The 72,089-nt window shown below is 36.7% G+C and overlaps 1 protein-coding gene across 1 annotated transcript; it reads left to right on the top strand.

Moving 5' to 3' along the window:
• Window positions 1–27,349: 27,349 nt before the first annotated feature.
• Window positions 27,350–55,660, top strand: LOC149804566 (N-acetylated-alpha-linked acidic dipeptidase 2-like). The gene is made up of 17 exons (XM_089933108.1): window positions 27,350–27,600; window positions 28,551–28,839; window positions 29,683–29,808; window positions 31,030–31,213; window positions 33,961–34,063; window positions 34,819–34,902; window positions 36,730–36,815; window positions 46,358–46,477; window positions 46,825–46,910; window positions 48,013–48,076; window positions 49,971–50,136; window positions 50,331–50,421; window positions 51,830–51,919; window positions 53,228–53,393; window positions 53,502–53,583; window positions 54,206–54,298; window positions 55,031–55,660. Exons 1-17 carry the CDS (start codon window positions 27,350–27,352, stop codon window positions 55,236–55,238), a joined length of 2,289 nt encoding a protein of 762 aa, XP_089789234.1. The 3' UTR covers window positions 55,239–55,660.
• Window positions 55,661–72,089: the final 16,429 nt, after the last annotated feature.

Below are 72,089 nucleotides of genomic sequence, written 5' to 3'. Positions count from 1 at the left end.
CATATTAGAGCAAGGTATGACTTGTGTCAGATTTGTGCACCGTATTGATAGTGTAACATTGGAGAATTTTAATTATAGTGTCATTTCGAAGCAATGTCGTATTATAATAGCGTTCTTCTGGTGTTTCTGATCATTGTTAGTGTCAGATAGGTGCAATGCATTGCTAATGGTAGGTCTGAGCAGATCTTTGCTACAGCAAAATTTTTATAGATAAGAAATGACACCCATGTGCTAAAACTGAATTCGGTATCCCAAACTTGTGACACTTGAGTTCCAATGGACCTGACAAATGTCTTGATAAGTTTTTGAAACTGCAGAAGAAAAATAATAAAGCTAATAAATAGCACTGAGCAAGCAACTTTATAAAGCTAGGAGAGATTAGGCATAGACATACGGTCTTTACATATCGACCTATAACATTATTTTTCAGAGTACTCAGAGACAAACTGACACTATACTAGCTAGAGTACCGGACTCATTAGTTTCGAATGTTACGTTTTGCAAGATAGTAGGTTTGTTCGTAAAGCAGGACCCATATAGCATTTTCAGTAAAGACCTGGATAATTGCCATGACATGGCTGTTTTGCTCTGTTGTCTATTCTCATCAGTACATCTATAATGTTTTTAGAATGGCACATCCTGGTGTCGAGATTTCTTTCTTATTTTGTTGTCGTTCTCACGCTAATAGGAAACGAAACAGTACTTTTTCTAGTTTTTAGTTCAAGTTTTATATTTGCATATAATGTTTCACCTAAATTTCACTTGAAACTGATCGGGAACCGAATACAGTGGCTAGAATTTACCGATGTATCAAACATTTAGATCAGTATCACGTGACGTTTAAATCCAATGAAACTGGATGACACTCTGTCAGTTCATAATTATGGTAGTTATAATAAATTATAAATTAATGGATAACCTGTACAATACCTTTCCTGAAAAGATCTAAAAAATACCAAATAGTATCATTGTGACTAGTAATGATACGTTAAATAACGAAGAATTAGTATAGTCGACTTCCCCGTCATATATTGGGCTACCTTGTAATATAAGACTGTACTTGAATTTTGACACGTTTCTGAAAGTTATGCAAAGGTAGTAGTACAGAAGAGTAATTATTGATAACATTTGAATTAATAAAGTTACAAATGTTTTGAATCAATACATAAATTACATAACTAAAGAGAAATGAATAAATCACAGTTGCCTATTATATTGTCTTAGGCATGATCTCATTAATATGCATTTGCAATGTCCCATAGTAAGCATTTAGACCAAAACACGAGGCATCTTATTTTTAAAAAATACTAACGGACCTAATTACACGCTTTTGCTAAGCAAATGTTTCAGTCATTCAGTTTGAAACCCTGTAGTATTACATTGTGACCCCTCAGTGCTTAAGCTTCTATGTACAGTATAACAAACTTTAACGGAAATGCTATCTGTAGCAATCTCTAATGGAAATACTATGCACAGTGTAACAAACTCTAATGGAAATGCTATGTACAGTAACATACTCTAAAGGAAAAGCATTGTACAGTATGACAAACTCTAATGGAAATGCTATGTACAGTACAATAAACTCTAATGGAAATGCTATATAACGTATATTAATCTCTAATGAAAATGATATGTACACTATCACAGATTCTAATGGAAATGCTGATTCTGTCAAAAGCATTTTGTGTCTTCAACAGCGTTGGACAAAACCTGACCTGTGGCCTTTTAGTCTAGTTTCTTTAAGGACCTTTCGTGTATCGAGGAGAGATTACATCAACAGTTTAAATCCAATCAAATTGCAGGACATTCAATTAATTCATAATTATTAGAGTTAGAATAAATTAAAAATTAAGGCTTAACCTGCACAATACTTTTCATCAAAAGATCTAAAACTACAAATTTTTAACATTGTGACATATAGTAATCATATGTTAGATAATAACAAATGCATTGATGTGTGCATGAACCTGGCAATACAACGTGCTTGTTTCATGGGATGTGTGATTTTTGATATATACAATGCATGGATGTGTGAATAGACCTGGGCCACACAATATGCCTGTTTCACGGGATGTGTGATTTATGATGCATGTGATTTATATGTGAGTTATTTCTATTTATTTGTGGTTTATAATGTATACAACGCATGGTTGTATGCTTGGATCTAGGAAATAAAATTCGCAACGATCTTTACCTTTGTTTCCCTTATTTAGAGGTTCCTTTTTCAGGAATTGTGGACATTCGGTGTGTCTCCTGTCTTAGAGGTTCCTTTCTTAGGTATTGTAGACATTATGTGTGTCTCGTGTCTTAGAAGTTCATTTCTTAGATAGTGTGGACATTATGTGTGTCTCTTGTCTTAGAGGTTCTTTTCATAGGTATTATGGACATTCTAGAGACTTTTAGTTCCACTGATATAGTCACAAGTCCAATTACTATATATATCATTGACAAGAAGTGTGATATGTTCTGTGTCTTCCATCTTCAAAGGTTGTACTGACTGAATGCGTGCATTTTCCTAGGTAGAATGGTATCTTTACTTATAACGATACAGTTTGCACTCTAGTCAAGTTAAATATATAGGGCGAGTGTACCATAGTGAAATTAAATTGTGAATCATGATCGAAAGATAAACCTTTTCCGAAGAGAACTCAGAAGTAGCCATGAGATGACATTCGATGTCGACTAAAGTACTCAGAGAAGTATTATAACAAGTTCACTGGGAATATTTTGAAGAAGACGTAAGTGATCATAACCCAATATAATCTACCTCCACTACAAGACTGGGTTATTCATTGAACTGCAAAGTGCTCACTGGAGTAAAATATTTTTGGAGACTTTTGCGAACTCTTTAAAACCGAGAAGGACAAAACTAGCCCAAACCAAGAGTCTTTCAGTAGCCCTTGAAGATTATTTTTGCATTCGAGCTACCATAAAAGTGACTTCCAGAAAATTTAGAGTGACGGCTTACACTTACACAATCAGATTAAAGGAGTTCACGTCTCAGGTTCCAGCAGAGAAAAGAAATGTTCACAGTGATACAGGAATAGAAGCTACAACGCCAAGCTCTAGATCACTAGCGTCTGGGACTGTCCATAACTAACAACAGTTTGAAGTCATCTCCTACAGAATCAAATTCTTCCAAAATCTGAGAACCAGTTGAACACGTCAAAAATCCAATGACGAGATTGATATGGTCGAGCCTGTCACACGCTCACCAGCAAAGGTAACGGACGGCGCTATGTTTTGTCGGTGTAGCAACTTAGTAGTATCAAATTAACAACCATCAAAATAATGTGCATTTAGCCTGTGCTGTCGTAATGACTTGAACGTGGTCAGCGCAAAACGTTACTGTACAAGTGAAAAGGCTATGGGAGCAACTCAAAACAATAGAGAAAAGGAGCACTACTTTTTCAGGAAGCAGATATTTCCAACGAGTCGGTGTGTGGACCTCCTAATTGGCAAAATATTCAGTATTTGATGAAACCCTCGCTATACATGCTCCAGGCTTTGATGCATTCACAAGCCTCAAGGAGACGATATCCGGCATGGAAATTACATTCACGTTTATCACCATCAAAATAATTCTGACGTTATTACTAGTATCACAAGATTTCTAATTGTAATGGTTGCTTAACTTCCAGACCCTGCATTACAGAAGGAAATAATTAGTTCATTAATCCACTTCCACGCTAGCATGGTTCAGTCCAGCCTGCTATAAGTTACATCTCCTTTCCAGAAACAGAACAGTGATTGCTTATTATTGATAATGTTCATTACCGGTGGACATCTTGTTTCAAGAAATAACTAAAAGTCACACCTTTGTCCAGAAAATGTGTTTTTGTGTCCAAGGTGTCGACTTCAACCATCACATTCAAATACATGACAAGGAACACTAGAAGTATTAAAGGACGAGTAGAATAAGAATAAAATGAGAAAGAAGAAAGTGAATTTTTCTGTTTTTCTTTTACGCTGCGTATTCACAAAAGACTGGAATTCACACTCATACTGTATGTGTGGCTCATGACAATTCTGACAAGTGTATTCAAGAGTCTGTAGTGTGTCACTGACCAAGCTGTAGCTTGATTCCAGAATGACCAATACCGGTAAAAGGAATCATTCAGATGAGAACGACAAATGTATTGAGGTCTTTGAAAATAGTTTTGTATATGTGCTCTTGGTTGCATTAAACCCTTGTTTGTAATGATCCTCTAGCACACGTTCCTATGATAATATTCTTACTTAGAAGTAACCACAAAATCAATAAATTTTTATGAATAATTTTTTTATTAATTGGTCTATTAAGTTACATTATGATATTCTAGAGCCTTGGAACTGCTTGCTGATGGGTTATGCAATTGTAAGGCAAGAGAGACTATGCGTCTCAAAATAGGATCTCGTCGGTGTTTGGGTGTTGGTTGATTGGAGGAAATGCTTTTAAGAACCCTAATGCCGAGAACTATCGGTTTCTTTTTGCGTCCTTGAAAATAACAGAAACATTGACATCAAGCCAGACTCACAGACGTGTCATTTGATTCGCTCTTTAGTGAGACCTACTGCTTGTTATACAGATGTAGTGAGAGTATATACAACACTTGCGCATGCATTTAGAAAACCTCTGGTCTGTTAGCAGTTGCACTTTCATATCAGATTTCAAGACACTTCCAGATAAAATACGAAGCCTGGTATCTGACATACAAATTACCCTATTTGTGTGCATCAACTCTATTGTTAAATTAATTTCTTACTGAAATGGAAGCCAGAACAGTATTTCGAGCTATCCCTATCCGGCTCTAGCAACATTATGTTCAAATCTGACACCAACAATGCATTGCTCTAATGAGAACACTAGCAATATGATGTTCCAGTTTGACACCAACTATGCATTGCTCTAATGAGAACACTAGCAATATGATGTAACAATCTGACTAGCATTTCATTTCTGATCTAGAAACGCCTTGATGTCATGTGACACTAGCAAAAATCTGGTCAAACGTAACATTTTTAATGCATTGTGACACTATAAAATTATAAATAAATTGCTCTAATCAGAGACACCAGAAGAACGCTGTAATAATCTAATATTTATTCGATTCGAAACATGCAGGTAGACGAATAAAATGGACGACATATTTAACATTATACAAGCAGCAGTTTGATGCCAACGTTTTAACTCGGAATCAGAATCGGCTTGTTGAATTTGAAACATCCATCTATCAGAATCGGCCTGGTGAATTTGAAATATTTATGTACTAGAATCGACCTGGTGAATTTAAAACAGCCATCTATCAGAACTGGCCAGGTGATTTGACAAAAATACATCCATTAGAATCGGAATGGTGTATTTGAAACATGCATCTATCGGACACCGTCTGATGACTTCGAAAAATACATATATCACAATCGGCCAGGTGACTCAGAAAAATACATATATCACAATCGGCCAGGTGACTCAGAAAAATACATAGATCACAAAAGTCCTGGTGACGAAGATACATTACATTAGCAATATGATTTATTGACATGTAAATGTTTACACAATATACCAAGGGTGAATATTGATACACATTAGAACTACAGTTTTCAGTCAAAGGAGATACCTAATTCACATGCCAAGATTCTCCAGTATTTTCCACTCTGCAGTACAACTCACGTGGGTACAACGTTATCTATAACATAAGCGATTGTCTCCTGGAACAAAAACCTTTTTAGTCTCTCTCTTTACACATACACACACACACACATACATTCATATATATATATATATATATATATATATATATATATATATATATATATATATATATATATATATATACATGCATACCTATTTTACAGGATAATGCTTGAGAATACTAGGCAGGATTCATATTTAATACAAATAATACTATCATACAGGTTAGACAATTTTTGTCTCTAAAGAGGTTCGAACCAGGTTCGCTTGTAAACGGTACCAATCGCCTTGCCTACACGCACCAATCTATACACCATCACGACTAGGCACATCACAAAAAATAATTCTACTAAGTCAGTTGTACATGAACTACTGCGTAGGAGGCACATCCGCATGACTACCCACTAATTACTTTTCATCTATCTATAAAGTCAGTCCATATTCCTACTAAAGAAATCATGAAATCAAGGTGTATAGACTAACTGTAGAGAAAAACAAATATAAACTAAACAGAACGCAAAGTCCCATACCTGAATTCATCAGGAGAAGGTTTGAGTTCTTATTCATGTTTTTCAACGCATTCTATGACCGGCGTCTGTGATCCCTGTCGACATGACATCCTCCGATCACTGTCAATATGATGCGTAAAAAATATTTGAAATTATTGCTAAGATTTGTGCATGTTCGGTGTCTGAGATTACTACTAACACCGTACTTGAATGGCGTCTGAGATCAATGTCAACAAAGTGCATGATTGACATCTAAGATCAATGCCAACACTGTACACGATCGGCGTGTGAGATCACTGACATCATGGTAAAGGCTCAGAGTCAAAGATTACTGGCAATATGTTACACTGTCGGTAACATAGTATATGATCGCCGTCTGAGATTATTCTAGTGGAAATATATTGGGCTGAATATAATCCAGTTGTTTACATTGTCTTCTTCCATCCATCCCATGACTGGTCCTAGGAAGCAGAAAGCAGGCCAACATAAAACTATCCATGCAAAAAGAAATACAATTTCTGTCTTCATACATTTTGTTCCGTGGGTTGTGTATTTTGTAAGTACTTCCTTATAATACTTACTGTACATGGACATTGTGACTGAGTTAGGCTAATTGAGTCAGCCACCTCATTCCCCCCACCCTTTCGGTGAAACTAAACTATCGGGGACATCATAAACTGTCAAAAACACTAATCAGGTAATTATATAGATATAAGAAAAGAATATTACATATTAATGCAATTCAAGACGAATTGGAAACTGCATATTAAGCTACAAATATACAAATGTGTTTATTAGCACCCTGTGGGTACTAACAGCTGCCTCGCTGGGCGCTCAGCATTAAGAGGCTAGTGTTAGGACTGGTTGGCCAGGTGTCAGAATAATGTGACTGGGTGGGTCATCATGCGACCTATCTGTGGCATGAATCCCCAATGAGAGACATCAATATTAACTGCCACACCGCAGGCATCGTAGCGACAGGATTGAATTTTTTAAAGCTAAGTTAAAAATCCAAACCACACACACACACACACACATATTAGTACACTGCAGGATGGTGTATTGTTTTAGAAGGAGACTGGAGAAGATCATTCATGATACAAATGTTACAAACCAAACTCTCTCATTATTTCATCAAGAACATAAGACGTAGAGATGAGATTTTCTTGACACTATTGAAAAACTGTCATATTTGATGGAGTGCGTGAAAGTATTTGTTTTTTTCACCAACGAGATTATATATATATATATATATATATATATATATATATATATATATATATATATATATATATATATATATATATATATATATATATATATATATATACGATATTCACTTCTTAGAAGCAAATTGTCATTATATTTTATGCTCAGATGTATTGGACAGCAATATGTGTAGCAGGTTGATAGGAGATTTCGTACCATATCCCTGGCGTATCGTTTGTGTTCTGTTATATTTTGGGTATATTCGCACTGCAAATGTCAGCAGCAACATAAATCGCTTTCCTAACTCAAGGCCAAATAGCACTCTAAAAATTGGAAGCAAGAATGCACAATACTGGGCATAAATTGGTTCGTTTTCATGTGTTTGACTACTCTTACCATTGCACCATGCAAGCGGCTATAACTAGCTTAACTTTCTTGGTCATTATCTTATCGACGTTGTAGAGCAAATACTGATTCACTCCAGTCAATTATCTTACATATTTCATTCGAACATTCAGTAATTCACGGTCTACGGTAATTCAGAGCCTATGTTAATTAACGGCCTAAATTAAGGGCATTAGTTTACTACTAAAATTTGTTGGCACAATAAGAAGCTAACAGTTATTTCACTCTACCATTCTTTTATCATCCATTGCTCTATTAAACGTAAAGCTAGCATCATAAGACTCGAATAGTTATATCACTCTACCATTTCCCAATCACCCAGTACTTTATTAACATATAGCTGATATCAAAAAATTCTAATAGTTATTTAGCCCTAACATTCCCGACTCACCCTGTGCTTAAATAAACACAGCTGTCATCATAAGACGCTTATAGTTGTTTCACCATACCATTCCCCCTATCACCCCGCGCTCAATGGAACACACACTTGCATCACCATGCACTAACATTTATTTTACCGTACCATTCCCCAGTCAGACAGTGCTTTATCAAACAGACATTACACTAAGTTTTTTCGCCGTACCATTCCTCAATCACCCCTTGTTTTATTCAATATACAGTTGGCATCATAGCATGCTAATAGTTATTTCGCCCTACCTATTTCCACCTACTCAGTGCTCTATTAAAATTATTGCTGGTATCATAAGACGTTAATAGTTATTTCGTCCCACCATTCCCCAGTCACTCCTTGCAATATTATTCATGTAGCTGGCATCATAATACGTTAATATGTTCACTCCGCCAATCGATATTCATCCAGAGACTCGTGTTCTCATTACCCGTTTCATTAAATTATAAAATTATTAGTGACGTTTAATGCCAGTACGTTGGCGTCATAACTGAGCGGCATACGTTCCGGTTAGATTTACCTCCTCTGGAAATATACGTCTACCATCTGCAGAGTTATCCCCCTCTCTGTAGCAGTACTTTTGGCTAATTTCAATATATATTTACATAATGGAAGACCGAGTCATACAAAAAAGTATTTTGCATATTTATTTATTTTTTGACGACACGCTTAAAATCATTCTCACACTGGCTTCTTTGATTTAATAACATTTGAATGGAATTAATTGTTGACTTGACCCAAACGATACCAGACATTCAAGGGAGTTAGACTCAACTCTTGCATCATCTGAATTATATAGCCCTTTGTTAAGAAGAATGTGTTTGTTTTGTTGGTTGAAATGCACCTTTATCGGTAATAATAACAAGAAGATAAAAGTAGAGAACGAGGCTATTTGCTCAGAAATAAAACTCGCGATTAGTGGGTAGAATTGGCAGGTTTATATACATTTTAAGCCAACGAAGGAAAAACAAAATAAATAGGTTTGAACTTTATAAATCATTTTAGATCAGGAACACCTGCCTCATTATCATACCGTCTAGACAAGGTAAGACTGATCCACCGAATCGTACAATAAGGACGAAGCAGCAGTGTAAAGGTGCTCCCCTCACTTGCAAGGGGTGTGGGTTGACTGGCGGATTATACCTTCTTCCAAGGTGTCCGCTTTATTCGGTTCTCGTTATCTAGGAGATGATCGCCCTCGGTGTTATTGTCCGGATCGAGTAAACTTATAGGTGGAATAAATAGAGATCTGAGCAGATATATAGAACAGAATGACACAAGCCCCCGTACGAAAAGAATCAAAATTTAACCAATTACATAAACACTGGATATAATACAATACATTAGGAAGATACAATTCTTTGGAATAAATCTTTCACCAAATTTCAAAACACAAATATATTTATAAAAATAGGCGGTCTGTTTTACGGATAGAATTAGTCATCATACGATCGAGTGAACAATCGAAGTCGTTGCCTTGTACAATTGCTTAGCTCTGGTTCCCTCCGGTTTCACTGTAGCTGTTCTCCGTCCTTTCGCCCTTTCTTTCCGTCCTTTTTCTTTCTCCTCTTCAACCTTTCTACTGCTTCGCCTCCCTTCGGTCCTCTTTCTTTGTGTGGGTATGTGGTTATGTAAGCATGTAGATACACAGCTAATTGATTGCGTCAGTGAGTAGGTACATCTGATCATACGTGGGAAGAGCTATTTTCCCCTTTTAAAATAAACAAAAAGCGACCTAAATTTTAGTCGGCTATCCTACTGGGAATATATAATTCCCCCCCGCCACCCCTTCTCGTTATGATATCTTACTATCGGCATTCAAACAGATACCAAAGGCTAATTAGTCGGGCCAAGCATGGCAGACCAAAACAATCATAGTTTCATGAAATTAATGTACGTCCTAATAGCTATAGCGGTTCCACTCTCGTCTCAATTACACAATTGAATGAATGAAATTCATTACAGGTCGTAAGTACGCTATTTCAGCGAATACACACATTCAAGTCTCTATCATACGTGAAATCATTTAAGATCGTTGAATTCAAACGGATTCCCGTAACTCATATCAATAAAGGTTATACATAAATTATTAGAATACCCAATTCATATTCAAACAAGACGACAAATTCAAACAATTCGACAACGTATATAAAGGTTATACATAATTTTTTAGAATACCCAATTCCTATACAAACAAGACGACAAATTCGAACAATTCGACAATCTTATATAAAGAAGATTTGTGTATGAATTCATATATATATAAACTCAACACAGTTATACTCATATCAAGATAATTGATTTACGAATTTAAACAAACTAAATTCATGCACATATTGTCAAATAATTCAAGCAAACGAATAAACAAACATGACATTTTGACGCACATACCTGTTCTTTCAATGTTTTTCTCTACTTCTCCAAAAATCGTGACCGTTGAACTTTCCGACCTCTGGTCCCTTGGAAAAGTGTTTTACGAGAGAGAATATCTTTCAAATTCCTCTCGGAGTCCACGTACGTTTACTCTTGCAACAAAGCTTAGGCTAATTAGATGTTTTTTGATGTGGCGATACTGAAAACTAGGAAATTTAGTGTGGGAAACACGCCCCTTATTTAGCGTAACCAATCAAGATTAAATATATTTACCGCCTTTTATAACTAGGCGCCAAATCTGGGGTCAATTTGACATTCTACGTTGCGACTAACGGTTTATGGAAATTTTCAATTTTTGACATTTCCACTATGAAATCGAAGTTTAACCGTGTCCCTAATAGTCCGTCTGGTTGCTATATAAACAAAAGTGTAATTAGCCTCACTAACGTCCCCGACCAAGCATTTAGAAATTCTTGCAGTATAGCGATTTAACAAGCGCCCGTCTTCATAAATCTAATTAATCGTTCTCTGGTCTCAAACTAATGTGTTCTTCATAGCTCGACAGAAATTTGCAGTAAAGACAGAAAAGATTATACTGAACCTAATATTTAAAAATAAAAGGGTCGCCCGGACAAGCGTATTGTTCGAGAAATATGATGCAAGGTTAGCATTCTTCATATGACACTGTGGCACGGAGATTTCAAATTTTGCATTCCTGATATGACATTGTGACACGGAGGTTTCAAGTTTTAGCGAGTCATGGTGATACGCGAAAGATCCAATTAATTTTATAACGCCTGACCAGTATCATGCATTTTATGAGTAATGTAAAGTACAAAATGCTTTTGAGTTGAAACTTTAAGTGACCATCAGTTGAGTATGGCATTAGTGTTGTATATGCAGTTGATAAAGGAACTCACATTACAATTACTTTACATCCATGATTTCCTTGCAACTAAGGGACTAACAAATGATTTTCGGGTCGGTAGGTCTGAGATATTTTGAAAGGTTCCTACCCTGGATTTATCCTAGAAATATGAAAGTGGATAGTCGCACCAATATAAGGCTCTCACCAACAGACTTCTTGTAATGTCTTAGTCCTAAATTAAAATGGCGGAGATATAATGATTAGTATGGTTCTTAATAGAAAGTAATTTTGCCATCGGGTCTTCACGGAAAAACCTCTTGTGATGTCTAGTTTCTCGTTAACAAAAATGGTGCTGATCTGATGTCTAATATGGACACATCTGTGTTGCTTTGGTCCTATTAGTTTGAGGGAGGAGGAACCATTGATTTGATATGATATGTGATCTAATATTGTTGCAATGCAATATTTTATATGTAAACGATCGAATATTCATGATGACAGATGTTCAAAAAGTAGGAATAAAAAACAACTTTGAATCTGATTTTGTGCCCCCTCCCCCATCTTGTACAATTTTCATAGTTGTAAATCTCGTCACTAGTACAAGTCCTCAATTTAACGTAGAACAACGTGTCCTCATATTGTTGTTATTAGGGCTTTCATAATATACTTGCCTAATGCCAGGAAGAAGCTCATATTAGTCCCGGGCATCATCCAGCGGGCAAGTTGGAAAAAAAAAGAGATGTCGTATATAGTTTGTAATGCTGTATGTTCTGCAATGTTATACCTTAATGTATGATTACATATATCGCAATATATGACTGAAAAACAAAAAGACAAAAATCCAAAATCACACACACACACACACACACATATCGCAATATTCTTATGTATAATGGTCCACAGTTTCTATAATCAATCTATCCCTGCTAGAGTGAATAATTTTGATTTTGTAATCCGTGACATAACATTAATGTTTGAATGTTGTCTTAACAAACAGTTACTATATATTTATATTTTAAATTGTTGATCGCGGGCTTCAAGCCCTAACACAGCCATGACATTTGGCGAGTTGCATTATATGCCGTGCTTCCAGACTGAACAATCTGCTTCACAAAGATTATGTTAACGCATATTGCCTATTTGAAGGTAGTTATATAATACATGTATATGTTAATATTGATGTAATTCGTGTGAGATTTATTTTACACGTATGCTTACAAAACATTTATCCATAATGATTAGCCATTTCTATTTCTTTAAATGCCTAATCAATCAACCTAACATCTAGCACCCCATTCGGTGTGTATCATCTATTATCTGATTGTGTACATGAAAATTACATAAGGCAGATAACTATTTATGGGTTGGAAAATAAATAAACGAAAAAATAAGTGTTCCAAACTCCTTCTCAAAAGTCATTTCGTCAGAGACAGTTTTAATGCATGTCATTGATTTCAAGGTGACTGGTTGATTATTGTTAAGCAAATGGATAAGCAGTGCTCTCAGATCATTTAGTTTTAAGAAGAAGAAAAAATCATTGCCTAAAGTCTAGCTTTCATTATAAAGTTGTACATATTAATCTGGTAGCGTATCTAGGCGTAGAAAAGTGAATTTAACAACGTTTCCAAAAGTAAATAAAAAGAAACCTTTCAAAAAAATAATGTTTCAGGTCAATGTCTTTTACCTAAAATCCCCACTTCTCTCAATCTTCTCTCCCTCTCTGAATCTTTTATCTGTCCCAAACCACAATATATTTATCTATGTATATACACCTGCATATATCTTCAATCCAACTCTACCTTTTCTTCTTACGTCCATATTTATCTGTATTTACTCTTTTTGATAACTTTAATTATCAGCATATGCTTTTCAGGCATAAACAAAAATGAAAAACAAAGTAATTGTAAAATGAATATAACGCAATTTCTAAATTTCCGTATACAATTCTGCCTAATTTTTAAACTTTTGCTGTGATATATTGTTCTCAAATAATGGGTCAATCGCAGATCTCCCAAAGGCAAGTTCAGTCCAGTGAATTTGCCATGGGCAAACTGACTTATGAAAATTGTGTTGCTCTGGTGACTTCCTAATGTTTTAAAATCTCATTGTTTTATTTTAAATGATGAACTGACAATTTAGATAGGTTTGATATTTTTAAATTTTGATTGTACACAGTCTAGACTGGATGCACATTTTTTTATAATGGCATTTCCGACGTGGATGGTAATTTTCGATTGTGTCAGTAAAAGAGGTCACGAAGTTGTAAAATAGTACCTGAGGTGTTTTTTCGGCATAATAACTTAAACTTGTATTTTTATAAGATCTGAACATTCAAGCTGGTATATCTGTCTGTCTATAGTTTTAACTGAAGTTAAATAAGCTTCTAAGCATTTAAATAAGTATCTTCACATATTTTGCTGGACAGGCACAATAAGAGAGAAAAAATATTCAGGTTCTCAGGTTGATGGTAGTCTCTGATTGTGTGTAAATAGTCCACACAATGATGTCTTCACAATGATGGTAAAGTAAGAGTAGTCATCATAATGTTTAAACAAAATATACGGCAAAATGAAGTGATACAGATATGGCCTGGATTGCAGTTAAGCTTACTTTCAAATTTATAACGTATTCTTTCATTCCTTCTTAAGGTCCTCGAAATGTAGTCATATGTCAAGGTTCTCTCAAGTATATGAATACACGTGTGTGTGTGTGTGTGTGTGTGTGTGTGTGTGTGTGTGTGCTTACTGTCTCAACATCAACAGTTGCGATTTTTGACCTAATTTTCTGTTTAACTTGCTTTCTAATTCTGGAACTTCCTGATCTGTGTATATCGTCTTGTCTTCCAAAAACTATTTGGATTCTATTATTATCAATAAATTTTCATATCGATCTCTACACTCTGTGTTTAAGTATGTTTCAAATTGTTTTCCCCCAAAGATCCTACATTTTTTTACTCCTAAAACGTCTTTGCATAAACAGTCCAGTAGATACATAATTTAACCTTATCAGTTCTACTAATTTTTAATATGAATGTTGTGTGTATTTAGTTCAATTAACTTGTCATCTTTCTTTTAGTCTTCAGGTTAAATCACCAAGACATCTTAAATAAGTTTCTGTCATTAGTTATTTGAAACAATTAATGATGATACTGGGAAATTAATTGGCTTACCTTTTATGGTAGTAAATTTGAATTGTGTCGCCAATATTAAAATCTAACTATAGAGAACCCTGAGAAGATTTCACTCCTGCTACTCTAACAGAACAAAGCTAAACATTCTTTTAATCATTTTTCGATTGTTTTTCCATAGCATTTTATGTGTTGAAGTTGCATAAGATTTATTTGTATTCTTTACCATAAATGTAATTAAAAGATTTTAGTTATCCATACGTTTTATGTTTAAGTTTCTAAAAACGGAAAATAAACCCGACTGTTCCTTTTGTTTTAGCCAAAGTAGATGTTTGTGATTATCATTCCTGGGAAAAGAATCAAGGTTACTCAGCATGAAAGTACTCGATGGACGATGATAGAAATACAATTTGGAATATCTGTTGAGTAAAGCTTACATGTTGCTGCTCCTCTTATCACTATTACTACTACTACTATTACTACTATTTTGGATATTATTTTTAATAAACAAATAATTATACTGTTCAACTATCAAAAAAAAGAAAACAGTGTATTTGGCCCCCGCATCTCTGAAATCTTTATGTAAGCATTTTTATTCACATATCGTCTGATAGGTTAATGACAAAATGTAATGCAATTATATTGACATAATTGCGAGCAACAGAACAACGATAGGAAGTAAAATTTGTACAGTAGTTCCATGTTTTTGCTGCTACTGTTGTTATTCCTGCTACTCTACTACTGCTTATTTTAGTTCTAATATTTACAAGCATATTAATTTTCTTCAAGAACCATTGAAAAAAGATACGGAATTACCACTGTTTAGCAACAATGACACTCATAAGTTTAATGCCCAATGTTGTCATGTCTTGCCGATCTCAATGCACGATTCCATTACCTCAACTAACCCAACTCTTCGGAACACAAGGAAGTACTTTTTGATGGATAGAAATTGCACTTTATTTACATCTATCACTATCCGACTTTCACCTTCGTGTATATACCTTTCTACTTTTGTTTCCATGGGCGCAGTCATATTGGCATCACGTGACCGTCCGCCATTAAGTAATGATTCACCACTGTGGTATGCCTCAGAGACAATTATTTTCTACGTGTTGATTCTGAATACCGGTGATTATCTCAAGCAGTGATGTCAACAGAAAAGCTTATGTGTGTAGATAAGTGACATTCTATAGTAAAACGGATAAAAGTAATTACAAATTACAAATGATCAGAAAGTTAATAAAATATAATCCCTGGGCAATGCCGATTAAGTCTTTTTCCCAGTTATTCCCATTTCATTGGACCAGATCAAGTCTGGTCCTTAAATTTCAGAATTGAGCAATTGCTTTAAAAAAACGATCGAATCACTGAACGACCATAAGAGCTGCTTTTGGATATAAAAAATAAAACAGAGAGATGAAACAATATATCAGCGAATGCGAAATGCCGAATAGTTTTGACACGTTCCAGATATTACAAACATCAGTCAGTTATGGTCTTTCAGAAAAAGAGCACATAACATCTGAAAGCTGCGAATGACACAGCTATAGCTGACCTAACAAGAGAACAGTTTAAAATATTTTAAAATACCCCACCCACAACCCCACACCCTACCCACCCCACTGAATTACTGCCATATCACATCTTGGTGCAGTGAGTGGGAGAGAGGAGATATTGACTTAGATACCCTGTGTTAGGACTGAAGGTCACGTATATCCTGTAACCTTGTTTACTCTTTCATTAAAGAAACAAACTATGCCGCCAATTCTTATCTACATCAGCCCTTCCTGTAAAACACACCTTCTCTAAGAAGCAAACCAAAACTATCGGTTGCTAAATTATAGTCAAAACAACTGCATTATGTCATACTTGATTATTTAACTGTTATTTCAGTGTGTAATATTTACATCAATCAAAATATTGAGCGCGTATCAGTATGTCTGTGTAATTATGCTCAGCGAGGATAAAGTGAATGGAAGAAAGAATGAAGTAGATAAAACTAATTTTTATAGTGCATATAGTACATGTAGATAAATCCTGTAAACACAGGTAATAAAGCAAGTTATATGTTATTGATTTATCCATCACAGTTTATGTTATTTGTTTTGAGATATCTATTAACAGTATCACACCATAAATATTTGAATTAATTTATTAATTTTAGACGCACACATCAAAATGTGAAACTCTTTATGGCTCTAAGAATCTCCAGGCAGGTGGTCTCTCAATAGAGGACAAAGAGTAATACATAAAATTGATCAATTTGTGCATTACGAATCAGCTTTTAAATGACACTCAGATCGTATTCGTTGTGTTAGTAACATGAGATGAATTAAATAATTTGAAATAAGTATGTAAGGTTAACAGATCTGTTATCCATAACATAAACTGTGATGGATAAATCAATAAAATAAAACATTGCTTTATTACCTGTTATCATAACTAGTCAAAAGTGCAAAGTTTGCATGCTAGGTAACCATGCTTCGTCAGCATCTGAATGGCCGACGCTATTGCTGACATCTATAGGCTAGGAGGAGATAACTATGTAAGCACTATCTACAGGAAAGGTCTACAGAGAATAGATGCATATTAATTCGGCATTGAACTGGTATTATTATACTTACGTTACCTTATTATTTAAGCAAGATGAATTTCAGTTCGGCAAGATGTATTACATATAAACTGCAATATAAAAGCCTAGTTGATTTGTATGGCACATTTGTTTGTAATAAATTAAGACAATGGCAATACAAGCGTTTCATCAAGGCGATGGTGTGTATACAAAACGAACGGTTTTCAATTTGATTTCTCTCATATAATAATGTGGGTTTTAACGGATAAGGTCAATTTTCACTATTCAATATTGTGCGGAAGAGGTCACTATTCTAAAAGGGATTAATTACATACAAAAACCGCTAATCCGTGAGGTGTATTGTGTTGATCAAAGTAGCAGCAGATCATGTAATTTCTGTACAGTCTGACCAGTATGCGTCAGTACGAGGCAGGTTTTTACATATATTTATTTCTGAACAAATATGACAAATTAGAACCCTCAGATCGTAGATACACGTGGAGGGGGTCAAGCTGTCCCTTATCCAAAGCTACAGGTAATGGTTGTAAACAGCCCAGTTTTCACTTCAGTCGAATGAGACATTATATCAGAATACCCGGATGGATAAAAGTCAAACAGATTACTTTTTTATCTTTTCTGTTCAGGCCTCATCTCCGTTACATATTTTATTTCCATCAGTTTCTTTATAAACTTTTCATTGCGGGGTGAGGGTGGGTCATTTTTGTTGGTTTTAGTTGCGGTATTCCACAGGCGTTTATTAGTTTCTCCAAAGCCTAATTCGGGAACCAGACAAAAATGTGATATTTGCGAGATTGATCTTTACAGATCCAACTGTTACCATTAAAAACTATGCGAATTGACTGAGCAATCCATATGGCTAGCTTTTCGAGTGCAAATTCCAGAACCATTTGAAGGGTCACCTATTAGGGCAGAAACGGGTCCAGAAATATCGCATGGCATCGTTGAACAGTAGCGTAAACAAGTAGGCATGTGATCTGTGAGACGGAAGGGAACGAAACCCCGGGAAGCTTTTGCATTTTAGGTATCACCAGGCATAAGTGTAATCATCTAGCTGTAATGAAAACTTGCTTTAGCAAGCGTTCTGGTTTCTTGCATTCACTTGAAGAGGGTGATGAGCGCCGGCTTTGCAACCCTGCCCACACTCACCTATATCCGCCCCAGAAGGGCGTATCTTACAGGGATAAAAAAAAATCCCCCTAGAATATACATGCTGTCGCGGGAAATAGGTGCATGCAGATCTGACTTTGCGGAGGGGATTGGTTGTGAGTATTTCTTACAAGTCACACTATGTTGCTTGTTTGGATTGATAATCGAGCAGTTATGTTTTATTTCTTTCTCGTTATAGAGATATTTCTTCTTCTAATAATGGAGCATTGCAATACAATACAAAAATCTATACAGCTTTTATGAGAAGGTGGTCTTTATATGCATGTTGCATTATACATGAATACCACTGTGTGTGTGTGTGTGTGTGTGTGTGTGATATTTCATACTGGTACATATATGTACATGCTAAAGAAATATATGACACAAAGGGACGTACTTCCCAGGCTGGATTATATGATGCTTTTTAAGGATCTACTAAGAAACTGCAGTATTTTTCAAACTTATAAAATGTATTTAATGAATTAATCTTCCACCTACATGACATTACCTCCGAGGTAAACGAGTTCAGCGAAAGTACAAGTACGTGCGCAAGTGAGTTTTCCGGACGGTTTCGAAACCGACCGAGACGAAATATCACAAGTGCAAGACCAGCAACAATATTGTTATATATATATATATATATATATATATATATATATATATATATATATATATATATATATATCCTTTGGATACTGGTAATATTGTGACATACCGGGACCGAGTCCTTCACAACGTCATACGGAGATGGCTGCAGGGGGGATAATTGTGCGACCTGTGGTGGTTTTTCTTGCTGAATCGCATAAGTGGGTTCTATACCCATCGCATTTGCTGTTTCATTATTAAACCCTACCATGACCGTCTGAAGCCATATCGCCCTCTCGCATGATCAACCATGAATCGCTTCGCAATTCGAAGACCATGTCGGAAACGTGCAGCATCGACTGCGTCTACTTGTTCTTCTTCGGGTTTTGTGTGGTTATCATGTAATCATATATCATTCCCACAGTAATTATATCCTGGCATATTTGTTTCATTGGTATATTTACTCCAAGGTCATCTGTGGAGTTTCTTGGGCGCGGCAGTGATATCATAGCCAATTTTTCTTCTTTTTTGTTTGTTTTTTCCTGGAAGGTCCAAGACAAGATGAGTTCGCGTCCACCACAAGTGTAAATTACTTTGCACAGCACAGGATGCAAGTTTCAGCGCTTCTAGCTCTTATTACACGTCAGAACATGAGTTGGATTTGCAGTATGTAATTTTGTCCGGTATCGCACACAGCATGAACATACACTGACAAATACACAACTGTTAAAACTTAGTATGCTTTGTTCGTTAAAGTTTTCATTTTTTTACTTTTCTGCGTCATCGAAGCCCGACTACCCACAATCTCATATTTTTCCAAACTCAATTTTCGTGCTGATTGTTGATCCACATAGATCCGGGAAAACTCAGCTGTTGCTGAATCTGATCATCAGATGGTCAAAAAGCGGTCGGTTATACGTGATTACACAAACGGCGGAGGATGGTCGGCCGTGTAATGATGTACTTAGAGGGCTTCTGGACGCGCTTCAGTTATCAGAGATGTCTTCATAGGCATATATGACTTCGTCGTTGGCCGTCCAGTTCTTTTCCACCATCAACAAAACCACTACGAATGACGTTCTTGTCCCGGACACGAATAGTTTTGTCGTGTATGAGGTGATTCTTGACCGACAAGACAACCCAGCGATAATAAGTTCCCGGAACAAACACAAAAACGTAGACGTGATCTATGTGATACAGTGATGTTCGCCTCAAACATTCATTGGGTCTTGAGTGTCTTTGATTACTCGTGGCATAAGTTTATGAATATGTTCGCTTAGGGTACACTGGATCCGTGTAGTTTCCTCCGCATTGTCTTGACTTGAGAGAGGGTCTGGACGCGAACACATTTCAACAACCATGATAATATATGCAATAACAAAACCGTGAACAGCAGAGCTGCCAGCGATGTCATAGCCAAGGCTGCTGACTAACGCCGCAAAGTTGACAAGAATAAATAAGGCTTCTCCGCCATCAAGTAGCTCTTCGCGAACGCGTTAAAGATAGGCTTGTCTTGAAGCAATCTACACAAGGCGTGTGGTAGCATGATTACAGAAATTCAAAATTGACCGGAGGAAATGCCATGGGATGTCAGAGGATATTGTAATCATATTTTCCACATGAGCAACTACATGTGTACCAATGAAAGTTGTGAATACCACCTGAGACATTTAACGAACATCACGCACGTCAGATGTTTTGGACAATCCCACAGCTTTTGCCGCTAACATACCCACGTCCGAGAGCTTAAAGACTTTCTGTTCGAGCTTAAGTTACCCAGGGGAGCCCATCTGAGTTATCCCAAAGACGAATGGCACAGAGTGAATGGCGCATATGCCAGTAGAGTGATGGTTAGTTCCGTTACTCTTAAACTGTCATCACGATCCCTTTACATAAATTTTGCCTAACTTCGAAACAATCAAGTCGCATGTGCATATTATAATATATGGCTGCATTATATTGTTACTACTAAAAGAATATATTATTACATTATTTGCATTAAATGAACTGGTAGAAGCAGTCCTTGTTCAACTTGCACTTTCATGCACGTGATACTGCTGCCAAGCTGGCGGTTACAGATTCATTGATGAAATACATTCAGAAACGACTCTTTTCTTGTAGGGCGGGTGTGTCCTGATGAGGGTCATTGACGCATTAGTGTAAAACCCGTAGTTTCCTCAAACTTGTAATTGTTTTTCAAACACATAATTGAACATCCTAATTCAAAAACAAATGTCCTACCACGACGTTAAGGTTGGTTGTAGTGAAAACTAACATGCGAAAAACTGAAGAAAAAAAGAAATGAGTGAGGCGTCACATCACAATGTAACTTTCTCTTACAAAGTCACATGGAAATGTCCCCGTGCGGCTAACCGAAACAAAACTTATTCAGCTCAGAGCGACCAAACAACTCCGTAACATAAAAGTTGTCGATGCCAGGTATAACGCAAAGGTGGCGCTCGCCAGATAATATGTACTTTTGAGAGAGTGACGTATGTAAGGTGAAGTAATTCGCATTTAAAACATGCATAGTGGAGAGAATGTTCGCATACCTCTATGCTACATTAATGTAATGTGGATAATATTTCTTTTGGATATTGTACTTTTAGAAATTTTACATGATTTATGCACACTGCTAACTAAAATGACTGCTCCCTTGTGTTAAAAAATCAGTCTGAATTAGTCTAAAGTACACTATACATAGCAGCTATTAAAATAGGGAAAATGAATTTTGCCAGACTAGACAATACCAGCTTCTGAAAGTGAAATGAATGAATTACCAAATATATAAAATGTAAAAAAAGTTATCGGCTCTTTTTTTATACAATTTGCCTCTGAAGTTCAGGAAGTGAAAATGACCAAGTAGAGCTAGCACTTTTTTGAAAGGTGCACATTTGAAGTAAGGCCAAGCTGTATACTCTATAACCCATAGTACACCCATCAATCATGCACCAAAATAAAGGGAATTAAAGGTTCTTTGCATTATACCTAAGATATACAAGGTCTTTTTTAAATAGCCAGTATAACCAGTGAGGAAATCCGGGGACATTCTTTTTCTTTAAAATCCTAACCCTATGCAAAATGCGAAACTGTATAGCGCCACCAAAGAGCAAAGGACTATTTCCATTTCTTGCGCAATTCCATCGCTATTGCTGTCTGCAGTGCCCGCAGTTGCAAATGCTGTCGTATTAACACATTAACCCCTGGTAACGAGTTTAAGTTGCAAGAGGTAGTAGCCTGATGCCGAGCTCCGTAGTGCCAAGGTCATGTAGGATACCCTAAAGTGGGTAGTATTATAGAAAGGTAGACAGATGTAGCTCTACAAAGATACCAAATAATCTGGAATTTCTAGTTGAACTACAAAATACAGAGGGGAAAACCTCATTTTTGGACCCGATCTTTTTCTACACAAAATTCGCCCGTGGTCGGAATCCGATTTTGTGTCCGGACTTTAGACCTTTTGGTCTCAGATCTAAGGCAAACCGGTATGAACTGCAATAAGACTGATGAACCTTTGCAAAAAGTAGGATACGATGGGCATTTGCAATAAAGAGTGGTCTCGATACGAAAATAATGGGTCTGTTAAGCGAAAAACAAACAAAAACAAACGATGTTTCTAACACAACTAGGCAGTATGTTATTGGAAGATCACCTGGAAGTTTGTGTTTTTGGATGTATTCAGAAATAGCTTTCAAAATGTGTTTCGTACTCGAATTTCAGACTAAACCGACAAAAACATCCAGGGTTTAATGTGTTAAGGACCGTATGAACCGCGTCTGGGATGACTATGATAAAGGCATTTGAGGGATTCATAACTTCTCGCGGAACTTCTCGGTGATCTATAAAAAAGGAAAGGTCTTCGACTACTTAAGATAACTCTAAGCGAACGAGGTCTTTAGTTGTGGCATCACCATTGATTATTCCGGAAGCAAAGCTTCTCGTGCGACCAGTTTTACTTTACTTGAGATGACATTATCAGTCAAATACTTCTGACGGGTCTTCATGTGGGATGAACTTGCTTCGATGATTCTTCGCACGTGGTAAACCGGCATCGTCAACTTTTATTAAACAGAAGATGGAACTCACTGAGTTGCATACGCGGTGAGACCTCGACAAATTTTGTATTTTTGACTCGTACGGGCTTGCACCTCCACGTGGAATTCGTTGATTATTTACAAAAATGATGCCGTTGCATGTTCGAACAGACGACTTAACATATGGTCATCTCATCGTTGAAGCGCTGCGTACACTGGAACGCTAATTGATACCACAAGAGCTTGCCGACGAAGATTTGTCACTTAAAATGCTATGTTTAATTGTATACAAGGAGGTGAAAATCGAGTAACGCTCGAAGAGAAGAAGACCAGCAAAGTGGCATTGAGTGCGCACAAAGCGGTCTGGTTAATGAGGTTGGTATTGTATTGTAGCGATCGTGTCTCGAACTGGTTAATGAGGTTGGTGTTGTAGCTAAACGCGCTAACCCTTGCCGCTCCTGGTCACCCGTGTGCTTTCGAAACTGCGGCGTTAGAATTTTGGAAACCAACAAGCGCGCGTGTTTGCGTTGGGAATGCACACGAGCTGTACTCTCGTTAGCCGCAGGAGCAAACTCATGGAGTGTAATAATAATGGCCAAACCATATGAGCCCAATAATTACCTGCTTTCACAAAAGATTTAAAAGACAAATCCGTATAAATGATCCTCTTAAGCAGAGAGTTGGTAATACATCATTTAACTGGAACAGGTAGTTCGTATATCACTGACAGCCTATTATATATTCGTTTACATGGTTACCAGTTTGTAAATATTCACATTAAGTAGACTATACTAAGCTGATTCACGCGTGCAAACGTTGCAGCCCCAATGACGACAAAAACAATATGTCCACTCCTAGCTGAAGTTTTTAATACCTATTTACGTACTTTTCATCTTTCAGTGATTGTGTTATGGTAAAAACACGACTTGGGGAGGGTGGTAGACGAGGGTGTAGTAGGACAAAATACGAAATTTGTTTGTTGTTTTTGGTCTATATTTTACATATTCTCAATGTTTGTTAGGTTACACAAGTGGAACCTTGATAAAAGAAATAAAGGACCCGAAATATGAAAAATCTCAATAGAAGTAAATTATTGCATTTATATTCTTAAATAACTGACCTAATCAGGTTTTTAAATACCTTTTACACACATCTTACAGGAAAGTACAAAAAAAATTACAAGCGTCAGACACTACGGTAAATTCAAGACACTGTGCAACATAATTAACGGATAATAGGGGTCACACACTTTCTTGCGACTGTCATATGCTTTTAAACAACTTCAATCTGTTAAAGTAAAGCTATACTGGGTATCTATGCTAACAAAATATCTAACCTACAAACTTGGAATAAAATCCTCAAAGCAGCAGAGAGGGAGCAAAAATGAGGAACTGAATTCCCCAAATTGCCAGCCTGATCTCTGCCAACAATTGGAGGTGTATTGGCAGATCCCAGTTTTTGTCGCCACTTTGTTCTGACACAATGTCGTCTACTCTCAGTTCTCGAGAGAATGCATCTCTCAATACCGTTATGACCAGAACATTTCGTCAACACTTATTAACACTGACAGAAAACTATTGTGCTAATCCAATCATTATCAGCTGTTGGATTGAAACAAAGATAAATACCATGGAGAAAAATAATTCCATTTCATTAATACCATATTTTACAATCAGTAAGTCCTCGGACCCCGAGTGGCCGAGCGGTCTAAAGCGCTCTCCGTTACGTATCAGTGCCATCTCACCTCTGTCTGCGTGGGTTCCAGTCTCGGATTCAGCCAATGTGGGTATGTGAGAAAGCTTGCCAGAAGCCTCTCGTGGGTCGGTGGTTCTTTCCGGGATTTTCCCGGGTTCTTTCTCCACCATTAATACAGGCCGCCATGTATAGCCTATCGCGTGCTAAACAATGGCGTAAAACCCTACAACAACAACAATAACAACAGCAACAGTAAGTCCTCACAACAATACTCAATAACTACTCTTATGGGGCAAATCAGCTTCCCGACATAACAGTCATTCAGTCAGTTGGTGAACACGAGATCGCAATGTGACTCAACGTAGATAATTGCATTGGTAATGATGTTCCGAATGGTGGACTTAGTTATGTAGTTTCGTGTGGAGCAAACGTTTAGAGGTAGCTATACGTTATTATAATTTGTGCCTATTTACAAGAAAAAAACATACTTTCACCATATGTTTTATAGTTAAATGAGTATCGTTTACCATATATTTTGGATCAGTTGGCGATTTGGGGAATTCAGTTCCTCATTTTTGCTCCCTCTCAACCGCTTGGAGGATTTTATTCCAAGTTTATAGGTTAGATATATTGTTAGCATAGATACCCAGTATAGTTTTACTTTAATGTTCTTAGCATAGATACAAAATATGGATTTACGTTTATCTTGTGGCCAATTTCTTTTTGAAAATTTCCTGAAAACCTTTTGAAGGAGAGTGGACCTTTTATCATTTCTTTAAAAAAAATTATTATCGAAAAACTGAAAATATTTATAATTCAGCCTTTATTATTTATTACCTATAATGAATTCCAATGGAGACTCAACAGCAATCTCAAACATCTGGAGCATTCCGATGACTTAGAAACTATGTTGCTAAAAAGAATGTAATCACACACACACACACACAGACACACACACACACACACACACACACACACACACACAACAAGCTTTTATACAATTATTTATTTTCCTGAAAAAATTGTGTAACAATGAAAAAAATATGAACTTACGGTTTTATAGAATCAAATCCAGAAATGATCCAAAAATAATCCGAGATTAAAATTTTAGTAGTCCTAATAACAAAATGTTCTACTGATTTCACGTACGAATCTCACGAAGAATCTAAGATGGAAGACGATGACGTATGCTGCAATCTGTAGTGTTGAAGTCTACATTTCCTTGTAGAAATAAGAATTATCACTCCGGTTTCTGATAGCTAAATAATTTTTTATAAAAAACTTTTTTTGTTACACAATATTACATGAGCACACGTATTTTCCAGAAAAATAACAGAATTAATCCTTTTGAATCCAAGTAATTTGAAATAACTCCAAACCAAGTAATTTGAAATAACTCCAAACCAAGTAATTTGAAATAACTCCAAACAGAACAACATAGAACAGTTTAACAGTTCAATAGCCCAACTTCTGCTCAGATTAATTCTCCAAAATATGGGTTATATGGGCTTTCTAAAACTTAAACAAGGGTCGCGTTATCATTTTCTGGTAGTCTATAGAAACCAGTACTTGTTACAGATCACGTTTACCCAGTGTGACCATGACGAAAACCAATTATTTTTGTTCTAAGAAATAAAATAAAAAATTTGTTTATATCTTACAGACAAGGTCCCTTAATGACCTTGGGAACAACCAATCATTTTAAAATAAAGTAGAACTTGTTTACAAAGGCTTCTACAAATTCTGAAACATGGTCAGGATTTAGATCAACAACCTGGTGTTTATAAACTAACAGTCAAGGTCAAACTATTTTCTAAAACAAAGGTGTCATCTGGAGTGAATAAATTTACATTACAATATCATGTATTGAAAAATAATTTTTTAAAAAACTGACAAACAATTAAATTGCAATAAATATATATTTAATCAGATATAATTAAATCAAATATACATATTTATATATCTGTGTGTGCACGTGTTGTCATATATAGAGGTTAAAGTTTCATTGCTTCATTTCGTTTCTCAAGCTAGGTCAGGTATTAATTGCTAAGGATCACGATTCACTTGGACACTAAGCAAACGCTTATATCAAGTGTACAAAATTTCTGATTTACTTCAACATGTATGCGCCTAAGATCCTTTCCAAATGGAGACTCAACAGCAGGCTCTGAAATACGTGACAAACTAAAGATGTTGCAAAATAGGATGAAATCTAAGGACTATGTAGTGAATGTGACTTATGCCATCCTATTCTATATTTTCTCCAGACTAATATAACATAATGTTGACCTGTGAGTTCTCGGTGCACTTGTACTGAACACACTACTCACTATCATCTCCAATTATACGGCTGTGGGATTAATGTTCAATATGTATAGCATTTATACTAGTGGGCAAATGGTAATTAATATCTAGAAATGAGGTCTTTTACATGTTCGTGTTGAAGTAATTTATGCCGAATCATGTATGTTTTTGTAAGCTATCTGAGAGTGTCATCAACACTCAGTATCAAGAGAACTAATCTATATATCACATCTGCAGTGAGTTTTATCAATGATAAAGCTGTGTAACAATATGCGCATTAAAAATCAACAACATCTATCTGAAAAAATGGATCAGAGGCGGTTCCCTCCGAAAATTTTCAAGAGAAGCAAAAATTGTGGTCAAACATGCAAGAAAAGAAATTGTCCAAACAATGCAAGAATTTTCCTCGACCGAAAATATGCATAGCAAGAAGTCGACAGCCAACAGGATATGCATATTCGCTGTCTTCTTATTGACGGCTGTCATTGGTCTTGGAATCGGAATTGCAATGGGTCGTTTGGCGATGTGCCCGGATAGAAAAGAAGAGCCAAAACCAGATGGGATTTTCTTACCAGGTATTACAGAGGCCCTAATTAAGGACGGAGATCCCACCATTGGAGACGAGCTTATTCGTGAAATAAAGAGTGAGAATATTGAAAAGTATTTAAGGTAATTTGGATGAAATAAGATTTATTAATATAGCAATAAGATTTTGAAAATTGTACTAAAGCTTCGCAAAGATAAATCTATATTTTCAGCACTGAAACCATTTTAAATGATTCTAGTGTCCAAAATTATGGGTTAATCATTGTGTATTAAATGCTTTTTGCTATATATTGTGTTTCACTGTTAAATTTCAAATAAGGGATATTATAATCAATAAGATGTTTATGAAGCAATAAACCTTAAATATTTATCTCTAAATCCTAATTTTTCTATGCGGAGGGCTTTCCACCAATAGTGCATTTATTTAACTCATTGTACCTATTAGTTTTTTAAAATTCCGTTTTCTATTTTTATTTGTATTGCATATTTAATTTTCCTTCCTGTGCAATGAAAGAAGCAATGTAAGTAAGGGTTTATTTGAACATTATTTCGTTCAAGTTTTTCATCGTAACATGTTGTGATGCGAATGAACTTTTTAAAAAAAATATTAATATCCTTTCGGAGAAAGCAAAACTGCAACTGCATTTGTCCAAGACAAAATTCCCAACACGAACTATGTAGTGTATTTTGTTTAGTACATCGCGTTTGGATTTGTACAATTAATGACATACCACGACAAATCGTGTGCGTGAATATTAAATAAATTGTCTACGTGTATGTACATAGTCAGGTGTAGCTCACAATCTATATGCGCAAATTTGGTGCATTACTGTGCAGTTGACTTCTTAATCGGCAAAAAACGTAATGCCGTCCCTTCACATTGAAGCCACTGTAGATGTTGATTACTTAACCGTTTTGGACACAACTAAAATAGTCTGTTAGCACACTATCGGTACAATAGGACTTGACTGTTCTTCTTCGCTTGAGCAGATGCAAAATCTACATTCATTCTTAGTCGATTTATACCTGTTGCATTAGAAACGCGTTGTATTTCATCCCATATGTTTCCACAGAAAACTCACAGAAGAACCACATCTTGCTGGAACACCAGCGGATGGAAAGCAAGCTAAAGAATTGAGAGATTTCTGGCTAAACGTGTGTTTAGATCACGTAACAATAACCCCATACAGAGTTCTTTTTTCCTACCCAAAAGATGGAGATCCAAACTTTGTGGAGCTATTGACTACCAACGGGACAGTATTATACAAGTCACCATTAACTGAAAAAATTATCAATCCGGAAGAAAACAAACCTGGAATTGTCCCACCTTTCAATGCTTTCTCGGCACCTGGCGATGTAAAGGTACATATGTTTGTCCTCAATTTATGTCGAACACAATTTCAATAACTTTCTTATTACGTGACGCGATGTTATGTGAATTTGTGAGAGGGGTCTTTGAGATCTTGTATATATATATATATATATATATATATATATATATATATATATATATATATATATATATATATATATATGTTTGTGTGTATGTGCATGTGTGTGTGTGATCTCGTGTATATCCTGTCGGATATTGCTTTTTAAAGTGAAAAAGCATCTCACATTTATCAATCTTTTAGCGAAAACAAAATAGAAATTACTAATCGATCGAATCACGTTCTTAGATTTTGAAAGAGACATGCCCCTCACAATTTAAAAAATCAATCGATCGTGTGCATTATTGATGCCTTCTGTATATAATACGAAAGGTCTTTCCAGTGTTTTTATATGCATTACTGACTCTGAATGAGATTGGGATCCGTGACGCTAATGTCGTTTATCAAGCAGATTCTGAGAGAAACGTTTGGCTAAGAGATCGTCGAATTAATTTAGCTTTTGTTATCGGTTTCCTCTGAACATCACTACTCGCAAGATCAATAATCTGATAATTTCAGATGAGATAAATTGAAGTTTTCCGGGTCAGATAAATGACGCGACTTTTTAGAATGCGAGAGTCGATACTTGACATATGCATCGTAATCATCGACAGTAGTTTTATATAGGGATGAAGGGTATTTTTCTCCTACTTTTATAATTTTAACTTTATGCTAATGAAATATTATGTTTTATAGATATATAACTTTACGTGTTATTGTTTCATATCCTGCACTCATTGGAGCTACAATGTAATTGCCAATATTTTCTGTTCAGGGAGATCTCGTGTATGTCAACTACGGCCGAGTGGAAGACTATGATTATCTTCAGAAACACCTCTCTATCAATGTGTCAGGCAAAGTTGTCATTGCAAGGTACGGCAAGATTTTCCGAGGGGACAAGGTAAGCTCAGTGAATACCTTACTTTCACTATGATACTTGATTACATAGACTTAGAATTTAATTTTATAATTGGTTTGCAACTAAGACATACAAGTCTAATCAATAAGGGTAGAAGATAACGGGAAAATGGGGAAACTAGGACACCTAAAGAATATAAATATGCTTAATGGTTGTTTACGACCAACAGACCTATTTTAAGTACTTAATCTACTTCGTGTCTTTGTGGTGTAGACATTAAATTGGAATGCTTTGGTTACTCTCGAACTGAGATTAGATCACGTTTCAGTATCCAAGTAAAAACAGCAAGCGCTACTGAACGTCGAAACTGTATTCACTGTATGTCGATTGTATAACAGGCTCCAGTGTTGTACCAAAGGTTATCACATCCCATATTGGTACTCTAGGCAGCTACAAGGTTGTATAATAGGTTCTCGCAGTCGACATTGAATAACATAAATGACTCCAATATTATACACCAGGTTCTTACAGCTCACATTGATTACTCTTGGTGGCTATAATCATGGCCAACAGGTTCTCACTGTCAATATTGATTACTCGATAGGCTCCATTGTTGCACAAAAGGTTATCGCAACCCAAATGAAGTATTCTTGATGGCTCCTTTGTTGCACATTACGTACTTACAGCTCAAATTCAGTACTCTAGACGGTTCCACCGTCGGTACATTTTTAGGTAAAGAAAACTCGAGAACAGAAGGAAACCTCTTACCTTAGATGGGTGACCTCTTATCATTGTATGATCGTCACCATCATGTAATCCAGGAACCGTTCTTTGCTAAATGATGATCATGAAAATGCGTTTCTATGTTTTATTTATTAGCTTTGGTAATATGATGGAAAAAATACTGGACTCTTTAAGCGGAAAACCTTTTGAAGATTTTTGTGAATAACCCTTATTCCTACGCTAGTGTCGTTCTATAGAAAAGTGCTACATGTATTTACATTATAAAAAATCTGGATTGAAAGAGGTTGAGGCGTGTTTAAAATCATGAAGTCCACCAAGTATTGATAAGTAAAAATAAGTAAATACGTTTTAGTTCAGATGTTAAAAAGGTTCTTTCATTTCGCTGGCGGACAATTTGTATTTAACTGTATCTTAAACGAGTGTTGGATGTGTAGACGCTTCGAGAGTATATTAATGCGTCGTGTCTAAGGAAATAATTATATAAAATAAAACAAATCCAAAATTTTACAACTTTAAAAGGTTCACTTGGCCGAAAAACATGGTGCCAAGGGAATCATACTATTTTCGGACCCAGCGGACTACACGGACCATAACAATTCCAGAGTGTATGATGAAGACTGGTGGCTTCCAGGTTCAGGGGCACAAAGGGGTACCGTCTATATTGGTGACGGCGATCCTCTCACGCCAGACTACCCTGCTATTGGTAAAATTTATCTTTTCTGTTTACCTTCTAGAACAGCTTACAGCTAGTGTGTGCGGCCCTTGGTAATTTTTGAGACATTAAACTCATTTTTCGACTTAACCAAAAGAAAAAGCTTGATTTATATTATATGCTTTATATATGTTGGTCATTTTTAGAATCATTAAAAGTCAGTGGTTCAGAAGTATACAGGTATTCGGGTTTTTTCAGTAGGATTTTTGCGTGATTCGAAGATAGGTATAGCAATGGCGTTTTAAGAAAACTACCTACTTGGAAATATACAAAGCACAAACATTAAACTGGACGTGTTTCAAAATCATTAATGAACAATAATTGATTTAAAAAGGACTTTGTTTATACTTTTAAAATATTTCTTATATTTTTTCTACATTCAACCCCTTTGTGCAGGAAGGAAATGTCACGGAATGGTGTAAATGTTGTTAATTAAATACATGTACTCGGGTTTCGTTTCTTTTCTCTGTACAACGATACCCGAGGGTGATTATAATATGGTCTATGTATTTCGAAATCGTGAGTACTATTCGTCCTGTGCCACACGTGCAAGGTGCCTTCGATAAAGAATAACGAAAATTCTAAAGGTATAAATACATTACTACATGTAAAGGACCTTTACAATACTAATGGTTTTGTCAGCAAGCGGCCTGCTTAAAGGATTCGCACAACTCCAGCTGTAGGGGTAGGTAATTTTTGGGTTTTAAGTGATAACTAGTGTAGTACCATATTTACCTTTGCATGTTTGTTATAGTTCTCTTTACATACCATAATGCGTGCATTTTTTATTCTTGTTGCGACGTAGTGCAGGATTTGTATTGGTAATGTAAAGTTACATTTTTTTTTTAAAAAAAGTTGTTTACTATTGTCTTATCGAGCAGGGTTAGGTTTACTATTGAACCTCTGTTTTGTAATTGCCATAATAATATAATCTTTATAACTTACCATGTATAACGTCCTTACGTTTTGTCTGTATCAAGTTTAGTACACTGTATCGGGTATATTTTCAGCTGAGTTTCTGATGGTAGGAATATCCGGGGTGTCCGGTGTTGTCAGAGGGTAGAAACGTCCGTGTGTCCGGAGCGTTTAAGGTGCCGGAGCGTCTAATGTCTAGCGTCCGGAATGTCAAGAGTGACTAAGGTGACCCAGCTGTAGAGCCGTCAAAGGACCAGGGGGTCCGGAGGGTCTAATATTTCAAGTGTCCGGAGGGTCTAATGTTTCAAGTGATCATAGTATTCCGAGGGTCCGGAGTCTATATTGGTTGTGAAATTGATTCAGAGGAGCTGTGGAGCGGATATGGTGCACGGGTGACGGAGTGCATCTCCACACATGTATTTTTAGCTGTATGCTAATTTTTGGGTTAGTAAGACCCAGTGTATTATTCAGGACTGGAAGGATAGATTGTATATGCGTTCTTGTTTAGTGACATAATTTCGCTACCTGAGCGAATACATTTTTTACTATGTGTAAAGACTTACATTGTTTACTATCTGAGTGAACTATATTCATCTTTCCATTATTGAATCATCTGTGAAATCATTTATCCTGTATTTTAGGGTTACTGAACTAAATTTATTTGTATATTTTTTCCATCTTTGAAACAGTGCGTTTTTTATGTTAAATAGATCCAATATTTGGATTATAAATACGCACACATCTTCATAATCCACTACTCATATAAATCACCACATTAAACCATATATGTGTCGTCAAAACGTGTTCTGTTGTTAATCCGAAATATCCCACCCGGTTATCTTGTTACAGGAAAGCATTCAGCGCAAATATATAGTTAATGCCTTTTTCAATGTGCAGAGGTTTTTCGTATTATTCGAACCAATGAGCTGTTGTGTTACAATTTCGTACATTGACAGTTCTTCAATGACATCACTAAAGATAAAAGGCAAAGTTTGAGTTATGCCTTTTGTTTACTGAACCAGCATCATATCTCTAATGTTCTCCACAGTTACTAGTCTTTAAAAAAGATACAACATATGCATTTTCAAACGAATGAACGGTAAATATTTCAGGGAGAACTCTTTCTTTTGTATTTTCTTCGCTCGCGGCAAAACTTGGCAGCATATAAAATCTGTCATAAACTTCATTTCTTCCTTACAATGCAAAATAACCAGTGCGTACTTTAGCACAAGAAAGCATAGCGTTTAGAAACAATATGTTAATTTAAAAATACTATGGGCTATTTTGACTGCACCTATTATGTACACTTTGGGACTTTTTAATACTTTTATAAAGTACAAAGCATTTTGCGTCTTATGGAATATTTGTATGAAGAATAAGTTATCTTGCCCCTTTGTAATGCTTAAATAAAGTATATCTTTTTGCAACTTTGTAATACTTATTTAAGGTATTTTAGATACGGATTTCAGAGACGTGATCTGCGCGTTTTTGACTTGAATGAGCAGCTATGTTTGCAATGGTTTTCCCAGTTGTTACAAGAATTGTGTAAATGAAATTTCTCTGCCAAAAGGTCTCTTTCTTTTCTTTTTGTCATGATTATCAGAATTCAGAGAGGGAAAAAAGGCAATTTATGCCTATTGACAAATATTTCATGATTGTTAAATCCCTCAGATTATATTTTATCCTCTCTCTCTCTCTCTCTATGAGGCGATATTTTTCAGTATAACACCAAAGCACTTAATTTTACTGAAAAAATGCAAACATATTATAGTTCATACATCGTTATATTCTGGATATTTTTAATGAGACTCACTCTTTCTTAGAAACTGCATACAGATTTGCAGAGAATGCATCAAATCTAGAATTTTACCTACCCAAGATTCCGGCACATCCTATTGGCTACGACATTGCCAGACATATCATGGAGTAAGCATACAGAAAACAAAAGACATTTACTATTGTTAAAGTCATAAACTTGTTTAAGCAGTAAAAACATGCGACAGACATGATATCTATTTTTAGTCTGAACACAAAGCCTAGGTGTTCAAATTCTAACCTGAACTTTCTGGAAATTATGAAACTTTGGATGAATGCCTGCTTTTTAAGGTAATTATTCTTTTCATAATAATTAAAAAACGATTATCTTGAAAGAGAATTGTGCGAAAACTGGAGAATATTATATTTTATGTAAATCGATGATGAAAATTCCTTACAACTGCATTACGGTTCTACTAGTCAAGATTGTCTACCTCTTTCATTTAAAAAAAACAGTATAAAAGAGCTATATTCGCTTATTTATTTGTTTTCTTTATTATTATTAAGTACCCTGCACGCAATCTATTCTGATATTATTATTTATTTATTTATTTATTATTATTATTATTATTATTACTACTACTACTACAGAGCACTTGACGGCGAGGATTTTTTTGTTGTTGTTGTTGTTGTGGGGTTTAACGCCATTTTGCAGCACATGATAGGCTATACATGGCGGCCAGTATTAATGGTGGAGGAAGAACCAGAGAAAATCCCGGAAAGAACCACCGACCCACGAGAAGCTACTGGCAAGCTTTCTCACATACCCACATTGGCTGAATCTTAGACTCGAACCGCCGCAGACAGAGGTGAGATGGCAGTGATCCGTAACGAAGAGCGCTTTAGACCACTCGGCCACTCGGGGCCCCTGACGGCGAGGAAGTTCCAGATAACTGGAAAGGTGGACTTGAAGTAATATACAAATTTGGTGGATTTGGAGCGAGTAACAGGTAAGGTTTTTGCGCGTTTTAATGCTTTTGCTTATCATATCTCAAATGCGTATTTTTACAGTTTCTTTCTATCCGTTGCCTTTGTTAATTGGCATAACTTAGGAATATATTTTACGTAATGTATTTTATTAGATCAGAACGATGTGGCAGTGAGTTACTATATCTAAGTACTCAGCTCCTCGATTCAGACTGTGAAAATCGTCAAATCTAATTCGATATCGTTATATATTGAAGCTTACTCTCGCCTCCATGTTATGTGTGCAACAGAAACCGTCCTCAATCACTCGCCCGCGAGTTTTGTAATCATGGATTTAAAATTGGGTGTTTATTTTCAAATACATATATAATTCATCAGTGTAACAGGATTCCAAGAATTCATTCGAGTTAAATAGAAAACTTACCTTTGCGTCTGCCCCTGTTCTTATATTAATAACGGAATGTGTCGTAGATTCGAATATGTCGGTAAGTATCGGTAAGTTATAGGTGAGCGTAATGATGTCGGGGCAGGCAAAATTAGTGCAGTTATGATCTTTCTGTGCAGTCGCTTCAGTTTGGTGGAACGCAGAGACGATGATTATGGTTTGATGAATATAACAATATATCAGGAGTAACATGAGTTGTCAGTTTGGCTGGTAACTAGTTCCCCCTGTACTAGTTCGGCGCTAATATTTTCACGTATAAATATCATTTACCGCTTTACCGCTTAGCACTGTTAATTAAATGATGTAAGTCATGGAATGAATACGCATTAAGTGTAGAAAAATTATATCAGGATAAAATAATAATAATATTGTGTAATGATAAATAATTATATCAAGAGCCATTTCAAGAATAATGAAATTACATTGCAGTTTAATATGAAAAGTTATTGTTATGGGCGAAAACGGGCGGATCCAGAAATATCCTTAAGAATAGTTTAGTGAGAGTTGTTGTTGTTGTTGTAGGGCTTAACGCCATTTTTCAGCACAAGATAGGCTATACATGGCGGCCAGTATTAATGGTGGAGGAAGAACCCGGAAAACCCACGGAAAGAACCACCGACCCACGAGAAGCTACTGGCAAGCTTTCTCACATAACCACATTAGCCGAATCCGAGACTCGAACCTACGCAGACAGAGGTGAGATGGCAGTGATCCGTAACGGTGAGCGCTTTAGACCACTCGGCCACTCGGGGCCCCGTTTAGTGAGAGAGTAAACAAATAGGCAAGGAGTATGTGGGACTTAAACCCAGCTGGAGAACCAAAGGCGAATACATAAAAGTGATTCTGTGGTGCAAGCGTTTTCAGAGCACATTTTAAACATCTAACTGTAAAAGGAATACATATTACGCTCAGCGTTTGTGAGTGGGAGATTGAGGGGGAGGACGCTCCGCCTTTTCCCCAGCCCATCCCTGTATTCGCCTTAGAAAACGTCCAGAAACTAGCCAGAATCTGAAGGAAACGTACCAATAGTGCTTCCAGGAATGCAACACTGGCACTCATGCAGACCTAAACTTTGAGTTTCATTTATTTGTTCCGTAATTTGGAGGTTTTTGGTGAGTGGGACAGAGGGAATTTAGTTTCCAAACTTTTGCTATGGTTAGATTCAAAATTATGTAAAATTGACTTTGTAGTTATTCTCGTCGCACCAGAACACTGAATTACCATTCATTTTATTTCCAAAGCAGATATATTTAAAAGTAAATCAGTTTTACTATTTAGAATAGGTGGATTCCTGAAAGCTTTGTTTTTCACCACCACCCAAATCCCCAACCAACTGGTGTATATAATCAATTTATTTATGCCTCAACGTTCTAAAAAATATTTACTCTTTCATTCTTCTCTGCAGGACAATTCATATTAAAATATCCACGCGAAATAAAGAAGTTATGACATATAATACTATTGGCAATCTTCGTGGTCAAGTAGAGCCAGGTAGGTTACTGCACATCATCAGGTACAAATTATACCATACATGGGTATAGTTCCCACACATTTTATCTCTGCCATACATATTTTACATGTATGAGATCCACACACAGAAGTCTTGCAAACGTTTAGAAATGTTAAACATATGTTATTCTCATATATGCATTCCATATCCATATGCATAATATTAAACACATATGGGTCAGGTCACCCTTCGACAAATTTGCTACTTTTTCTCAGTATATGAATCAGGCAAAGATTTGATATCCGTAATGTTTAAAATGCGTTTGACAGCATATGTGCTTCAGAGGTGTTGTAGCTCTTATATGTAAAACATTCTGTGATATCTATTTCTATATTTCTTTTACATAGTCTTCCATGGCAAAAAGGTCCCTTTACCTGAAATTACAAGACTGTGTATAATATATATTTAATAATAATAAGTATGGTATATATAAAGCTAAAATTAGTTACCGTTCTGAAGAGAAATATGTTTTTGACTCCTAAGCTTTTGACGTTTTCACAAGATTTTCATCAGAGGAATAACGTTTGGACTAGAGTCGCATAATCACCTAAATGTTGATCACGTGACAAAACCCTTCCGTACAAAGGCGGAAGTTACAATTTGGAGTCACTGTTCAACACTGGCTCTGCCTCCATGATTTCAATAGCTTCCGTGTTTTCTTCTTAGGATAGTATTCTCTTTAAAGAGTATTCTGATGTTATCCCAAGAGCAAATATGCCCTGATTCTTTGCAATCTTCGCCAGCTTTTGTCACAGATTCTCCGTTGATGTATAAGTGTTCTTTAACTCTTGTTTCAAGGCTTCAAGCCGTCTCCCCAGTGTAGTAGTTACCACAATTATCACACTGGAGCTTATAGATAATTGAGTTTTTCTTATTCAAAGCAGTGTGCTCTTGGGATTTACCAAGACTGAGTGGTTGGTGTTATAAGGTTTGTTGATAACATTAGCCCCATGCTTTTGGAACATTTCCTTTCATACATTCTCTAACGTTTGTCAACAGAAGAGCGAAATACATTGTTCAGCAATGAGATTTGAGTAATCTAATTTTGATATTCAATGAACAATTCTTAAATTTACTTTGATACCTCCTCACTCATTAGATAAGTACAGTTGTACAACTATGTGTAGATCTTATTGTGTTTCCAATATGTCTTGATAATATCAATCTCAATTAACTGCTGGGATCTTTTTCTGACTTCACGTGACTTTTCGTCCATGAAAAGTGTCATGACAGTTGCCTTATCTTTATCCACATGGGAGTATCAGAACTGAATCACCTAATTTGAGGTTGACGAGTGTTTCTTCGAGTGCTTCCCTTTCTTGTTAGCCGATATTATGATGTCTTGCTTTCTCAGAAATCAGGACACCGAGATTCCGGATTGGAACTCCCCCCGTTTTAGAGGAGGATTTTGAAACGTGATCAACATTTATAATCAAGTGACTCCAGTCCAGACGTCATTCATCCGAAGAAAGACCTTGTGAAAAGGTCGAACGCTTCGGAGTCAAAAATTTATTTTGCTACCGAAATGTATCAATTTTTAGTTTCGTAACTGCATATGGCTGTAACAGGTAACGATATTATTTTTAGAAGCATGGTATATGTTATGTCTTTGTGAAAATGGGTCAGTGAAGTATCATAACTTTACACAGAAAATGCGATAGATAGATAGATAGATAGATAGGCATAAATTTAAAAGTGACATGCTAGATCTGTAATTAGTAATACAAAAAATGCATGCAGTTTATATTGTTGCTATCTTCGTTAACATCTCCTCCTTGGTTCTGTAAGATTTTATAGTTGAACTAGAATCGCCTCATTCCGTGCAGAAATCCCTAACCACAATTAAAAGCTCTTTACTTCTGGATCCTTTAATTTGTTAAAGTGCCACCGCCACCGGTAGTCAATTCAAAACGCGGTTTGATATATTGAGCGATTTAGTAACATCTCTTTGCAGGTTTAACTCTATTCCTTAAAATACAGTACAAGGGAGGGAGAAGAGCACTTTAATGAGGTACAATTTATGATACAATGCCTTAGAAACCATGATCATCATCATCAGTCTCTTATTCAGATTAACTGTTATCACTTTATTTCCTTATTCCTAGATTGTGAGTCAGAACGTCTGCACATATGAGCGCATCCAAGACCTTTTGCCAAACAGACATAATTTGGCAAATTTTAACTCCTGTGATAGTCACATGCAAATAGATCAAGCTCAGGCATGTGTTTGTTTAAGCAGTAACTGTGAGTGCAGTTAATGACTCACATTCTCAATCTCACGTATATTTTTTTCAGAATATGTGAAATCTCAAACCAATTGTTTGCACTGTAGTTGATTTTGCTACATTAATAAGGCATGTGAGCTCCTCTAGATTGTCCATCATTTTCTGAGAGACCCCATTCATCCCATAACTGTAAGAAAACCTGTAAGAAAACGTCATGAACTCTCGGTTGGCACTTAGGATTTTGAGAGCACTTGTCCATTTCTTAGCAAATGTACTGATTCTGAAGCATTCTGTTAACACATGCATGCTACGAGGATCAGACAAACATATGTACCAAGATCAGCTATTTTCTCAATGTCAAGGGCTCTAGTGTATGCTTTCCTGCTAACTTTCTGGAACCATGGAGACCTGATGCAATCATAAAATGCCAAGAATATCACAAACACATCGGTGTCTTTTGAGGTTATATCTACTACCTGGTAACCATTGTAAGCAGCATCATCTGCACGTCTGTTTCATATAGTGCTTTCTTGAGAACGGTCACCTCCTGGATACATTAATTATCTTTTTTTGTTTGTTGCATTTGTCTTTAGAGCTTGAAAAGAGTATTTTATCATAAAGCCTTTCAGTGTACTTTCCTTTCTTCCATTTGTTAACCTAAAATGGATGAGGCTCATTTTGTCTCCGACTTGAATCAGAATTATTTCCCCTACCTAACACTGTGTGAGTCTTTGATGCTATGCAGATGAAGTTCATGCTCTTTCTCTATCATTCTCGTTTTGACTTTCTTTATGTTTCCTGTTATGTGTCCATTACCATATCTATTTTGTGACTCCTGTTATCTTTAGAGCCACGGACAGTTCAAATATGGCACCTTCATCAAAGTTCACTTCATCGTTAGCCACCCCTTGGAAAAGATTCTTTCAATCAATAATAGTGGCAGATAGTTTTGGCACTTCTGCATATGATGCTACCTTGATTTGTAGACATGTGGCCTAAATAGCTTTGTTGGTCGTTTGAAGGTTTTCAAAGTCCATGTAAAATGTCTCAGAAAATGGGAGGAAACACCCGATTTCTGAAGGCTTCGGCGCGATGCTACCACAACGATGTGACTAAAGATTTCCTAGTCTGCTTTCACTGTGATGGCCCTGCCATTGCTTTTCACATTCTTTCACATATTACTTAAGTTTTTAATTTGCTCATTTTCATATCATCATGGAATTTCTTCACTAGTGTGTTGCCTTTCTTCCGCACTTCATATGATTTTATCATATTAGAGGTCCGCTCTCGATGAGCTGATTTTACTGTGAATATAATAATAATCACAGCAAAGTCGTTTCATCAAGCTTGGAAATAGTCTTCTTACTGCTGACACTGCAAGTTCATATTTGCAACTATTTCTGTGTGCAGGCCTGCATGAAAAATATCTAATTGTCACAAGATGAAGCCGGGTTGGGACTGGATTAGGGAAGACACCAAAAGCAACTGCGTTTACAAGATATTTATAAACGAAATTTAAATATTAACAAGTCAGACACCATTATAAACAGATAAGGAAAATTATTGTCACGAAATTGTGTAGGAGTCATATCAATATGTATATGTTGTCAAAAATGTACTTGGGTTTCGTTGCCGCGTGCAGCGTCACCCGAGGATGGTATATTTCTTCGGCTTAGTTATTTCGAAATCCTGAGCGAAACTAAGACCCATGCACGTGCAGATTGCCTACAGCGGGAAACCTAAGTACCTAGCTGCGCATATCTGTCACAGCTAGTGTACATATAGAGCAAATTCTCTATAACCAAATCACATTACGTCAAGTCTTGTCAGGAAGCTTAGCCCTTTACGGAAGCAAATCTCCAGCTGTAGAGCTGCCTAAATGCCATGTCTTGTATATGGTCTGATGTGGAGTCACCAGCTGTAGAGCTGCTTTATACATGCCTGCCATGCCTTATACGTCGTTTGATGTGGAGTCACAGAACTATGTGGGGTTTCGTGTGACGTATACGCTGTGTTTTGGAGACGTTGGATCGGAAGAGTGGACTGGTTTTCTCGATGCGAGGGACCAGGTCTTCGCGACCATCGGGTCTGTGATGTGAGGGGTCCTTCAGCAGACTGAGAGGAGCGGACCATGCATGGGTGCTTCTCTGGCCATTTACTAGAGCGCGTGGAACCGGAGTTAACATCTTGGTCGTCAAATGGGCGCCACGATAGTTATAGTGTTCCATGTTATTTCCACAATTGCATTTCATAATTTCATTCATTCCCATTGTTGTATCGTTATGTGAACGATCGATAGGTTTCGTAATTTCATTTATTCCTATTACTATATCGTTATATGAACGATCCATAGGTTCATAATTTCATTCATTCATATTTTCATGTCGTTATGTGAACGATTGATAGGTTCGTAATGTCATTCATTCCTATTCTTATGTCGTTATATGAACGATCGATAGGTTCATAATTTCATTCATTCCTATTGTGTCGTTATATGAACGATCGATAGGTTAATAATTTTATTCATTGCTATTGCTATATCGTTATGTGAACGATCCATAGGTTCATAATTACATATATTTCAATATCGGTTTACGATCGATCGTTATGTAAACGATAGGTTCATCATTTCATTCATTCCTATTCCTATTTCAATATCTATCTACGATCGATAGGTTCATAATTACACGTATTGCTATATCGTTATGTGAACGATCAATAGGTTCATAATTTCATTCATTCCTATTGTTATATGAACGATCGATAGGTTCGTAATTTCATTCATTCCTATCGTTATATGAACGATCGATAGATTCCTAATTTTCACTGCTTTTCAATATCGTTTTATGAACGATACGTTAAAATTTACCTGCTTTTCTAAATCGTCATCTGAACGATACATTCATAATTACATTATTTTCTAAATCATTATTTGAACGATACATTTATAATTATATTCTTTTCTAAATCGTTATTTGTACGACACATTCATAATTAGATTATTTTCTAAATAGTTATTTGAACGATACATTCATAATTCCATTCTTTTCTAAATCGTTATTTAAACGATACATTCATAATTACATTCTTTTCTAAATCGTTATTTGAACGATACATACATAATTAAAAATTTTTATAAATCGTTATTTGAACGATACATTCAAGACTCTTTATATTGGGGTGTAGGTCACTTTTATTTTCTTGATCGGTGATAGGATTTCACGTTTGTTTTGAAATTCCATTCGTTAAATGTTTTTTTTAGTTTTTCTCTCGTTGAGTTATTTGTTGATGATAGTTCCATGTTAGGAACTTTAAATTTTCCTTATCTTTTTGTTTATAATGGTGTCAGATTTGTTAATATTTAAATTGCGTTTATAAATAAACATATTGTAAACGCAGTTGCTTTTGGTGTCTTCCCTGATCCAGTCCCAACCTGGTTTCATACTGTAACAATTATAAAATGCCTTGTAACAATTATAAAATGCCTAACATGGAATTATCAACAACAATTAACTCAACGAGGAAAAACTCAAAACATGAATTTAACAAATGGAATTTCAAAACAAACGTGAATTTATTCCTATCACCGATCAATAAAATACGAGTGATCTACACCCCAATATAAAGAAAGTCTTGAATGTATCGTTCATATATTGAAATGCAGGTAAATTTGAATGTATCGTTCAAATAACGATTTAGAAAAGAATGTAAATTTGAATGTATCGTTCATAAAACGATTTAAAAAAGAATGTAAATTTGATTGTATCGTTCATATAACGATATTGAAATCAATAATTATGAATGTATCGTTCATAAAAAGATATTGAAAAGCAGTGTAAATTACGAACCTTTCGATTGTTCACATTACGATATAGCAATAACAATGAATGATATTACGAACCTATCGATCGTTCACATTAACGATATAGCAACAGGAACGAATGAAATTATGAAAGTATCGATAGTTCATATAACAGTAAGAATGAATGAAATTATGAACCTATCGATCGTTCACATAACGATATAGCAATAGGAATGAATGAAATTCCGAACCTATCGATCGTTCACATAACGATAGGAATGAATGAAATTATGAACCTATCCATCGTTCACATAACGATATAGCAATAAGAATGAATGAAATTATGAAATGCAATAGTGGAAATAACATGCAACACTATAACATTACAATCGTGGCGCCCATTTGACATCCAAGAGGTAACTCTGGTTCCACGCGCTCTAGTCAATGGCCAGAAAAGCACCCACGCATGGTCCGCTCCTCTCAAGTCTGTTGAAGGATCCCTCGAGAGCCCTCACATCTCAGACCCGATGGTCGCAAAGACCTGGTCCCTTGCATCGAGAAAACCAGTCCACTCTTCAGATCCGTCACCAAAACACAGCGTATACGTCACACGAAACCCCACAGAGTTATGTGACTCCACATCAAAGGACGTATTTAGGCATGGCAGGCATGTATAAAGCAGCTCTACAGCTGGTGACTCCACATCAAATCATATAAAAGGCATGGCCTAAAACTATAACAACTAAACCGTGTAGTACAGCACGGATAAGTACTTCTGCATTGATATATGTAGCGCATGCACGCACATGAATTCGTTACCCATTCCATTAATCGTTTAATGCATGCAGCGTATAATTAAATTACAATTTGTCTGTTCAGTTACAACAAATAGCTAACTCGAACCAGACTAAAGTATTTCTAATATGGCGTTGTATAACCTAGGTATTGACTCTCTGTAAAATTAAAATAAATATGTTTCCTACTCGTTAGCTACTGCATTCAGTGAATATGTTTGCAGATAAGTCTTTTTGAAATATTAATTAAGGTTCTAAAACATCTAAAGTATGAAAACAATTATGTCATATAAAACGAATAGTAATAAATATTACTTGAATTTCATTACCTCTACAGCTGGAGATTTGCATCCGTAAAGGGGTAAGCTTCCTGACAAGACTCGGCGTAATGTAATTTGGTTATAGAGAATTTGCTCTACATGTATACTAGCTGTGACATATATGCGCAGCTAGGTACTTAGGTTTCCCGCTGCAGGAAATTTGCACGTGCAGGGGTCTGAGTTTTGCTAAGGGTTTCAAAATAACTAGAGCCGAAAAATATATCACCCTCGGTTGATGCTGTGCGCGGCAACAAAACCCGAGTACATTTTTGACAACACGTACATATTGATATAACTCGTACACAATTTCGTGACACTAATCTCTTGTGTATCAAGCACCATTTCCTTCATGAGATGTAATATCTCTCCACATCACCTGATTTAAGACTGAACCTTGCTAGACTACATGGAGTCTGTATGTCAGAGACGTATCCATACACAAAGCTATGGTATATATCAGGGTGTTCCACTAAAAGCATTGGCATCCTGAAATAGAAGGTTGGAAAGAATCTAGTCCAGTTCACTTTGGTATAAGCGAAACACCAGGAGAATAGGGATCGTTTGAGGTGTAACTGCCAGTTGCCTTCTCGGACGGCACTCAGAAAGACCGGCTATACATCTTCAACCATATTCTTACGACATACAAAATGCTGTCAGATCTCCATTGCCATGCTGATGTTATGAGAATCTATTCCAAATGTATTGTACCTCTAGAAAGTCTGGACTCTATAGCATTGTAATCCTCCTTTGGCAGAGATTTTCAAGCAGTTCATTTACTTCTTCCAGAAATTAGCCGACCGTGTCGTCTGCTACTTGTCATTTAGGTTCGTTTGCACCCAGGATATGAATTCCTTCTGGTAAGTCTCATCATATATACACTTGTGCACTCAATCTGAGCCATGATACATCTTGGCTTCAGAATTTGACTTACTGAGCCTTCAAGCTTGATGTCTTGTTTAATGCAAAGGTCACGAAGACAATATTATAAAATCACTTTCCACGACTTGCCAAGGCATTACAGATGGTGTGATATGTGCTCCGTTGAAGATGGTGGCATACCATTATTTATCCGGTTTCAGATTCTTCAAGATTTTCTTCGTGGCAAACATAAAATTCATATCGTATCTAGAGTATCCCTTTGTTACAAACATTTAGCAATATCTAGAACTGAAACGTAATTCCTTACCTGGGCGGCTCATAGCAATGTTGCCCATGATTCACAGGTTACATTACCCTCTGAGTCCTTCTTTGTTGAAACTTTATTACATATACACTGAATGTGACGAGATCTGTGAGATTTTGTTTCTTTTAGTGTGAAACTAGAATCTACAGACATACTACTAAAGAACGTCTACGCTTACTTCACAACCACCAACTTACATAAAACAAAAAGAAGATGCAGTTACTCAAGATAAACCATAAATGTAATTATTCAAGAAAATAAAGTTGATGTATTCAAAAGTTCGGTATTAACTTTCGTCATTTCAAATAAGCAGATAGTGAATAAAAAGTTATTCGCATTAGATAAAATAGCTGTCCATGCTAGCATTTGGAAAACGTTGTACAGTATTAGTATACTAGTGATGCACTTGGTCACTGAAAAGACAATAAGAGTAAAGGTACACTTTTCTATCAGAAACTCATTAATACAGCACCTAGAAAATTACAAAATGTCTTAAATTGACCGTTATGTTACTTAATACACAAATGCACTAAGAACTTTTTTTATAAAAAGATCTGAAAAATTTAGATTTACTTTTAACTTAGTTTTTAGTGTAAAAACGAGTTTTTGGAAATCGAATTAGAATACAATCAAATAGAGAGACTGCCAATAGCAAACCAGTGAATTTAATTCACTGTTTCTTCTTACACCGGCAAGAAAAGGTGCTTGACGATTTTAGCGCCTTATCTAAAATTTCCGAGTTAATCAAACAACGTTTTTAGGACATTGATGTTAAGACCATGCAAAACGATTGTCAAAATCTAGATACACGGGAATTCGGAGGCGTGTTTTAAAATGTGGTGATATATATAGGCACATCGTTATGCGCAGCTATCATCTAATTTTTAAGTCTTGTCAAACATCAGTATGAGCCTCCGTCCCCCCGGGTGGTACCGACCACCCCAACTGGCTCATGTACTAAGAGTAACCTGGACGTTGCATTTGCATTATGGTCAGATCAGCTGTCCAGATAGTATTTTACATTATTGTAAGTTAGCTTTATCTTAACATATTATCTCAGTTTAGTATTGAGTATGTATCTTAAATACCTGCCTATGTGCATCATATCAAACATAATCAGGCATATTTTCATAATTTAGAAAGCGTTTACCAAATATTCTTTTAACGAATAACTGAAGTTTTTCCCCCAAATATTTCAGATAGATATGTTATAATTGGAAACCATCGCGATGCATGGGTCTTTGGTGCAATTGACCCCTCAAGTGGAACTGCAGTTATGATGGAAATTGCACGGGCTATGGGACAAATGAAGAAAATCAGTTGGTTTTAAAATGTTTTGTATTTTCAACTTTTAAGTATTTTTATTTGCCTCTTCAGTCAATGACTTTTAAATAGCATTTCTTACAATGTTTTGTATGTTTAACCAAAATTAGTCTAGTATATTTAAACCAGTCTATGTATAATAACAATTTTTATTGGTCTTTGCAGATTCTCGTCTGTGATGTCTCCTTTACTAATTTCACATAGAACATATCTTTAACAAAAAATGGCTTCATAGCTACACAAGCACCCATGACCACAAGACTCGTCTGCATTATTGAATGTATTGATCGTTCAATTAATATGAACGTTATACTTTACTGTAACCGTTTGTGTTTTCCTTCAGAAAACTGGAGACCACGTAGATCCATACTATTTTGCAGTTGGGGTGCGGAAGAATACGGACTTGTTGGTTTAATTGAATGGGTAGAAGTTAGTATACTTAACTGAATCGGCTAACAAATTCACATTTGTTTTCGATATATAAATATGTGATTATGTACCTGTGATGATCTTTTTTATGACAAACCGGTCAGTGACTAATAAGATGCATTTGTATATCTCCCTCTTACTTTAAGCAAACCTGAATTTTGATCACAAATTGATTAGTAATTTTATATGCGTTGCCATAAGAGGCGTAAAGCACGTTCACATCCATTAAATCGTAACCAGGTTGTCGATAAACTGACCTGTCACATTATGTCAGTCAAAATGAAACGTAATTTACAATATACATTTGGCAAGTTCTATTTCTTGTAAGATGTGCGGTATTAGGTGATGTAGAAAATTCTGAAAGATCGTTTTTAAATTGCTTATATTTTCTCAAAACTCGTGAGAGATTTTCTTCATTCATTCTTTGCATAAAGATAATCAACAAAAGACAATTCATTCTGCGACAGTTAGCTTGCTCTATGAAATTTTTAGTCATATAATGTCTGAGTCAAGGTTTAGTTACATTTATGTTAATTTGCTTGAATTCTCTGACATGTCTTTAAGGACTTTTTTCATCGGTTGTATAAATCATCAGGAAGCCAATCAATCTATAGACAAGCTAGTTCAACCCTTTGACATTGAATATGCTGTTCTGGCCTTACTTGTTCCTAATTTTGTGAGATATTATTCTCATTTAGTATATAGTTTTGGAACATCTGTTTATAATTGCAACAGGTTGAGGCAAAAAAAAAGTTGAGACATAGTATTATGTGGAATCCATGTATCATATACAAATCCAAATGGTCACAATGCCAATGTTGCCAACCATTTTTAACAAAATAGTCAGGCCGTATTGAATGTTTGTACTAATTGAATTGGGTAGATTTACAAAAGAGGGAGATTATGACTGTACGAACATATTAAACAATATGTTTCCTTCGCTTTCTGAGAGGATAGTCATTTTCTCAGAATATCAATGTTCAGAGCTTAGGAACGTACTAAATGACTCATTTTACTTCGATGTTTAAATTTTATACATAGAATCAGCACAATATGTGCAATCATACGCTATTTTAATATGACTGCCTTTTATGAATTTCAGCAATACACAAAAAGTCTTGGTGCTAGAGCTGTTGGCTACTTGAATGTTGACAAAGCCGTCCAAGGTATATTGATTAGCATAATACACTTGTGTCGGTCCGTCCGTTCATCTGTCCTACGCCCTGTCACGCGATCTTGTGAACACAACTGAACCTGCAGTTGATAGTAATTTCCCATAAACTAAATGAATATTTATGGGCATTACCTGAAGATGCGCATATTAACAAATCACTGTGTTCCCGTCTTTGCATACAGAAGATTCAGTATCTGGCACAATTTTAAGAATCCAACTAGTCCGTGTATACCTTGAAACACAGTACATGTTATGGTTATCATCTGCAAATATGCATATCAGCCAATCAAATCACTGTACCCAAGCACGTTTTGGTATTGCCCTTTTTGTTATTAGTTGAATGCAGTGCATGACAGAATCGTTTGTGTGAAAATAGTTTTTTTCAGCTTTTGCTGCGTCATTGTGCAGAATGGTGCATTGTATGGTCTTTGCCTGGAAATGCACATCTTTTTAGAGTTACTCATTATTGCCCATAATGACTTGCAGCTGGATGTAGTGATTAACATAATCATGTGAACACGGTTAGTCTCAGTTTGCAATGTATTACTGTGAAACTCTATACATATTATCGTCAACGTATAAACATACGCTTATGGCCAGAGCATTTTGCGCAAACGATTTTCGTAAAAGTTATTGCTCTTGAATGCAGTGTTTGATATTATATAGTGAACACAAGCTGTTTTGCAATTTGTGATGGATCACTGTGAAACCTGATACCTTGTTTGACCATTATCTGAAGACACAAAGAGTGACAAACCACTTTGTTCTCTCATTTTAATAAAATGTATTTTCCCTTTTCTATACTTATTACTTGATGTTGTACAAGGCGCAATCTAGCGATGTTTTAGTGGCTTTTTTTTAAGCTTTCTACACAGCATGGTCATCATCGGAAGCTGAAGATGTACATGTTAACATGTCTACTATCACAATTTTCGGAGTTACTGCACTTTCTTCACTTATATTACACTGGATGCAATAAATGTCAGAACCGCGCGAACTTAGTAATGAGTTTTTATGAATTTATGTGATATTTGATTCATAGTATGAGAATTGTCTGAAAATATGCAAATCGACCAATCACTGCACTCCCATGATTATTTTTAATCTTCTTTGCCGTTCTTGAGTTAAAGATAGATATAGATGGATGCAGTATATGACAATCTTTTGATGGTAATTAATCTATCAATTGCTAATTGATTTAGTAGGATGTCTGGTTTGTTTCCGTTTTATGGTGCAGCAAAACATATAGGATATATCATGCTACGGTAAGTTGGGTAAAGTGCCTCATCCAAAGACATCGTGGCGGCCAACTTCGGCTTTTCCGATGGCGGAAAATGAAGCCACGTCGTTTTGGTCACGAATCCAACGCCTTAATCCCTTAGCATGTGTGGCTACCGATGGATTTTAGTGATACTTGGTGTACATACAACAGGCATTCTATGAAAATGAACATGCCAGTCAATCGTTGTGTATTTCTAACTTGTGTAACAATTATTGGCCATGTTTCACATGCAGCTGGAGGAACATATTATTGCACGTTGATGTAGTATTGATTTCATCACGATAATGATGATAGGGTTTTGGGTAGAGATGTTATTTGACTAAGCAAACTTCAAACCAGTATTCTAATTTTTATGAATTTTAATTTTTTTAATGTTTTTGGTACAATGTCATGTTAGAAAAGGCATTAAATGAATTTATAAGTCATACCTTAAATGTTTGCGATGTATTGCAATATCAGAAATTTTCCAGAATAAAAACAATGCATTTGTTTTCGAAACTAAAATTAAAAATTTGGATACAAACATATTTAATGTCCAATAAATTTGCCATATTAAATGGAAAAGATGAAATTATACTTTTTGGTGTAAATTTCTCAATCCTAGGTAATGCTACACTACGAAGAGAAGGAACACCACTGCTCTTTCACGTCACCTATGAAGCAGCTAGAAGAGTTACAAATCCAAATGATACAGAGATCAACTTAGGCAGAAAAACAGTATATGACACATGGATTCACTATTTGCCAAATGAGTATAAAAATCGACCAAAGTAAGTATGGCATAAATTGTTCTCTTATTATTGAATGCTAAACAGGAGCAGCCAATGATCAAAATAATTATGTCATTGCGTTTGTGTGTGCATACATATATGCATCCATTGTGTGTGTGTGTATGTGTGTGACGAAGTTTAGGATTATTTGCCTTGAATTTTTCAATGTAACACAATACATTCATTCTTTACAGAATTGAACTTCCGGGTTCTGGCAGTGACTTTGCTGGTTTTCGAGACAGGCTTGGCGTACCTATTGTCAATATATGCTATACCTATGATAGGGTAAGTACCAAGTTTTAAGATAAACACGCACTTTAGCACATGTAATATGTATTATTTACATCGAAATCCAAAATCATGCTCAAAACGAGATCACTCTACCGCTGTAGTGTATCGCTCGGCAAGCACTTTACTTCAATCGCCTCTGCAATAAATAATGTACCTGTGACGTAAAACATCTAACTAATTCATAACTCCCCCACTGGTATATGCAAGAGAACAAGGAAATGCGGAGATAAACTTTAAACAAAAAAACAGCAGTAAAATGTCGTACATTTATTTTAATATTATCACAAAATGTAACACCAATAAAGTAATTTAAACCAATGTTTTGTTGATGATGTCAAGTGATTATAATGAGAATATGATTGTCCAAACAACAGCTCATATTAACGAAAGATGACAAAATTGAAATAAAAGCACAAACATTGTATCTCATTAGAGATTACGAACATATCGTATACACACATTCCACTCAAAGAATACATTTAAATTGTGAATTCTTTTAAAGATCGTATTCACACTTATGGAAATGCATACTTCAGATTTTCAACTGTGATTTTTGTATGAACTTTTATGTTATTATCATTTTAATTTTCTGTTAATACAGCAATCAAAGTAAGATATGTAAATGCATCAAGTGAGGTCAATATGTTTTTTTTATGATTTTCACGAATCATTAACATTTTTTAACATTTATGCTCATTGAAACTTAGGTTTCAGTTGCTGACCTATATTGTTGCAGTCAATGCTATATTAGCTGTCATACAGGTTTAACTACATTAACTGCTAACCTATATTGTGATAGTTAATGTTGTATTGTTCATTAAATTATCAAGAACTTTAATTGCCAATGTATATTGCTGAAATCAATTCTAAATTTATCAGAATATGCTACACATTGCCCATTAACTTAATTACCAATTTGATCCTACGGCTTTACAAAAATATTTTCTCTTATCTTTTGATGAGAGGAATTTTGAAATAAGAATAAAGTATTTGGATGTCAAATAAATGTCTATTTTTTTCATTTGCCTTTTGATTTTAAATGTTATGTATGTATGTATGTATGTATGTATGTATGTATGTAGGCATTCTCTTATAAGTCCCTTTATATGTTTGTAATTTTTTTAATTAAATACACCTGTCAAAAAATTCAAGGTGGAAATTGTAGCATACAGAATTATTTTATCATAGAATCTGACAAATAATATAATATGGATGTATTGGCTTGTACTCATGCAGGAAGGTAGGTCGTGTATGAGAGAGAGAGAGTGACCGACCGATCGCTCAATCGATCGATCGATAGATAGATAGATAGATAGATAGATAGATAGATAGATAGATAGATATAAGTTGTTGTGTCGGTATTCATGTTACTTTATTGCCTGTTATGTTTTTGTTTTCACAGAAGCGATTTCATATCTCATCATATCCATTGTACCACTCGGTATATGACACATTCTACGCAGTCAAACATATGGTAGATCAAGAACTTATGGTACTACTACTACTACTACTGCTACTGCTACTACTACTTCTAATACTACAACAGCTACTACTACTACTACTACTAATGATAATAATAATAATATTATTAATATCATGATGTAAATAATGATGACTGTGGTGTACTGTTCTCTGATTATGCACCTTTTTTTGTTCTGTCGCCAGAGGATACAGTATTACCTGTGACATCCATCCCTATGTCTATGCACCTCGTTGTATGTTTCTATGCAAGACCCGTTTTCCAATTAAATACTTTTTTAAATTCTGATCTGGCTGACATGTTACTTTGTGCAATATGTGATATATGCATGTAGGACCTACATATTTGAGATTCCGTTGCGTAAACGACCGCTGGTTTGCCTTGCTCAGTTTGAAAATAACTGTCACTGAAAGTGTGTGTTCCTTGTCGTTAACATATAAGCTGGTTGGCGATGGCTACTTGTCTGACACTGTGATTGACAGGTGAATATTTATATACCAATAACTATATATCCATATTAATTTGTTTTGGAGGAAGGAATTTTAGCTCACAACAGTTCGAGCTAAGAAATCTAGTGATAGATACAATTTTTGTTTTTAACGCTTTGGTTGATGAATGTAGACCAACTTTGACATTTGACCAACTTGACAAATCAGCACGGGTAAAATATGGTACCCATCCTTTTTAGCCAACTGGCCAGTTCAAAAACATAACTTGGCATATGATATCATGTCACAGCAAAGATATTCATATTCCTCAGTGATTGTCCGCGTTTCAATATTCTTACATATCCAGGCTTAAGTTTTGTAGCAGTACAAAGACATTACAATGAGAAAAAAGTTATCATAACTGAATTTATTGTTTCTACGGAGATATTTAAAATTTCTCACATTTTGCCAACAACAGAAAGTCAAGCAAATGTCTTTATGAGCTAATATACTCTCGGTAATCTGGTTATGTACTAGAAACATAAAAAAAACATAAGACAGACTTCCAAATTTTACCAAGCTTCATCGAACTTGCACAAGCTTTTATCACATTTATTTTTCTCCAGTGATGATTGCTGAGAACTTGTACATGAGTAGTTTCTAATTAATATTTATTGTATTGCTTGTTATTCGCTAAAAAGAAAATCGAAATGTAAATTTTGTAAAATATTCTGAAATATTACACATTTGGTTTTAACTGATGGATTCATATTAACTTTTTACATGTGTTTTTGGTAAATTCCATCTTACCTGGAATATATTTAATCGACAGAAGTTGATAATCGATGTACGAACTGGATGGAATGATAAAATATTGTTTTGTATATTTCAGTATCATAGAGCTGTGGGTCAAATGTTGGCAGAAATGGCACGGAATCTGGCGGACACGGTCATCATTCCTTTCAACGTGTCCGATTACTCTCGGACACTTCAAGAGCTCACTCAGACACTACTGAAGAATTATAACATGACATTATTGGATAATGGAATAAATACGCGTATGTATCAATCATTGCCTTTTCATCTCTCTCTCTCTCTCTCTCTCTCTCTCTCTCTCTCTCTCTACCGACCCAAATGAAAGTACTAACTTAAAGACATTTTTGCAGAATTGTTGGAGATTGCGGTACGAAATTTCTCTACCGAAGTTGAGAATTTTCAACACAACCTTGGCGCTGTCAACAAAAACGAGTAAGTGATAGACCTTTTCTAAAAAAAAAGACCACTTCATCTTGTTTATTATATTCGGAGGTAACCAATCTTAGATTATCTTGACGTACATTTTTTTTAAAAATGGCACATATATTATTTGACGATAAGAATGATGCCCTAAAGAAGGGTGGGATGTAAAATGAAAATAAAACCCCACTATTTAAAGATTGATTAAACATGAATCATACATGAATGGGAATGCGAGAATATTGATTATAGTTTGACAACTGTCTTATTTAAATCATTTTTACACTGTAAACTTCTGAGACAAAATCTTGCTTCCTAGAGCCATGTACCTTTACACATTTCGTATAAATTCTCACCCTCGAAAAATAAAAGGGTAGGAATAAATGAGCCACAACTTATTCAATCCCATACACGCATTTATTGTGCTTATGATAGTGTAGGTGTTGGCGTATGGTGCACTCGTTAGTGAAGGAAATCAACATTCTGGATAGTGAAGTAGTAAGATGTTTTGCATCTTTTTTTATTCCCGGTTCGATTTCTGATTATGACATGTATAAGGGTAAGTGGAACTGGCTACCCAACTACCCAAGGTCAGTGAATCTATTTGTAACTCGTATCTTCTTCACCCATCCAGTCCACTTACAGTAAGAATGATCAATGATCAGTTGATGAATTTGGATAGAGCATTTCTGGACCCTGCCGGGCTACCGGGAAGGCGATTGAAAAGGCAATTTCTTCTATCTCTTTCTATTATCATTTTTCTTTCTTTCTTCTAAGCATTCTTGCATCCTCTGTCTCTCAGTCGTGGTCATTTTCCATCGGTCACACTCAAATTCCATGTCAAATGTAATATATAATGCTTACACTTTCGTGCAGAAAAATGCGAAAGTTGATCCGTGTGACAGTTCAGTGCATTTAGGAAGGCCCTTCAAGACAGTTCATTACCACTTAGGTAAGCCCTTTGTGATAGTTCACTGCCACTTAGGTAGACCCTTTGTGACAGTTCACTGGCAGATATTTAGGTAGGCCCTTTGTGACAGGTCACTGTCAACTATGTAGGTGCTTTGTGACAGTTCACTGTCAACTAGTTAGGTTGATGCGAAGGCGTGTAGGGAGGTTGGTGGCTAGTTAGTCAAATCCAGTTTTCATTGTTTTTCTCTTCAGTCTCCTCAACACATAATCATCTTATTTTGTTTATTTCAAATACTTCTAAATGAAAGTATTGAAACGTTTAATATCATTCCATGTTGATTTTTCTTCTTCTACAAGAAGATTGCATGATTTTTAATTCTGCTGTACTCCTAGTCATTTTTCATAGGTATGACATGCACTGAATTAGAAAAATGCATATGTAAAGACAAATACCAAGGAGAACCTAATTCAAAATTTCCCAAAGTATCTATTTATATTTTAAATAGTATGATAAATAGAAGTATTTAAATTGTATTTCTTTTTCCAGGCATATTCTGCTTGCAGAGAGTAGCGTGAATACCTATGCTGGGAGCAGTTTTCCAGGCCTGATTGATGGATTGTTTGAAATTGACAAAGCTCTTGACAAAACGGAAAGATGGGAGATCGTGAAACACCATTACTCTGTCATCCTGTTCACAATCCAGTCTGCAGCATCCACATTGAGAGATGTAACACATTTTATGTACAGCTACTAAGGCACATGCTGCAAGTTTCTGGGTTTGCCCCTAACGTTTTGCTATAGCCAAGAACTCTTGAAGAGTATGAGATAGAATTACATAAAATAAGCAATGTAATCACGTTTATGTTTCAAATATTCCCTAGATATTCAAGGTCCAAATTTGTCAGGAAAATCTCCAGATATATACACAGTGGTTCCCCAACCAATAAATTTGATTGTAATATCAATTTCGTTTTTAATTAACCGTCTCAAGTATGATCCCCATCGCCGCCCTGATCATCCACCATCTGCCAGGTTGCGTTTGTCACTAAGAAACATTCCACTGGTGATTTCAATTTTCGAACACATCCAGTAAATGTGATTAGCATTATCTCAACATGGTTTCAACTTACGAAGCCAATAGAGCAGGTTACAATGCTTATTGCGTCACTATGTTGATTGATGTGCCCCTAAGATCATTTAACAGAGCATGTCACAGTGCTTCTTACCTGTCACTGTCTTGGTTCATTTGCCCTCAATACCATTTAACACAGTATGGAGGAGTTTCCTGCCTGTCACTGTCTTGGTTGACTTGCCCTCAAGACCATTTCACAGATGATAGAACATAGGTTTATCTATCTATCTATCTATCTATCTATCTCTCTCTCTCTCTCTCTCTCTCTCTCTCTCTCTCTCTCTATATATATATATATATATATATATATATATTAAAATGAAAGCCCCGCACGCCATCTAGGCGGACTTCAAATACTTCAATATTCCTGTGGATGCTGCGCTCCAGGACGTCACCCGCGAGACTCCAATGAATACCAAACAAGTAGCTGAACAAGTCCAATGCTGGTTTTTAAATTATGTAGTTAGATACGACGAGCGACTGAACCACCAATATTATATCGTGGCCAGGACGCCGTTGAGGTGTCTATTAAATCCTTGGACGTTTCAGCGAGATGAATCTGTCAGAGGCTTCCCTGGCCTGCAGAAATGAATATCATAAATGATGACTAGCGTGAGTTTTCCGCCGTCTCTCTATCGCTGCCACATCAATGGTGCGCACAGAAGAGCCGCGCACAGTACATATAATCTACCTATAGGAATTTATTCCTACAAAACAGACATTCCATTGGTGTTTCATCACTTCCTTGGGTATGGTGGCCACTTAATAATGGGATTCAGCAATATCGAAAGCGCTTATAAACGCCATCACCAACAATATGGACAATGCATGACGTTTCAGCTGCAGTATATTGACTCGCTGAAGTTTCTTAACTCCAACTTTGACAAAACGGTGAACAACCTAGCAGCAGAAATTGAGTTTCTCCTGGCAAAATTGTTCTACTATCAGTCGTCGATAGGGTGGGCTGATGCTGTAAGTTCCAAGTTCGCCTTGCACACTCGTAAAGGAATCTACCAATACGAGTACATAAGTAAATAGGACACGTCTACTGAACCTCAGTTGCCACAGATCGAGTAATTCCACTCATCGCTAGTATCTTTGAGACTTTCCGTGATACAGCCTGCGTGTGAACAAGCTTGATCCAGTGCGTTACTTCTATAGAAAAAAACACGGCTATGCAAAGTGCCTCCACATATGATTTTGAAAAGGACTTTGATGCTATGTTCGGGAAATACATAGGGAATCTTCAAAAACGAATTCGCTTTGACCTTGCCATGAACACCGAGTAAAGCAAACTGAACCGATTGACTGCGAAAATGGGATTTAAGTAACACAGAATCTTTGATGGTGGGCTCTTTGATGTAAATCGCACGAAAGGCAAACTGAAGTTGGCAAAACCATATCTGTTGTTCCGTCAGTACTAGACTTGTCAATGCTGCTCATGTACGAGTTCTACTATAACAAGATGAAAACGCGGTACATCAACAATATTAAGGTGCTGTACAGTACATGGATATCGATTCTTTGTTGATGCCTTTTACTACCAATGATGTCTACGTGGACATGGAAGATATAAGCCTCTGGTAAACAATCTGATACCATGGAGTATCCGACAGATCAGTGTCATTTTTTCAGCAACACTAACAAGAAAGTTGTAGGGAAATTCGAAGTCAACTGCGCTGGCAAACCAATCGAAAATAATGTGGGTCTATGTCCAAATTTGTACTTGATTATAGTTGGACTGCAAACGATTGTAGGAGTACACCGGGTTGTGGTCGCGAAAGATATCTCGAACAACATATATAATGTAGTTTCTACAAGAACGGTGCGAATTTGCATGCACAGCTAGTCTTATCTGGTCCAAGAAATATTATATGGGTCTATATTGTTGTACCGTGGTGAGTTTCTCCCCACTGGAAACCCTGCAGCGGATACTCCCTGATGCAGGTTCTATTTATGCGAACGATCCCAAAATAAATCTTGGAGGTATATCCGTACTCGCGAGAATGACTTTTCACTTCTCTCACACAAATGCTTTATTTGGTGGACGAGCCTCTAATTCACCACATGTGGTAAATGGTAGAGTGTTGGTTGTCGCGGAATGTCTGTCCGGTCCTACATCGCAAATGCATCAATGAGCAATACCGGATCACTAGCATAACGTTCTCTACCTTTTACCTCGCGTAATGCATATATATAGCAGACCAAATGTTTCCGTGTAGGTCAAACGTATGCGGTTACAAAGTGTTTTACGGTTCAGTGTCAAGACAGTTTTCTGTTGAAATGCCTCAGTGGACATTAGCCAAATCGCACTTGTGATTTCTTTGTTCAGCGCGAATATGACTCAGTGATGTTGTGTCTCCAACTCTTGAGATTGCTCAAGAGCGTAGCGTATGGAAAACAAAGTCCTTTCGTCAGCTATACTGTAGTTATCTATGTTTATTATATTTTTGGTTCACCTCCATAGAGTGGACTGATCGACCTTCAATGAGAATCCTAGCCGTAATGCATCCTTTGATGAGCCGCTGAAGATTCGCTCGCCGACGCCTTGACCTGTAATTACTTTCAATTCGTGGATGAGACCTATATTGGCACGTTGACGCGCACGAATACAGTCTGATGCTTTGTAGCCTAGATCGTGCCGGTAACATGCAACATCGACGGGCTTAGGTCGAGTGTTTGATGACAGTCTTATATCCAGTCATGTTCTATGCCGTAGTAACTGTATCCAAAGATGTGTTTGTCACCAGGATATCTACTAAACTGTATTGCGACTAGCTTAATTAACATGGGAGTAATATCACTACCGAGTTTGTATTATATAAAACCCGGAGGTTTCAGCTGTTCCATTGAAACTGAAAGTTCGACGGCTTTGTCGTCCATTCACGAACGTAAATTTGTTTACTCCACATCGGACACAAGTTTCCCCGATCGCTGCAATGTCATTAAGAGTTACAGCTGGTGTGGATTGTCACTAAGATTTTCTTATGCAGCATCACATACAAAAATGAATGCATGATTGACTTATAGAGGAATATAGAAAAAGAAACGCAGATTTTTCGGTCATTGATTTCTCTGCGAAGGTACAGCCCAGACCACCCAAGCCCTTTGACATGTTTCTAAACTCCGTGCTGGCATTGATCCATGGCGCGGTTAGATCCGGTGAAACCCACTGCAACTCAATCTACGTGATCGCAACCAAGAATATTATGAAGTACTCAAGGATGTATGTCGACTTCTTTTCGACTTCTTTTATAAGATAGATGAATCCGCAGTGATTGATGACCTTGCCATGGACCCAAATAACTATATCGTGTATAACGAGGTAATGTTTGAACACCAGACAACCCCACGAGAAAGTACAGACGTGATCTGTGTAACCCACTGACATGCACACATGCCTAAAGTGATCTGGGACACCTACAACATGTTGATGATATTTTATGGCGTTGACGTACATGGCGTCGCAAACATTCATTGGACTTGAATTTAAGCGTACCATTCCTAAGATATGTTTTGGAACATGTTTACGTGGGTCACCCCAGCTCCGTATAGTGTCCTGCCGATTGAATTGACCAGGAACGGGGGAGAAGTATGTTCTGTTCTTGAAGCAAAAATTTAAACGACCATTATAAATATAATGTCAAAACATGCCAGCTATATTACATCAGAGTATGCTTATCGAGGCCGCAAAGCTGCTCTTAAACACCCAGTACTGAGCCATAATTTCATAGGTGCCCTCAAACGTGTCAAAGATATGTTACATTCGCGATAAAACTGCACATGAAAACATTCCTAGCTGGATTAAAACACGGCTCATCAAACCAAAGCGAAAAAGGAAGTTGCAGGAACCGCTGAAACCGCTGAAATCCAAGAAGACATGGAGTAATCGGAAAGATTGTTGGAGTCTTCGCAAAAGGCAACTGTGTAACCGCCTACGTTGTCAAAGTGGCACTTGAAAATATTCTACAGCCGCAGTCACCACAGCAATCATTTAAGCAAAAGGTCGCCAGTGGATCTTTGAAAATCCTATGCTTCCTGAACTAACCATACCCTCAACTGGTGTGAGCAAGTGTTGGAAATATCAGCGGATTCAAAACACTACAATATGGTCCACATGGATGTTCAAGGAGATTATCGGGTGTAATAATGCCCCTCGTGAGCGATTGGAATATTAAAATAAAATACCTGATACATTTTTCAAACTGGAAATTTTGGCAAGGGCAACACAATCCATCGAACGACGAAATAATGGGATCGTTTGGAATTATCGTTGGGTCCGTTTGTTTGGGTAAAAAAAAAACACCAGTAGCCAGTGCTGAGGCTGCATCAGTTTGTCAGCAATTGATCGCCAACCACATCATAGTCCCGAGGACTTCTCACGCGTTCATGCACGAATTCATTCAAAACGCCCATGATTTACATGACACAGATGAAGAGTTATGCAACGTTGGCTGCAAATGAAACCATGAACGTTATTTGGGTCATGATCTCTCCAACGACACCAGATTTCCACGTGGCAGTCTCTACACCAATCACCGCGCGGGAATCATGCACTAGTATAGCTGCGTTTTTGCTATAGATGACCTAATACGGGCACTTTTGAGTATTTTCTGTTTTTAAGCTAATCAGCTGCCTCTTCTTGTTGAAATGTGGATATTTCTGATTTGCATAAACTATCATTATTGTCAATATTCCACATATTTATCACGATTAACTTCTCAATTTGGTGAAATTAGATTTTTAAAATGCTCCAAAATTCATCAGTTTGACTATATTTTTTTTTGAAGATTATTGATGGTCAACATAAATGATATCATGTCACTGTCTAGAGTCTTGTAAATACGTTTTGATTTCCGTTCGAGTGTTTTGCATTCCTTTATTTAGCTAAGGTATGTGATCATTTTTAAATCTAAAGAAGCTTCATGTGATTATTATCCCTGGGAAGTGAATCATCATTACTAAGCCTGAAAGTACTAGATGGATGATGAAAAACATATAATTTCGAATATTTGTGGAGTAAAGATTCCATGTTTCTGCTCCTTTTCTCACTACTGCTACTACTACTACTACTATTACTTTTATTACTACTACTATTTTTTTTAATAAACAAATATTTATTTGGTTTAACTATCAAAAGGGAAATAAAGCACAATATTTGGGCCATAGGCTCTGAAAACCTTTATCGATTTATTTCTATTCATATATCTTTTAATTATTAAATGCAACGGAGTTCCATTGACAGCTTTGCGAGTACCAGTGCAACGACGAACAACAAATTTTCGAACATTCGTACAGTTTGATGTTGTTGTTGTTGCTGCTGCTGTTTACCTCCTCCTTCTGCTACAACTACTACTACTGCGTATTTTAGTTTTAATATTAGTAAGCATGTTCATTTTCTTCAACAACCACTTAATACATATTACGGAATGACTCCTCTTTAACAATACTGACACACATTAGATTAACGCATATTGATGTCATCTGTTGTCAATATCATTGGCACCTTTTACAAGGGACACTACTCTTCGTAATTTTGACATCGGGAAGTACTTGGGATATTTAGAAATTACACTTCCCATTCATCGATTATTATCTCACTTTCACCTTCGTTCGTAGAGAATGTATGCAAACTAAGTCCGCAATGAAATGGTATAATTATGTAAGCAAGAGAAATATCATTATCTTGCAAGATGTATTAGGTGCAGTATACATGAACGTCAAAATCAACACCTCATTGATCATTTACGCACGGATAATAGCGGTCTGTTGAAACAGGACAATGCAAGAGTACCATAAAGATGAAGGCATGTTTACGAGTGAAACACGGTATTTCCATATGATTTCTGTGTCATATAAGGACATGGTTTTGTAACAGATGACATTAATTTTCACTATTCAGTATTGTACTAAGGGGATGATTATCCTCAAAAGTGAATGACTACATATAAAATTCCACGAAATCGTGAGGTGTATTGTGTTTGAAATAGACAACTCCAGTTCATGCCATGTCTGTACAATGGGATCAGTAGGAAGCAAGGTTTTACATATATTTATTTGTTTAAAAATATGACATATTAAAACCCTCAAATTATACGCACACGTGGAAGGATCAAGCAATGTATTATTCGTAGTTACAGGCAAGGGATCTAAGTACCTAAGTAGGCGATATACGGACAATGGGAATAACCATTAAAATACAGGATGGGCGATATACGGACAAGGGGACATACCATTAAAATACAGGATGGGGGATATACGGACAATGGGACTTACCATTAAAATACAGGGTGGGTGATATACGGACAATGGGACTTACCATTAAAATAAAAAAATGGACGATATACAGACAATGGAACTTACCATTAAAATACAGGATTTGAGATATACGGACAATAAGACTTACCATTAAAAAACAGGATGGGGGATATACGGACAAATGGGAATTTACCTTGGTGGGCCACTTTACGGACATGCGGAATTTAACAGGGTGAGCCACTATACGGACAAGGGGAAACTGAACATCTGAATTGAACATGCCTGGGATTGTTTAGGGACAAGGGAGTAAATGGAACAATGTGGGTGGGTCTATATAGGGAGATGGGTGTGATAGGGACAAACACAACATAGACATAGACATAAAAGACATTGACATATACAAATAAACAAACAACTATACAATGCTAAGAAAAACATTGGGGGGCAAAGAGAATATAATCTTTTCGAAGCAATTATTGGCCCTGAAAAAAGCTTTTGGGTTTCTTCAAATTTCTGTAATTCCTTCTTCTGCACCAACTCCTCATCTTCTGTAGGACATTTTTCTTCTTCTTCTTTTTCTTCTCCTTTTCCTACTCTTTCTTTTGTTTCCCTCTTTTCATTCTCTTCCTGTCATGAACTTATCATTCTATGCTTCGCCTACTTGTCATCCTTTTCCTCTTTTTCCCTTTATATCAGACCCCTTAATAGTTGGCTTTCATTAAATTATTAATTTCCATTTAGACTCTTCTGTAACTTTACAAGCTTGTTTCCACCTTTACTAGTAACTATTCCACTATACCTAGATCGTCTACCACCTTTTGCAATGTTTGCATCTTGTCTGCGTAGTTTGTAGTCATCTCTTACCAATCAATGATGAATGGTACAACTGAATGACTGTTGGATTTGAGTCGTTATTGCCCATCGGGCATGTACGACTATTTGATACCCTCATACTAGGGCTTATTAATTATTCGGGGGGGGGGGGCGCTATGGTGCCTCATCCCCTCAGTGCCTTATAGCGTCCATGGCACACTGATTGATTCGAATGTTCAGACGAAGAAAGGCAGGAGGGATGGTGACGGCAAGGGAGCCGCTTATTTACATCCTGGTTCGTTTTGGTTCCCATGATTCCTAAATTTAAAGATGTCGTCTTGTCACAGTTTGGATAAATGATACTCTGTGCTGTTGAATTTGGAGGATGGAATGAAGTGTGAATGCTTATCACATTTTTGGGTCATTTATTTAGAACATTGACATTTTGGTTTCAATTAAACTAAGGATGGCATGGTGTTGATGTTGTTGATGTTGTAGGGTTTAACGCCATTTTCAGCACAAGATATGCTATACATGGCGGCCAGTATTAATGGTGGAGGAAGAACCCGGGACAACCCCGGAAAGAACCACCACCCCACGAGAAGCTACTGGCAAGCTTTCGCACATAACTACATTGGCCGAACCTGAGACTCGAACCTACGCAAACAGAGGTGCGATAGTAGTGATCCTTAACGGTGAGCGCTTTAGTCCGCTCGGTCACTCGGGGCCCCCATGTTAGAATGGTTCCGCCTTGTGCGGTGGTCCTGATGACTGGAATTTTGTTCTAGTTATAGACCTAGTTGGGGCCTTAAATACCTATATCTAGTTGGTGTGCCGCATTGTGCAGCGGGGCCTGAGGGTCTCGAATTTTTGACAACCTTTTAGTTCTGGTATGGGGTCCTCAGTAATTAGATAGCTTAATATTTGAATCAATCGTTGCCACGTTGTGTGGCTGGTCTGATAGCTGTGATGTAAGCCACCTTATATATTATACATTTCGATGGACAGTTGCAGTGTTATAATAAAGTTATAGTTCTTTCCCCACTTCATCCTAGTGCTAGAGAGCAGAGGATAGTAGTAGTATATTAGAAGTTGTTAGCACTTCTAGACAGATCTTTATCTATATTGTGAGGTGACCTGTATTTATTGTCATTGCTATTTCCATGAATAATGGCTTTGGAATAGATTGCATAAGATTTGGGCGGTTTTTATTCCATTGCCTTATATATTGATTAAGGATTCTGTATGTTTCAGGTTTCCAATGGAATCATGAGCCAGACATATAAAGACAAGCAAGACCAGTCTAGCTAGTGTTGGGTGTGAGTACGAGCTCCGGCGTAACCAAGCCCTACGCGACTTGATGTTCTCACGCCCTTCGCAAGCCGGAGTGTTCTATCTGTGTTTTGCAAGGCATGATCATCATGACATTTAGTTTCTGATACTTAATTGTATTGTGTAGGATTTGTTGAATTTGTTACTAGTTGCATTGCTTGTGTTAAACTGACAAGGGCGGTAAAGGGTTGTAATCGGTATTGATAGAGTTAATGGGGCTTTCTAAAACAAAGAAAGCTGTTGAAAATATATGGCGAAAAGGTTACGATTAAATTCTTCCTTGCTTACCTATGTCTTTAAGGAAATACAATATGTTATTTATGTCAATCTGAGGTTGGGATTGGTGTGCTCCAAAAAGTCCGGGTAGAACGATGGAGAGCCTACAGATTTGTGTAGGGTCGTAAATGCTTCCTGATGTGTCTGATATTTATGAAACACATTGAAGAAATGCTGTAAAGTCTCATGGGTTGGGCAGTGAGGGCAATTTGGGCCTCAATCTCTGTTGGTCAGTAGGTATGTTCTAAAACTGCTGACTAATAGGGTTCTTCCAGTTCTAATTCTATTGATGTTTCTTGATAAAAACAAAAAATTCCAGCTTGGGCGTTGGTGCGCTCCTGCACATCGTTCTTTTTAATAGAGTACAGTGTGCGTCTTTTATGGCTGTTATCTCATTCACGTTACAATTTTCCGATAATTTTGTATGTTCAGTTTCTTTGAGTTTGAGCTTAGCTGCTAGATCCACTGTGTCATTTCCAGGGATATCGATGTGAGATTATACCCACAAAAATTCTATAAGTTGGTTATTATATTCGATGCTCTTTAAGAGACGATTGGTCTTTTTCATGAAATTGGCTCTGCTGTCAGAGTGTCTGGTTTCTAGTGATCTTAAAACGCTTAGTGAGTCACTAATAATTATAGATATGCGGATATTGTTTCATCGAACCCATTTGAGTGCTTCCTTTATGGCCCAAACTTCTGCTGTATATATGGAGCAGTTGTCATGAGGGTCTTCCAGTTCTGTGTTCTTTTCTGGTATAACTACAGCAGCTGCTATTCTGTCGGGATTATTGGTTTTAGATCCGTCATTATAGATTTTGACGTAATCTTTGTATGACGCATCAATAACGGTTAGTATTCTTGCATTTTTCTACCGGATGGTTGTGTTTGGATCCAAATCTTATCGCTAGTAGTTGATTTGGGGGTTTTACATGTCCATAGAGTTAGATCAGCAAATTTAATTTGATGCGCTTGTAGGTTTTGTGTGTCTAGAGCTTTACTTAACTCGTGGATCTTCTTTCCTCCGGATGGATTTGGTACTAACCTGCGTCTGGATGGGGTGTTGCATCTTCTGATAATGGTTTTTGTGTGATGCGGATCTTCGTGTATTGAGATTCTTTCCGCGTATCTAATATATATCAATTTGGTACCCATAAACCAATTTAGACCTAATTGGTGATCTTTATAGTGTCAAAATCGTACCTTCGTCGGCTCCGCCATTTAAATCCTTTAATATATTGGAGAAGGTTTTACTCTTGGTTGATGATCGAAGAAGTTCTATGATGTGGAATTTCCAAGTTAGATGTTCGTCGAAATACATGCCCATTAATTTCGCTATTTTTTCAAATTTGATTTGTTCGCCTTGGATGTGAAGGATCGGGTATTCTCTAGTGGTATTTGATTTGGGTGAAAACGTTACTCCTACTGTCTTTTTATAGAAAGTTTTAATCCCCATTTGTCTGATTGTATGTAGGCTCGTTTAGATTTCATTGATCATTTTGTTATTGGATGGGTTTCCCGCCTTCCAGATGCCGCTGTCATCTTCAAACTGAGATAGATCGAGGTCGACAGACTGATCTAGATCATGGATCAAGATTTTAAATAGGGTATGACTTAAGACACTTCCCCGCGGAGTGTCGTTCTCGAGTACATCAGCGTCCGAGTATTGGTCCCCTATTCTTGTCCTGATTTGACGTCTTTTTGGGAAATTGGATATTCACCGATGCATGCGGCCATTGATACCGTGATGGTTCATCTTCGCAATTAGGCCATTGGTCCACACTAGATCAAAAGCTTTCTTCAGGTCAAGAAAAATCGCTATACGGTTGCGATCGCATTTTCTCTTTAATGCATGATTCTAGCCTAAATATTTGATTTAGGGTGGATCATTTATTGCGAAAGCCGTTTTGATTTTTCGGTATCAAGTTATTGCTTTCTAGATGTTTGAGCCTGTTATTAATCATAATTTCAACATCACTTTGCAAATATTGTATACGAGGAATATTGACCTCTATGATGTTATTTCTTTTGTATCTTCGCCCATTTTTGGGAACTGGAATTGCAATACCTTGTTTCCATTTCAATGGGATAGTTCTGTTTCTCCAAGGTGTGCTGATAAGGTCGAGAATTGTAATTTCCATATTTTCCGGTATATTCCGGTAATTTTCATTTCCAAAATCGCCTTCTCCGGGTGAAGTTAATTTTTCCCCTTTAGCGCATTTTTGCAGTCTTAGATGCTAAAGTATATGATTTTCGGGAATATGTTTCTATTCCAAATCGACGAAAAGGTGGGGATATTTGTTTACCACTATTTTTCGGTGCTTTTGGAATAGGGTTGTGTGGTTACTGTTACTGCTCATTCCCGCAAAATATTTGGCAAGTAGGTCGGCATTTTCTCTGTTTGTTTTTGCTCCAGTTACTTTGGTTATGGTTGTTATTGTTTTTACTTTCAATGCCATAATTTTGCTCCATACGTTTTCGCATTTCATTTTGAAATCTAGATTTGAGCAGTAAGTTCGCCATGAATTTTCTTTCACAGTGCTAATAGCAAGCTTTGCTGTTTTTTCCTTGGATTTGTATATATGAGAAACTTCGAGGATTGTCCTGCATGTTTGAATATGTTTAAGTCTCTTTTCTTTTCCTACAGGGCTTTTCTGCATTCATCGTTCCACCAAGGGACTGACGGTTTTGCATTTGTGCTGTTTCCTCTCCCTGTCCTAAGTATACTCCTAGTTGCGGCCGTTGTTAGACTTTCTAGTATGTTTTGGTTGTATATAACTATGTTGCCATCGCTAAGATTTTCTATGTTTGCACTAGTCAGTATAGAGCTGAATGTGCCCTAATCGGCTTTATCAAACGACCACCTTGGCATTTTGGTGTGGTTTAGTTGGTTAGTTTGATTGTGATAATTATGGGGAAGTGGCCACTTCTTAATGTACTATTCGGATCTACATCCCAATTTGTTATTGTAGTTATTTGGGAGTACAGATAGTTAGATATATGGCTGACAGTGAGCCAGTTTCTGGGGCGATTATGGAGCGTGATCCGTTATTGAGTATCACTAGGTTAGAGTTATAGACCAATTCCTTAATTAATTTTCCTTCTTTTGTGACAAATCTTCGCCATCTTTTGCCTTAGGCGTTGAAATCTGCACCTACTGTGAATTCGTTGTCACTACAAGACGGTTGGGTATACATTGGTGCAGAGATTCTGTGATTTCCTCCCCGGTCATAAATATTGTAAACCTCGAGCACTGATTGTCCTGTGTCGAGTGTTTCCAAGTTGTTGTTGCTTATCTGACCTATTGTGGAATTGGACATGGAGTCACTGACATAAATGGCTAGTCACCCTCCTTCTGGCATAATTGGTTGGTTACTTAAATTTACATGGTTTTCGTACTGTTGTACATGCACCACAGGTTTATGACTTCACAGCGGCCTGATAATTAATCCTGGGGGAAGGAATTAGTGCCTCAACCCCAGGCGTTTATGTGCATAAAGTGCTGTTAATTAGCCTCAACCGTGAGACCAAATTGGGCCCTTTAAGTCTGAATGGAGGGATTTCATGAGTGGGAGTGGACCCACGCACTCGTGTTCTTAAGGAAGTTCTAGTTTACCAATCAGTGGGGTGTCAACCAAAGCAGTATGCAACGTCAGTCACGATTGGCCAGCGACTATGACGTCACACTGGGACACCTAATTCTGACGGGTGGAAATTGTTCATATCACCACCTGTATAACAATAGAACACAACATAATGTCTGGGTGGGCAAGGGAGGAAAAAAAGAGATTAATCAAATTTAAGTCCAGTTATTTTATTGGACATTCCCTAACACCAATAACGTATAAGCCACCTTTGCAATTAACCAAATCAGTAAGTTGTTCATTTTCCTACTTAATAATAGTTTGAATTTAGTGTACAAGTTGTACTTCATTTTTTTTAAAAAATTATTAATACCAGTCAGTAAGTCAGAATGACTCAAGAGGTTTGTATCACGCATAGAAAGATGTCAATTAAGTATGTTAAAAAAATTGACGCCCGCTTGAAATGATCAAATTAGGTCCCACAACGATAAAGATTTTATCCAAAACAGTTATCCAGCAGACAAAATGATAACTTTATGTTAAATAAATAGGCAATTTGATAGCCCTAAGAAGGGCTGTTGTGTTAGCAGTCCAAAAGTGCACTTTGTTCCGTCTGTTTTCATAGTCCCATGTTTGAGCTGCTGCATTTAGCTCCTCATACGTTTCCATGGATATTGTCTCGAACCCATGCCTTCAGCAATTGCTTTGGCATAGTCCGTCAGAACAGTGAGCGGGGTTTCCTCATAGGCCGCTGGGTGGTACTGTGACAGTATCCGTTGAGCGAAAAGCCATTGCTGGGGCGGGGATGTCTCTTCTTTCTAAGTGACCACCATGCCATACACTTTGTAGAGCTTATAAAGTTATTGGCTTTTCGGGGGGGGGGGGGTCACTTTGAGTTGTCTGCAAACTTAGTCTTTCTGCTTACTCCTGAACCGTAACTATATTATACTCGCCAGTCATTTCTTCTTCCGCTGTTTCTTTTTCTTCTGCTGATAAATCTTCTGAGTGCTCTTCTAGTTCCATATCTAGAGGTATCTCGGTGATAGTAGTAGAGTAGCATATGTGGTGGTAATTTCCATTTGCGTCGCTACATCTTTTCGGGTTTTTTTTCCCCTTCCCTGCTGATTTTTTGTCTGGGTAGCTGTAGTTGGAATAGGAGTAGTAGTCATTATGGGCGTCTGTATCGGATGTAGGTGACCATGTTTCCCGCCTGGTATAGTAGCCGGTGTGATAGAATGGCTAGCCGCCTATTTAAGGTTGGGTTTCATTTTTGGCGCACTTGTCCTGTTTCTACTTTTTTTCCTTCTGGCTAAATATAAGTCGTCCTCTCCTCCAATTACGTCCTTTCCCTCAACGAAGTGTCCCAGACAAGTAATAGAGTGGTTCATTTTGTTCCTGAACTCAGACTCCAGTTGGAGGCTTGTTCTTTTTTTTTTTTGCAATGGCCTTTTTGGCTCATTGTAACGGAGCTAGGATTACTGCTGTAGCAGGCAGCTATCTTGGTACCTCGCTTTGCACGCTTTGTGCGCTTTGTTTAGCAGTATTCGGTTCCATCACTGTTGTGAGGTTGCATATTCAACGTTGACATAATTGAGGTTGCATATTCAACGTTGGCATAATTGAGGAAGACTGCGCCTTATATACCTCAAACACGGATGTGAAGGAAAACATTCCGTCACACGAATTACACATATCACATACCAAACAACACAAAGAGATAATTGTGCTTACCTAAATGGAACTTTATAAAAATATTTTACACATTAATACCAACAAAATCCACTATAATCTATGCCAACACATAGTGGAAAGGGAAAGATATGTTTCTTATAACAAACACACCTAGTATATTACCTATAATCACCAATCCTTATAAGCACACATTAACACACCAGCTAAGTGTTTATGGTCATACTACTACACTTTCACACAAAACAAACAATCATTAGTGTAGGGACAAGAGTTTTGTCAAGGGACCAAAGCCACACAAATAATACACACACTAACAAAAAACAAAAAAAAAAACATTTTTTTTTGAAAATCGAGTAATCTCTCTTTTCTGAAGATCTGATTAACCCTGATAAGGGCTGTTTTGTGAGCTCGAGATACACCTGGTCAATTCATTCACCTCCCAGGTCGAATACCACACATGCAATGTTTATTCTAGCTGTTGAGAGTGCGGAGGGAGCTTGATTGGCTTCATATCCTCAATCTTCTGTTTAAGGATTCTGAAGACTCTTTCACTCCTTGCTCTACGGTTTGCCTAATTACGTTGCGGTCGCTGCGGCCCACACTCTTGCCGCTGCCTCTCCAATTCCTACTCCCAGTTCTCAATCTGGGTTACAGCGGCTCTCGGTTGTGGTTGGCGCTGTGACATTGTGGTGGTCTTGGTGTCCTCACCGCTGGCTTCACCTCACATCTCTGTTGCAGGATGAGGCGAGGCAAAATCGTTTTCTTCTTTTCCTCCTCTTCTTTCGTTTTCGTCTTCTCCTCCTCATCTTCTATCCTTGCTTCTTCGGCAATAGCCTCCACGGCCAGCTCATCCAGAAAGCGACAGGCATACTCCAGGTGCATCTGGAGCTCAAGCAGTTTAGCTATCCTCCATTTTTTCTTTAATCAGTCAACGATGGGTAGCCAGACTGACGAACGCATCGCTTTATATTCCTGAAGCACGGACATAAAGGAAAACACCCCCTTACACAAAACTAACAATAACCACACCACAAGACCCTAAATTTCAAAACATGGACTGCGCGGACCTAAAAGAAACACTATTTTTCACTTTTTCATATCAACACACTCTACCACAACTAATACATACAACCCTACACCAATCTCACACTATCCTACAAGCTAGGGAAACGAAGTATTTACAGACACACTTCTATCCTTTTATATATTATCACATCTAACATTCAAACGCAAATACACTAATCTGGCAATAGAGTAGTATTTCTTTTCTAGAGATTTCGGGTATCCCTAAAAAGGGCTGTTTTGTTTGTTAGTGGTTTTGGAAACCTCATATTGCCTAGGATTACGGTCCCGTCTTGCTGAAGGTTTTCCCAGGGAATACGGCCAGCTTCTTCGGAGGAGAAGGAGAATTCTTTGATGTCCGCACAGCAGTCGACAATGTCTATTTCTTGCTCCTGCTGTTCTTGCTGCTGCGCTCTTTTATTGTTTCTGAAGTCTGAATTTTTCTGTCCACTCTTCTTGCTCCGTTTTGATATATACTCTAAAGACCTCTTCTATCACGTCTTGTGGCGCATTAACCATTCTCATTTTCTATCTCTTCCGGCTTTTGCATCAGGATTTTCCTGACACGATGTAAATTTACATGGGCATCTTTTAGCAAGGCTAATTTCGAAGTCATTTTCACGGGTTGAGGAGACAATAATGGAAGGTCACACTGGCGACTGCACCAGTTTATATGTCTCAACCGCAGACGCGATAGAAAACATCCATGCTTTTTCTAAAGGAACGCTATAGCTAACCTGACCCATAGGGATAGAGAAAAGTGAGAAGAAAATATTTTTTTTCTTCCCAGTATTGAATAGTGTCGTCTTGGTCTTTCTTCTCATAAAGTCAATGATGTCTTCTTCCAAAGGTGGTAATCCACACAAATCAAAATACTCCACATGGTCATTTTAGAGAAAGTAGATGGCTACCCAATGGGTTATCTCATGAAGGGGACATCACTATTGGCAGGAGCTGTTCCAGAAAATCGTAAAGTATCATTCATAGGTAGAGTAAACAATTTGGCGAATGGTCTTCTGTGGGATGGAACACCGGTTGGGGGCTTCTGGTGTTAAGTCTATAGAAACTCCTGCATTTTAAGCGTTTCCTGGGCATAGTTTTAATCGTCTAGCTGTAAAGAAATGTTTGTCTATAAAACGTTCTGGTTGTTTCGCGATCACTTTAAGAGGGTTGGTGATTGCCGACTATGCTATTATTCCTCTCTCACCAATATCCGCCGCTGAAATGATTTGCCTTTGAAAAATAAATTTAACCCTGACATCTACATTTTGTCGAGAGAAATAGATGCTAATCGGAATTTACTTTTCCATTTTGTTTTTTTCATAGGAGCGTTGTATACCCATTAAAATAAATAACACCAATCTGAATTTAATGAAACTGCCTACCTTTGTACATAAGTTGTGCAGTAAAAGAACAAGACATTTTATCCCAGTAATTTTAGAATATTGTTAATCTT

The sequence above is a fragment of the Sinohyriopsis cumingii genome, chromosome 2 (genome assembly GCF_028554795.1).
Source record: "Sinohyriopsis cumingii isolate HCF-2022 chromosome 2, ASM2855479v2, whole genome shotgun sequence".
Lineage (NCBI taxonomy): Eukaryota > Metazoa > Mollusca > Bivalvia > Unionida > Unionidae > Sinohyriopsis > Sinohyriopsis cumingii.
This window is presented reverse-complemented; position numbering and strand designations above follow the sequence as displayed.

Bases quoted from the DNA above. Each gene is read 5' to 3' on its own strand.
- LOC149804566 (XM_089933108.1), top strand. From the start codon at position 27,350: ATGCATAGCAAGAAGTCGACAGCCAACAGGATATGCATATTCGCTGTC. The intron at 34,064-34,818 runs GTAAGCATACAG...GCCACTCGGGGC, and splicing joins ATTGCCAGACATATCATGGA to CCCTGACGGCGAGGAAGTTC. The intron at 51,920-53,227 runs GTACTACTACTA...TGTATATTTCAG, and splicing joins TGGTAGATCAAGAACTTATG to TATCATAGAGCTGTGGGTCA.